General features: G+C 40.0%; 4 protein-coding genes across 7 annotated transcripts in view; 2 read left to right on the forward strand and 2 right to left on the reverse strand.

Annotated features, from left to right (window-relative positions):
• Window positions 1–16,047: 16,047 nt before the first annotated feature.
• Window positions 16,048–33,836, forward strand: LOC310633765 (low affinity immunoglobulin epsilon Fc receptor-like). Its single transcript, XM_083351640.1, has 9 exons — window positions 16,048–16,232; window positions 20,869–20,988; window positions 22,673–22,735; window positions 23,722–23,775; window positions 24,816–24,878; window positions 27,260–27,349; window positions 28,360–28,511; window positions 29,725–29,831; window positions 33,546–33,836. The coding sequence occupies exons 1-9, from the start codon at window positions 16,148–16,150 to the stop codon at window positions 33,682–33,684; spliced, it is 873 nt and encodes a 290-aa protein (XP_083207766.1). The 5' UTR covers window positions 16,048–16,147; the 3' UTR covers window positions 33,685–33,836.
• Window positions 33,837–46,539: 12,703 nt separating this feature from the next.
• Window positions 46,540–54,491, reverse strand: TRAPPC5 (trafficking protein particle complex subunit 5). The gene is made up of 3 exons (XM_083351648.1): window positions 54,460–54,491; window positions 48,656–48,819; window positions 46,540–47,222 (listed from the first exon to the last, which is right to left on the reverse strand). The coding sequence occupies exon 3, from the start codon at window positions 47,213–47,215 to the stop codon at window positions 46,649–46,651; it is 567 nt and encodes a 188-aa protein (XP_083207774.1). The 5' UTR covers window positions 47,216–47,222; window positions 48,656–48,819; window positions 54,460–54,491; the 3' UTR covers window positions 46,540–46,648.
• CLEC4M (C-type lectin domain family 4 member M) lies at window positions 50,431–58,800 on the forward strand. 4 transcript variants are annotated; one of them, XM_083351642.1, is made up of 6 exons: window positions 50,431–50,464; window positions 52,984–53,070; window positions 53,690–53,824; window positions 54,487–54,641; window positions 56,357–56,457; window positions 58,156–58,800. In XM_083351642.1, the coding sequence occupies exons 1-6, from the start codon at window positions 50,446–50,448 to the stop codon at window positions 58,283–58,285; spliced, it is 627 nt and encodes a 208-aa protein (XP_083207768.1). In that variant the 5' UTR covers window positions 50,431–50,445; the 3' UTR covers window positions 58,286–58,800. The 4 variants fall into 4 exon arrangements, with proteins under 4 accessions (XP_083207768.1, XP_083207770.1, XP_083207767.1 ...); XM_083351641.1 differs by lacking the exon at window positions 50,431–50,464 and adding an exon at window positions 51,065–51,142; XM_083351644.1 differs by lacking the exon at window positions 53,690–53,824.
• An 11,912-nt stretch (window positions 58,801–70,712) lies between these two features.
• LOC310636907 (G-protein coupled receptor 54-like) overlaps window positions 70,713–71,716 on the reverse strand; it is an 11,649-nt gene continuing 10,645 nt past the window's right edge. The window contains exon 5 of the mRNA XM_083357060.1: window positions 70,713–71,448. Coding sequence (XP_083213186.1) covers window positions 71,089–71,448 — 360 coding nt within the window. The 3' untranslated portion in view covers window positions 70,713–71,088. The remainder of the gene's footprint in view (window positions 71,449–71,716) is intronic.

Genomic DNA, 71,716 nt, shown 5'->3' on the forward strand with positions numbered 1-71,716 from the left:
AATCCCACCCTCATCGCCACTGTTGTGTAGTGGGTTCTGGAGAGCAGGAAGGACGCCGAGACGACGAGTACAGCATAACAGCTCTTTATTGGTGAAGGGACTGTACTTGAAATAGGGGCTACCTGCACTCTTTATACTCAACCAACCAATCAGTTTGAACCACTGTTTCCCGCCAAAATGCTTCCCGCCGAAACAGTTACAGTTCAACACCTCCTGGTGGTGACTCTTATACACAGCTTTAGGTGTTGCAATAAAGCTTAATATATAACACAGCCTATTGTCCTCAACAATCTGGCACCTCATTTTACTGACCTCAAAAGGATGGAAGGCAGAATCAACCTTGAGCCTGTCAGGATTGAACTCCTAGCAATGAGCTGAATTAGCCTGCAATTCTGCATTCTAACTACTGCACCTCCATAGCTAGTAAAAGAAAGACACTCAATAGCTCCATATTCTTGGTGATGTAGTAAGAAAACTGCCTGTAGAAGACCTTCTACTATAAACCTTGCTATTATGGTGACATAACAGCAAAAGTCCAGGCCAGCATATTGAAGCAAACTTGATAACATGCTAAGTTTGCATGAGAGAATTCTGGGTAAGCAGTGAGCTGGGAATGAAGGAAGATCAGGTTTGAAGAGGCATAAACACCAGGACATTGAAATCTCCATGGACAAGATGATGAGCCCCATGAAGGACTAGAGCCCTGGTAAGACTTCAGTGTAAAGCAGATTGCCCTCACGGGACTGCAAAGTATGACTGAGATTCTCAGTGTTATAATAGTGTGAACAAGTTTAGAGATTTGGAAAGAAAAGAGCCCCTTCGTTTGGGAAAATGCGGGATAATACATCAGACTAGATGTAGAATAATACTTCTCTCATGCAGACTGTTTGTTTTTAGAGCCTTCGGTTAGTGAATTCAAAAAGATTGTTTGAATTTAAAATATTGAGTGAACCGAAAAAGGTTGTTCCCATAACAGATCTAGAAAATCTGTTGTAGAAACAACCTTCTCTGTAAATATTGTTTCTTCCTTCCATATGAATAGTAACCAGAGAGGGCACCAAATCTCAAGCAATAAAGTGTTTACTCTTCATTTTTAGAGTAACGGAATATAACATTAAGCATTTGTCAAATAGACTGTATATATAAATTGAACACTTGTATACCACAATTTACTTCTCAGAATTTTGCAGTGCAATTGTAGCTCAAAATTGCACACAAAATGTGAATGTTTACAATGTTTAAAAAGCCTTAAACAAAAGGAAACATATGCACAAAATAATAGGAAGAAATAGCTTGAAATAAAATTTCTAGAAAATGTGCTTTTTAAGGTCCAATGTGCGTAAAAATTGATATATTTTCAGATTGACTTTTTCACCTCTGAATTTGCAAGGTAATAAGAAACTGAAAGGTAACGAATGGGAAAAACAACTGTGAGCCTAACTTCATTAGTTGTTTACAATGACACTGCAATGGCCTGGCAACTCCAGTTATACTCCCTGAATTCATGATTCCCTGAATTCATGATATTGATATCCAAATGACAATTATTTAAGCATCCTTATACTAGTGTTTATGTTGGGCAAAATATGTGCCAACCAGTAGTAAAACATCTACTGGTGAGAGTGAAGGCAGCTTTTTCTATTGCCTTCTATTCTATTGGGGCTGGATTCTGTTGAAGACTCCTAGGAAGGAAAGACTGAGTGAAATAAACAGATTTACCCATGCAAATACCATACCAGTAACAGCCTTAACATCAGGACCCAACGGTTTAGCTGGTGTCTTCCTTTCACGAGGTAGCGAGATACTGTCATAATCACTTTCTGCGCTGCAGTTATCATAATCTGTAATAAAGGCAAATGGAATAAGTTAAACTTGGGATTATGAAAATTTGTGCACAAGGTGCTCAGAATTCTTTAGATGCCACCTTTAACTTTGTTGCTCAAGCAACACCCTATATTTCTGACTTTATTCTTCCTTATCCTTACAATATACATTTGGCTTCCTTTAGAAACTGAGCAGTTCCTTTTCTTTTCTTTTCTTTTTCTTTCTTTCTTTCCTTTTTTTGAGTCTGCTCAGAGAAGAAAGAATAATGACACTCCACTGCTTTACCATCTTCTCCGTCCTGGAAATAGCCAAGTCAGCTTTTGCATGGCTGTCTGAGGGGGTTTGTGTGATCTCATTTACTTCCCAGCGCTTAGTCTATCAAGAGAAAAGGCACAGGAACTCATATTTGCTGAGCTTGAGCTATTCCCATATCACTGTCATGATAAGCCCGTTGTCACCATCTGAGATGTTAGAAGGGAAACAAACCAATTCAAAGGAATCAGTTGTTTTAAGTAACACTTCTTGGTTTGTGCTGTAAGTGCATAATCAGGAAAGCACTATTTGGCACCAAATCAAAATAGATGCAATTCAGACAGAATAGGGGGCAGTGCATTTTTGTCAATATAGTTTTCCTGCTGACTCAAGGATGGGTGAGTAGACCACAACTCAACACTGGGAACGGTCCTGTTAAATAAGCCACTAGTGAATCTTCGAAGGGGATATTTGTAGAAAAGATGCATAAGAGGATAAGACTCTACATTCCTAACAGCAATAAATATGAAGAAACTTCAACAAGAGTAGCTTGTGGTTCTAGAGCAATTTTTTTCCCCTTCTACATAACTTTCACAAGTACAGGAATCTTGTCTTCTTCTCTGTCTGACCGTTCCTAAATAGATTGTGGTCTCATCCCAGATTTCCATGCAGCCTTCCGTTTCCATCCTGGAACTGAGGATCAAATCAGATCCCATATTCGGTTCCTGTAGTCCTGCTTTAGATACATTTTCCGTATAGTTGGCATTCTACAAACCAACATTAAACCCAGTGAAGCCCATTATGTACATTATGGAGTGCTTTTTTTGTCATAGAACGCTCAGAACGGCGTTCCGGCACCTTTTTTTGGATGGAACCTTGTAGGGTAGGCAAGGCGGGTTGTGTGACATGTGTGAGTTCCGGCACCTTTTTCTTTTACAAAAAAAGCACTGAGTATGCCACATGACATTCCCCCCTCCACAACCAGGTTTTAATTCAGTTACCTTCAGTGCTGAGTCCACTCTGCTCTGCAGGCTCAAGAGGGAGAGAACGCCAAACCTTGCATGGAAGATCTGCTTCCCTGCTTAATGTGTTGCCATACATGGCTTCTGGTTATAGACTTGAGAAGAAAAGAGGTTCTGAATGGATTAAAATAGAGCTCTCAAGTTCTTAACATGGTCTCTGGATTTCATTTCTCCAGAAAGTGGTCAAATCTCCTTTTGCTTCCTTCTTGAGGACAGGTGTGCGATAATACTGGGACCACAGCTGTTGTTGAGGCTATAATGAATTATGGCTGCATCTCTTTCAGAAGGCTATCCTCAGAGGTGGAAAAGGAGTCCATGGGACCTTGGAAACCACAAGTCTCAATCCTATAAATCAGGATTGCCGCTTCAAATCCAGGCCATTTTCTTTTAGCTTATGGTGAGTGATTGCTAGTGAAGTAGAATTGAAAGTGCTGGAAGTCACGGAAAAGACAGATTACAGGAAAGAGCTTCATGTTAATAATTGATGTTAATAATTTGGCAGCGCTATCCTCTTAAGTACTCCTGAATTCTAAATAAAACAAATGTGCCTGTGCTAGGCTGAGGTAGAAGCTTAAAAGCTGTATTAATTTTTTTTAAAAAAAATCTCCATTTGAATCTTCCAGTCTATCAGTGGAAAGATTGCTTTGAACCAGTTAACACCTGACAAAGAAGAAACAGTGCAGTTCTGGATGCAGCTATGGGAGAACCCAAAGAAATTCAATAAGAATGGAGCCTGGCTACAGAAGATGGATAAGAACAAAACAGAAACTGAATTGAAAGAGCTTGTAGTAACAGCAGTAATGATAGAGAAATAGGCAAGGAAGATCAAGAACTGGTCAGCACCCAGTGAAGATGAACTACATGATTTTGTTGAAACATCTGACTGGCCTACACTCATTTGTTGCCAAGCAGTTTAACAACATAGCACAAGGAGGTGAACTTGAAGATTGGTTAACATCTAGCAAAATCTACCTGATAATGAAAGATCCAACAAAAGAGGAAGCACCAAACAATTGCAAGCCACTTATCTGCTTATCAACAACTTTCAAGTGCCTAACTCATGAGTGTCAAACTTGATAGTGTCACATGACGTATTGTGACATATCATGATGTTTTTTGCCTTTGTGGAGCCGGGGTGGACGTGGCTTGCACATGACGCACCTGGGCCACGGGTCGTCAGTTTGACACCCCTGGTCTAACTGATGGGGTAGCTAATGCAGTCCAATTAATCTAATTAAAAACAAGCTGCTTCCACTTGAGCAGAAAGGAAACTGTCCAAACAGCAAAAGAACAAAGCATTAGCTTCTAACTGACAAGATGATTTAGAGCAACTTGAAGGTAACTTGGTTTGACTGTAAGAAAGGATTCAACTCCTTGCCACATAATCAAGTACCTAGAAATAAGCCATTGTTGTGAACAACAAATAATAAAACATCACCAACATGTTGGCAGTTTTGCAACTAGGCACTTTCCCCAACAGCTCTAAGAAGGGCTGTTTGTTACTGTGTGGAGGCAGGAATGGAAGAAATGAAGTCAGAATTAGTTTGTAATTGAGTGAAGGTGAATTGCCAATAACCTGGCCCAAAGTTATTTTGAGCATGATCAAAAAAAACCAGGCTTAATAGTTAACAAGTAGGCTTTAACACAGATATTATATATAAGCGGTTATACCCAGAGTTCTATTAGAAATTCCTAGATCCAAATCTTATTTTGCCTACCTCGTTAAGAGTACTTTCCAAGAGTAGTGACAGGAATCAGAGGCCTTCTCCTCGGATGCAAACATCTCACTTCAGAGGAGAAGAATCTCCAAAAATAAAGGCATTAGAATGCAAAAAGAAAGGGGAAAAACACTGCTATATGATGCTTCAGCTGCGTAGCTCATCTATTCCGTTCAGCTCATTTCTTCTTGTAAAGTCTACGTACTGCACATAGAAAGTTCCAGGAGGAAAAAGTGTTGGAAAGAAGGATAATTTGTGATAGATATCGGGAAGATGGGAAAGAGTTAAGCACATCTTCTGAATAGAAAAATTAGTCCAGAGCTGTATGAAGTTTACCAAACCATTTCCTTTGAGTACTTATGACTCATGTACTCCAGTCAAGAAGTAGAAAGCAAAGAGCGAGAAGTGTTCCATTAGTTACATAATTCTAAGGAATGCCATTTCTCGAGAAAAGTCAGAGGGATGAATACAACTGAAAATGAACCTGGTCTCATTAGTTTCACAACCTCTTTCTTCTGAAATTCTGCCCCAACAGACGTGATTCAAAGGCTGCAAGATCTTGACGGCGTGGCAGGAATGGCACTGTCTGTTGATGATATCCATTCCTGCTTAAAAATTCTAATGAAAGATCTCAGCAATGTTATTAAGAACATCCAGGTATAATAAATGAAACAACAAATAAATGACTTTCCCCGCTATTATTCAGCCAACCACGGAGAACATGTGGATGATGTTTTCCAAAGCTGCTGCAGATCTTTGAAGGGGACTGGAAGATATGGTGATGGAAAGCTTCAATTATTCTGAAGTCTCAGGAGCACGGGTGTCAAACTCACCACGTCACATGATGTATCTTTTTGCATTGCTGGCAATGGGATGGGCACAGCTTCGGTATGATGAAACTGGCCCATGGGCCAGCAGTTTGACACCCCTGCTCTGGAGTAATAATTTCTGCCAAGCATGGTCTTTTCAGAAAATTACTGGCTTTTCTCGCTGATATCATTCAGAGGTGGAGGAAGCCTCAAAGGCGTTAGCTACCCTCGACTCAATATAAATCAAAAGGGAATGGAATGGTGGCCTTTCCCTTTAGGCAAACCTGCCCCAACTGACAGCTGATAGTTGAGGAAGGGGAAAGGCTGTGAAATGAAGTGAAATGTAGTGGCAGAGAATCACCTGTCATTCTTCTTTACAATATAGTTCCCATGCTCTGATAGGCAGATTTATTTACTTTTAATTTTGTATGCTTCCTGATTCCCAACAACTCGGGGCAGCTCATAACAATCAAAACAAAGAAATTACAACAAAATCAATGGAAGAAAAAAAGATAAAATTTGGCAAGAATGGGAGAGGGGGGAATCTTACCCATGGTTTCACATCATTCTAGTCTGGATGAAGAGCCAGATTTTCATCATTCTTCTAAACAACACCAGAGTGGGGGACACTTGGAGGGAATGAAGGAAAGTGCCTGGGGTCCCAATAGATTGTTTAATTGTTTAATCAAAGGAAACCAGAGTGCCCCAACCCTGCACAATCAAAGTGGCCAGACAGATACTCTGGGAGATAGACAGCTCACAGGTAACTAGACTCTATGCCATGTAGATGTTAGCTCGGAGGGGCATCTTTCAAAGCCAAGTCTCCAAGCTAGAGACATGGCAGGTATAGGAGGAGAGCCTGGATTTAAAATAAGGACTGCTCTCTTCTGCAAACCAAATCAAAATGGTGGCCAGGGGCTAGGAGGAAAATAGTGAAAATGGCAAGGTTGATCCAAGTCCTCCTAAATCACCTGCCTGGGCCTCTAATAACAGAATTGTCATGAAATGCTTCAGATTGTACCCATGTTCTGGGTTGTTACTTGCTAAGGGATAAAAATGCAGTGCTGTATTAACAACCAAAAACTTTACATGCAATTTAAAGGGGCCTAAGTATAGGTTGGGACTTGATGTCCCAATGTCATGGGAACCCATCATTCATCTCAGGGCACTGCTAAACAGGCCCCACCGCAGGAAGAGCTTATGGGAAAAGGAGCTCAAGATGCAGTAAGTGGGAATTTCTAAAATGGTGTTAGAAGCACAAGCAATTTCAACAAGGGGTGGGGGGTGGGGAGTGAAGGACAGCAGAAAAAATAATGGTGGTTCCACAAAAGTCTTGGTGAAGATTTGAAAGTGGAAAAGGAAACATTTAGGAAATGGAAAGTGAACTAGTTACAAAGGAAGAGGGCAGACAACCTCAGATGATCTGAAGCAATTCTATAGTAAACATTTCCGGGTTGAGGAAGTCAAACTTCTATTAGAAGGTAACAAAGTTCTTTCTTGTGGACATTTTCCTTATTTTTGTTTTAAATAATTCTTTGCAACAGTTTTCCACGATGACAGTGACCCTCGTCAAAACACAATGTGAAGAAAAGTTAAATCTTCTCTCTTCAAAACACCAGGAACAGCAGAGAGAAAGCTCTGAACAACTAAAACAGCTGGTCTCACTTGAAAGGATTGTCTGCATTCATTTGTTTTTTTCCTGCCACACCCTCTTACCTGTAGTTGTTGCAAAATGGAAATCACTATCTGTGATACCCAGCTGTGACTTAGTACCGTAGCACTAATTTCTATCATTGTTGCTTTTGAGTACCTGAGCATGCCGGTCTCACTCCAGAGGCCATACTGAATGAAGTTTAAAACAAAGAATCAACTACCCTGAGAATAATTTTGGGATTTTAAAAACAGCTAACTGGATGCTGGTTTTGCCATTAAAAATGAAGGGGGGGGGGCATTTCAGAATCTAGTATTGTCTGCACTGAGCATGCATCTAGTACAATATTTTATATTACACTCAAATTTGTTTTTGATGGCAGTTCTTTGGATTCCTTTACTTATACTATAATACAGTTTTATGTTTTCTGGGAAGGTAAGTATTTGTAGGACAGCACCCACCCACCCCCACCCCCAGAGAAAGAAATATTTTAGGAATATTAAAAGGCAGAATATTATATTTCCCCAAAGGATCTTAAAGGCAAAGAAGTAGGCCCATTTTTTCTTAATAGCCCCCAGTAGAAACTCAGGAAACCACCTTTTAGAAATGCAGATCCCATTCAGCCCTATTCATGAGCAAATACCACCCGGCAGAAGCCCATTCAAGACAATATTTTGAAATCCCTTGCAGCAAAACTGATAGCTAACAATGATAGAATTAGAACCAGCAACCCCTCACCCAAGAAATCCAACACAGGAAGTAAGCCATCAGCTACAGCCCCAGGGAAGCAGGATATGACCTTTGGGACATAAAAGGATTAACCCACCATCATCAGAATACCAGAAAGGTACACTGAGCCTCAGGTCAAAGTTCATGCCACAGGAACAGGAACTCCAAATACAAAGCCCAGGAAGGTATAAAAATCCACCACTTCCAACTACATGTGGTCAGCTGTTCCAGAGTCTCTTTAATAAACTACAACTTTCTTTCTAAAGCAGTCTCCATTTTGTTTATTCCCAGCTTGGACTGGACCCTAATGAAGACTTTTCTTTCAACATATTGATCTAGGTTTAAAATGTTATGGCTTGACCAAGATAGTTTGGTTAGAGCTGGAGCAATGGGCCCTGAGGAACAATATTCAGCATAACTGAAATACAACCCTACCTTGTTTGTAAGGGGAGGTCTTCTTTGAAGACCGTTCTTCTGTGACAACTATGTAGTTAATACTCTTTATCTAATTCACAGGAGACATTTTGCATTTGCTCAGTTTAATGTTTTGCCATCCTCACTGTTGGAAGCAAGTGAATTTATCATGTCCACTATATAGGAAATAGAATCTGTTTCTCCTATGATTTTGGGTTGCCCTTTTTATATGACTAAGTGAACTGAGCTGATATTGCCTCTAGTAACTCATAATTATGGTAGCTCAGAGTCAGAGAATATTATTAGCTGAAAGGCCATTTGAAATATCTAGAAGAGTCTCCAAATTATGTTTAATTACTAGCTGTGTCCAGTATTTAATAGTGTAGTAATTTTATTAAATACATGTATTTTAATGTACTCACTATACTGTTGTAGCATACAATCTTTGGTTAGGTTATTTATTTAATGGGACTTATACGTTGCCCTATCTCCCGAAGGACTCAGGGCAGCTAACAACAGTAAAATACAAGTAAAAATACAAATATTAAAAATTAAACTATATCTATAGCCCCAACTACAACCAATAAAACCTTAAAACCATATTAAAAAAACCCCTTATCAGTCCAGGTCGGCCTGTTGGAAAAGAAATGTCTTAAGGTTACGATGAAAGAACCGGAGGTCTGGGGTCATCCGGAGCTCCAGGGGAAGTTGATTCCACAGGGCAGGTGCCCCCATAGAGAAGGCCCTCCCCCTGGGGGTCGCCAGCCGACATTGGCTGACGGCACCCTGAGGAGGCCCTCTCTGTGTGAGCGCACAGGGCGATGGGAAGTCATTCCTGGCAGCAGACGGTCCTGCAGGTATCCCGGGCCTAAACCATGTAGGGCTTTATAGGTAAGAACCAGCACCTTAAATCTCACCCAGAGGGCAACCAGTAACCAATGCAGCTCACGCAGGAGGGGTGTAATATGGGAGTATCGGGATGCTCCCATCACAACCTGCGCGGCCGCATTCTGCACCAGCTGAAGTCTTCGGGTGGTCTTCAAGGGCAGCCCCATGTAGAGAGCATTGCAGTAATCAACACAGGAGGTAACGAGCGCATGAGTGACCGTACGTAAAGCATCTCGGTCCAGATTTAGGTTTATCATTGGGGTTGCTTGTTTCTGTTTTGTCTTTGATTGTAAACATATAAAACAAATAGATCTATCTATCTGTCCATCTATCCATCCATCCACTCCTCCAACCTGCAGCAGAACATGGCTTTCTCCAATTATTATTCAGCTCATTTCTCTGGTGAAGCCAAACGGGACTTAGAAACTTCAACAGAATTAGCTACTTTGAGAGGTTATCCTCCTGCATTCACATATTAGGTGAGCCTTGGGAAGAGGCTTTCCCACTGCTTTTCTCCATGTACGTGAAAAGTTGAATTATGTCCTGTAAGCACAGTCTATAGTATGTGCATAGACAACAAATCTATGCTTATTAGGGGTTTCTGCTTTTGTACAGTGAGTGAATCTTTCATATTCAACAAACAATAAGTCTCCAAGAGACAGGTACGATTCTGCTTCCTCTCTAAATTTTTGCAATATGATTTCTGAATCTCTCAGGGACTCGGCACGACTGTGTGCCGGAGCTCTTCTGCATCACCTGCTAACTATATTGAATGGAGATATTTCAACCACCATATTTAGAGGGTTTCAATGGACAATATTGCTTTTAACTTATTCCTTCTATTGCAGAGACATTTTATATTTGTTTGCTCTACTTCTGAAATTTGGTTGGTCACTTTCTTTGGATGGAAGCAAGAAAAGCAGGGTTGGGGAATTGGGGAAGTAGGTCTTCAGGTTGGCAGTCTTCTTAGTAGCAAGAAGATTCACTTCTTTTTATGCTTTATTACAGAGGAGTGACAGGAATTGAGTGTTCAGCCACCATTTCTTTCTAGTAAAGGATGGTTGGAGATTTCTTCTTCCTGATGCGAGGAGAAGTGTCATTGAAGGAGCTGTACTTCTCTACATGGTAATCCGTGCTGTTTTATTCAGCAACTGTTTGAAGTTACAGCACTGTCAGTACATGGTATCCTGTTCCTGACTATTGTTTTTCTGCCTCCACCCCTGTTAAGGAATTTTATTTGTGCAGAGGTCTCCTTGTGCTATCAAAGAGTTGCACAGACAAGGAATGGTACTGAGTAGAAAAAGTCACACAAGAATACACTGAGTTATAAAAACAAAAAGTAGTTTACTTTTGAGGTGGTGTAAGAACAAAAATGCACAGTCAAAAATAAACAGTCCAAGTCACAAAGTCTTCTTACCGGTCCAGAGGTCAATACACAGTTTAGGTTACAACAGTAGTAAACCAACAGCAGAGCAAAAAACAGTAACAGTAGAGATCAGTGAATTCAGAGAGAGAGAGAAGCTACGTTCCTAGCTTCCTCTTATGGCCATGAGAACACTTACACACCCATTGGCCAATTAACATCTTAAAGCCATAGCATTATGGTTAATATATTTTCAACCCAACATTGTAGGCTAACACCATATGCCTAACATTCTCCCCTTTGGGTAGAATAATATATAACTCTTACAATCTTATGCACATTCTTTCACAATTAGTATTGTGTTTCACAGCACTTTGTACCTTCGTAAAATGGTCTGCAATATTTACATCAGATGGGCAATACTCTAGCTGTATTAATTTATCTTTGACACATTGTTTGACATTTAAATAACGAAGATCAGTATGTTTAGATCTTGTTCTTACTGCAGCATTATTAGCCATCTTTATTGCAGCTTGATTGTCCTCATACACAATAAATGGATCATTTACATCTAAACCCATATCTAACAATAGTTGTTTATACACTAGCAGTTCTGTACATAACACTGATAGACATGAAAATTCAGCCTCCATTGTAGATAAGCTTATGTGTTTTTGTCTAATAGATTTCCATCCAATCAAAGAATCACCCAACAATATAGCCAACCCTGAGGTAGATTTACGAGTGTTTGTATCAGAGGCAAAACTCGCATCTGCATATGCTGTAAGGATTAACTCACGATTTGGCTCTAAATATAACGAGTAGTGAATAGTCTGTTTCAAATACCTTAATACTCGTTTAGCTGATTGCCAATGTCTAACAGTTGGATTATTGTTGTACCTGGCTAATTGATTTACACAGTAAGATATATCAGGTCTAGACCAATTACTAAGATACATAAGACTTCCTATCAAAGATTGGTACATAGCCTTATCAAATACAGGACTCTCAACATTAGTGTCCTTAAAATCCATAGCCATTGGAGTTTTTGCTGGTTTACACATTTCCATATTGTATCTCTTTAATAACTGAGATATTTTACTGGCTTGCGAAATCTTAAAACCCCTATTCGTTTTCACAATATCTAACCCCAAATAGTGGCTTATTTTCCCAAGATTTCTAATTGTGAATTTATTTTCCAATCTTGAAATGATAGTTTGTGCTTCTAACTCAGTTTTTGTTATTATTGCTATATCATCTGTGAATAATAAAAGAAAAGATAATGCTCCGTTGTGTTCTCTTCTAAACAAACAAGGATCAGCATTACTGGCTACAAAACCTAATGCACTTAACTCATTAACTAAACATTTGTTCCACTCATAGCCTGATTGTTTCAATCCATAGAGGCTTTTCTTTAACTCCCAACAATCATGGTCTCTATCATTGGTCAATCCTGGTGGTATTCTTAAATAAATAGTATGTTGCAATGGAGCATGTAGATATGCAGTTTCAACATCTACATGATTAACCATATATTGGTTTTTAGCCGCCCATACTAAAGCTGCTCTTAAAGTAGTTGCCCTTAGACTGGGTGCAAACACTTCGTCATAATCCTCAGTAGTTTGGGCAAAACCTTGTGCAACCAAACGTGCCTTATGGGTTATAGTTCCATCTACACCCCTCTTTATCTTATATATCCATTTGCAACCTATAGCTTGCTCACCAGGTGGCAGTTTTGCTTTCACATAAACCTTAAGATCCCGCAAAGACTTCAACTCCCTGTTCATTGCAGCTTTCCATGATGCCTGTTCCTTTTCAGGATACATCCTGATCTCATCATAGTTAGATGGCTCTACACTAACTTGACATACTATACTAGCTTCATAGCGATCAGGTGGATGTCTAATGCGCGTTGAACGCCAAGGAATTACAGGGCTTTGAATTTCTGACTCCTCTCCTTCCTCTGATTCATCTTTAATCTCCCCTATCTCCTCTTCATCTTTTACAGGAGATGTATTATCATTACTACTTACATTATCAGAGGAGTCCTCAAACACTAGAGGATCAGTATTAACAGTTTCTTGCTCTAACCTATCCCAACCAACGTGCTCAAGGAATTTTGCACTCGCACTATTATATACATTAGTTGTGCCTCGTTCCCAGAAACGATAGGATCTATGGTTAGCTTCATAACCTACGAAGTATAATTGCCTAGCCCTATGTTGGCCTTTACTCCTGCGTTGTGCAGGAATGTGGACCCAAGCTGGGGTGCCAAACGTGTGCAGGTAATCAAGGTTTGGTCTTCTACCATGCCATATAGTATATGGTATTTTACCAGTAGAAGTATTAACAACTAAATTCAGAACATGGTTTGCACATTTTGCTGCCTCCCCCCACAGTCTATCTGTTAAGCCAGAATCTCTTAACATAGTTCTAATCATGGCTTGTAACGTTTGCCCACGTCTCTCAACAAAAGCATTATGTTGAGGCCTATAAGGCGCTGAACGTTTATGCTCAATGCCAGCAGATTCTAACATATCAACAAAACGCTTGTTTGTAAATTCAGTACCATTATCAGTGATTATGCACTGAACCTTTCTCTTTGTTTTCCTCTCCACGAACTTCAGCCAGTTTGCAAATTGTTGGAAAGTGTCTGCCTTTGACTTAAGCAGATAACAAAAACCATAACGAGAGTAATGGTCCAAGATACTTAAAATATAACATGACCCTCCTAAACTTGGCTTCATGGGTCCAATTAAGTCAGCAAACACAACTTCCAAAGGAACAGTTGTTTTGAAGCTGTTTATCCTGTTTGCCGGACTTGCCTTACTCTTTTCCTGATTACAGGCATTGCAATTCAAATACTTACTACATGGCTTCAGTTTAATTCCCTCTGAATGTTACCACAAACCCAACCTTAACCAATTCCCTTACAGATAACAGGTTGAATCTTAGTTTAGGTATATATAACATAGGTAACTGTTCATCAATGCATGGACAATAGGAATTACCTTCACCAGAGGCCTTCATCCTCCAACCGTTGGCTAGTGAAACATATTGGTTGCTGTTTTTCATATTAACAAACCTATCCTTCACTTTAGTAATGCATTGTGAAGCCCCACTATCAACAACCCACAATTCATTATTTCTGGATGTTAATTCATCAGAAATAGCCAAACCAATGCCCTTCTTAGCCTTCCCACTGCTATTTACATTCTGTTTTCTACCCTTTCTACAGAATTTGGCTATATGCCCTTTAGCCCCACAAGAATAACATTTCTTGACGTTGTAAGCAGTGGTGAATGGCTGCTCCTCTCGTGGCTGTGTCTCTCTCAGCTGGTCTCTGTCACGCCTCCTTCTGGACTCTTCCAGCAGTCTCCCAGTAATGTTAGTCAATGTCAGTTCCTCTCTGGTCAGGACTTCCAAAGAAGAAACATACTCATCATAACTCTCATCCAAAGATGACAGAATAATGTAGACCTGATGCAACTCTGAAAAAATCAGCTCCTTTTCATGAAGCTCTTGAAAAGTTGCCTTCATGTAATTTAAATGGGTCAGCATATCTCCATTCTTCTGCAGACGAGCCCTAAACAGCTTACGTGTAAGGTGTATATGTGCACCCACACTGTCACGAACATAAAGCCTTCGCAAAACATCCCAACACCTAGCAGCAGACTCCTCACCACGAATATGGACAAGCTGCTGGTCATTCAGTGTTAGTCCAATAACGCAAAGAGCTTTCTCATTGCTTCGTTTAAAGTTGTCTAACTTCTTTGCATCCTCTTCATCATCTGGATCCCATGCAGTAGTATCTGGTGGGTTATTTACAACAGTCCATAGTCCTTCCTTGCGCAAAAGCAAGCAGCATTTCGTGGACCAGGAAACATAGTTTGTCCCATCCAACCGGGTTATCCAGGAGATGCCTGACAACAGGTCCTGTGCCATTTTACACCAAAAATAACTAACACAAACTCAGCTAGGAATACTGTGTGTACTAACTCTCAGTACAGGCCTGGGCCCATAACCAGTGTTAAGGAATTTTATTTGTGCAGAGGTCTCCTTGTGCTATCAAAGAGTTGCACAGACAAGGAATGGTACTGAGTAGAAAAAGTCACACAAGAATACACTGAGTTATAAAAACAAAAAGTAGTTTACTTTTGAGGTGGTGTAAGAACAAAAATGCACAGTCAAAAATAAACAGTCCAAGTCACAAAGTCTTCTTACCGGTCCAGAGGTCAATACACAGTTTAGGTTACAACAGTAGTAAACCAACAGCAGAGCAAAAAACAGTAACAGTAGAGATCAGTGAATTCAGAGAGAGAGAGAAGCTACGTTCCTAGCTTCCTCTTATGGCCATGAGAACACTTACACACCCATTGGCCAATTAACATCTTAAAGCCATAGCATTATGGTTAATATATTTTCAACCCAACATTGTAGGCTAACACCATATGCCTAACAACCCCCACAGAGCAGAGAAATTGGAGAGGAAGGGATTACAAGAGAGTAAGCAGGCACACAACAGAGTACACACATTAAAAGCAACCACTGGCAACCACTAGTGCACTCCACAACATTCCCCATTGTGTGCCTGCTTACTCTCTTGCAATCCCTTCCTCTCCAATGAATATAAATATAAACATTAAATCTCTTCTTGCTAATTATCCCAGCATCATTGTGATGAGCATTCCAAATGGCAGGGGGGTGGGGGAAAGAAAAACACAATCATGGTCAAGTGATTTCCCTCTTAGTGACTGTTTTGCTTAATGACAGTGTTGCCAGTCCTAATTGTGGACACTAAACAAGGACTACCTGTACTTTTCTGCCCCAAGAAGTAAATGGAGATGAAGCAGGGAAGAACAATTCCTTTGGTATCAGTTTTCTAATTTCACAGACTGGAAACTCCACTCCACAGACCTTCTGCTATTGGTGGCTATCACCAAAAGAGGCTTTTTCTGCTCCTCATGTCTCCTGTGAATGTAACCCATATTCTACTTCATTATCAAGGCAGAAATCCAGACATATTTTTATGTTGGCGTATTTTCTTCCTGGGTTCTGTGCAGCAGAAAAACATTTTAATGCTGCCATGTGGAGGAGTCCATGATTCCCAGAAAAGTCTGATAGTGCTGAAATAATTTTGGACTACTCATGTATAGCACTGGGTTTTCCAATCAACATCGGCAGATGGTTTGAAAAGTACCCAGATCTGTGCATTCATTCTGATGTGTACAAAGCAGACACTTTAGTACGGAAGCAGTACTGAACGTCATATTCTAATGCAGCCCTTAGGAGGCGAGTTAACCAGTGCATTAGGATGGATTTTCAGAGGAAGGTTTTTAAGAACTTCGTGGAAGTTCTGAGGTGAAAAGAGGAAGAGTGTCTACTCATGCTAATTTCCTTTCCTCAGAAAAAGCTTGGGAGAACTTTAGTCTATATTAAATAGCTGAAAGTCCCACAGCTTCCAGAGACTGAGAAAAATGGCATCGTCACAAGGTATCTATAAGAGATGCGAGGAACCCGAGGAACAGGGGAAGAAACCAAGCAAGATATTTGAAAAATCAGGTAATTGCCAGCTCTAGCTATTCAGAAATTTTGACTTGTGCCTCTGGGGGGAGAATTTCCAGAAAAACAGCTGCTTTCAGAACCAAATGGAGAGAAGCTTAGAACAGCAGCGCAATCTCCTGCTGGCTGGCTAAGATCTTATTCATGAAAATGATTGCCAGTTTGGCAGAACCCCACAACTTCTACAATAACATGAAGATCGCAATTCTTATACTTATGGTGTCTGACAATAACCCTCACTCACCATGATGGGACTTATTAATGATTGGATTTGTGCAAAATTGGACTATAAACTGGAAAAATATTGCAAAGGTACATGCTATGGGAAATGAGTGGATATCTGAGACGAACGAGAAGACCCTTTCCATTTTTACTTATTTCCAAACATTTAAACATTACATCCACCTAGCAAATTAAAGGATGAGGGAAGAATTCTAGCTGCTTGAGGTACACGCTTACTGAGAGTAACTGTTCTTTGCTGATATGGGGGGATAATTCATCATATGAGCTGCATTAAGGATCACATGGTGTTGCATACCAGAAAAGTCTGATTTAATTGTCTTCTAAAGTAGTGGCCCCCAACCTTTTGGGCACCAGGGACCAGTTCCATGGAGAGAGTTGTTTGCATGGACTGGAGGGAGCATGGTTTTGCATGCTCTCTGCATCCTGCAGATGGGGCTTCGCTTCTTTGCGCAGCCCAGTTTGGGGCATGCTGTGGATCGGTGCTCAGCTGGAATACTGGAATACTGTCACCTCCACTAGCTTTGTTGTTGCTCAGCTTTCCTAAGGCCCACTTCACTTCACATTCTAGGATGTCTAGCTCAAGGTCAGTGACCACCTCATCGTGGTTATCAGGGACGTTAAGCTCATTCTTGTATAGTTCTTCTGTGTAATTTTGCCACCTCTTCCTAATCTCTTCTGCCTCTGTTAGGTCCCTGCCATTTTGCTCCTTTATCATGCCCATTTTTGCATGAAACGTTCCCTTCATCTCTCCAATTTTCTTGAAAAGATCTCTGGTCCTCCCTATTCTATTGTTTTCTTCTGTTTCTTTGCACTGTTCATTTAAGAAGGCATTCTTATCTCTTCTAGCTATTCTCTGGAATTCTGCATTCAATTGGGTGTATCTTTCTTTTTTTCCCTTGACTTTCGCTTCTCTCCTTTCCTCAGCTATTTGCAAAACTTCCTTAGACAGCCATTTTGCTTTCTTGCATTTCTTTTTCTTTGGGATGGTTTTAGTTGCTACCTCTTGTACAATGTTGTAAACCTCCATCCATAGTTCTTCAGGTGCTCTGTCTATCAGATCTAATTCCTTAAATCTATTTGTCACTTCTACTGTATATTCGTCAGGGATATGATTTAATTCATACCTGAGTGGCCTAGTGCTTTTCCCTACTTTCTTCAGTTTAAGCCTAAATTTTGCAATGAGAAGCTTGTGGTCTGAGCCACAGTCAGCTCCTGGTCTTGTTTTTACTGACTGTATAGAGCTTCTCCATCTTTGGCTGCAAAGCATATAGTCAATCTGATTTCTGTGTAGACCGTCTGGTGATGTCCATGTATAGAGCTGTCTCTTGGGTTGTTGGAAAAGAGTGTTTGCTATGACCATCGTATTCTCTTGACAAAATTCTATCAGCCTGTGCCTTGCTTCATTTTGTACTCCAAGGCCTGTTATTCCAGTTATCTTTTGGTTTCCTACTTTAGCATTCCAATCCCCCATGATGATAAGGACATCAGTTTTTGGTGTTAGTTCTATAAGGTGCTGTAAGGCTTCACAGAACCAGTCAATTTCATCTTCTTCAGCACCGGTGGTTGGGGCATAGACTTGGACTACTGTGATATTGAATGATTTGCCTTGGATTTGAACTGAGATCATTCTGTCATTTTGGGGATTGTATCCCAGTATTGTTTTTCCTACTCTTTTATTGACTATGAAGGCTACTCCATTTCTTCTGAGGGATTCTTGCCCGCAGTAGTATTCCTCATGGGCATCTGAATTAAATTCACCCATTCCTGTCCATTTTAGTTCGCTGATTCCTAAGATGTCGATGTTCAGTATTGTCATCTCTTGTTTGACCACGTCCAGCTTGCCTTGATTCATGGATCTTACATTCCAGGTTCCTATGGAGAAAAAATCTTTACAGCATCGGACTTTCCTTTCACCACCAGACACATTCACAGCTGAGGGTCCTTTCAGCTTTGGCCCAGTCGCTTCATTCTTTCTGGCGCTACTAGTATTAGCCCTCTGCTCTTCCCCAGTAGCATATTGGATGCCTTCCGACCTGAGGGGCTCATCTTCCAGCATCATATCTTTTTTCCTTTTGGTACTGTCCATGGGGTTTTCATGGCAAAGATACTGGAGTGGGTTGCCATTTCCTTCTCCAGTGGATCACGTTTTGTCAAAACTCTCTGCTATGACCTTTCTGTCTTGGGTGGCCCTGCATGGCATAGCTCATAGCTTCATTGAATTATGCAAGCCCCTTCACCATGACAAGGCAGTAATCCATGAAGGGGGTCCTTTTCATTAGATGTTGTCAAGCATAAGTTAAGCAATCATCTCTCTGGGGTGGTTTAATTTGTATTCTTGTATTGAGAAGAGTGATGGAGTTGATGACCTCAGTTGATTCTTCAAGTTCAGTAATTTTATGAAAAAAGATTTCTAAACCTATCCTTATAAAGTAGGTATAAATAATGTGAACTTCATCACATGCAAACCCACATGGTTGCAGTTCTTTTAATTAACCATGGTTAAACAACCATAGTTGATTTACTAATTAGGTCAGTATTTTGTAGGAAACATGTACCTGAGTTTCCTTTAGAGAATGTCAATTATCACACCAACAGAAGGTAACTGGCCTTTTTCCTTTTTAATGTGCTGCTTCTGAACTCTACACTAGTTAGGTGGATCAAAGTAATCTCAGTTCAGACAGTCTGCCCCCACCCTATGTCAACTTTCTATGCACTTCTGTTCTACAACAGCATCTTAGGCCTGAAACCGTATGATCATTGTTGTGCAATGTTTCAGGGGACAATTAGTTTGTTCCCCTTTCTGAGTCATACCAAAGACATCTGCTTCCTGCTTTCATCAGTCTATGATCAATTGGTCATAACCTCTTTTGCTGGGTCAGCAAGATTCATAATGATGCAGAACACAAAGCATTCACGTGTATTCTGGAATTAAGAGATGACCAGATCTAATTCATGTATATTAAGACTTTTTATCAGGTTTAAAACAGTTTAGCTATAACATGTTTTCCCAAAAGAATTCTGGGAATTGTGGGTGATTGATTCGGTTAAAAACGGGATCTTAGCTATTATCTTCATGCTTTCTTGCTGAGAAGCAGCTCAGAAACCTTCTTTGTGATGTAGATGTCATCATCTTCTCTAAAGTTACATAAATCAGATGAAGAAAAGAGCCTAATGTGTACCTGAGAAATAAAGAATTAATCTTTTCCTTGCCTATTTTATCTCACAGATAAAATGGTTTGGTACGTAGACTGATTTTTTAAACAATACTTCAGGCATTTTTAACAGCTGTAGCTAAAATATATATTCAAAATTTAATACTGAGGTAGGAATTCAAATGATGTTGCTTTTAAAAGATTGAAGGGAAAACTAGCACTTTCTTAGCAGACATTCAGAACTTCTTCAATACTTTAAATATTGGTGAGAGTGTGATAGTTGATGGGAGCTGACAGATGATTGTTATACTATAAATACTCCTCACCTGCTCACCCCCAAATATCATTTCTCAGGGTTCTGTGCAGAAAGAGAGACTAGGAGCGCAAGACAGAAAGCACAGCAAAATCTCCTTTGTAACACAGAAATGATCTCTAGGTTCAGAGGGGTACCCAAAGGTGCTTTTTCCAAAAGGCAACTGGACCTTCTTGTTTTTTTTCTTTGAAAACATTTTGCTTCTCATCCAAGCTTCTTCTTTGTGATGTAGAAGTGAAATGTTTTCAAAGGGGGGAAAAAAACAAGAAACTACAGTGTTAGCCATTTGGTGCATTCAAGTTGATTGAGTCACTAAAGCTGCAAGTAAGCTGTGGAGAAATAGTAATTTTCTTATTGTGCAGTTGTTTAAGAACATTTACTCTGATGTGTTGTATTTCATTTCAAAGATAGTTAATTTTTCCCTGGGTACATTTTCATGTCTTTCCTAGTCCATTTCATATATGTGATGAAGGAAGAGCCTAATAATTATACAAGTTTTATGCCATGTAGGAAACCAGCTATATAAAAACATGTTTTGCTGCTATAAAGGAAAGCTAATACAAATATTATTATTATTATTATTATTATTATTATTATTATTATTATTATTATTATTATTATTATTATTATTATTATTGGGATTTATATGCCGCACTATCTCCCGAAGGACTCAGGGCGGCTAACAACAATAAAATACAATAATACAAAAGTTAAAAAGAAATTAAATTAATAGCCCCAGTAGAATAAATTAAATTAATAAATTAAAATTAAATTAAAAATTAAAAACATAATTAAAATCCCTGTCAGTCCAAATATTATTCCAGAATGAATGGGATTTTAGCTAGTATGCAAAACCTAGTGTGGTTTTTCTTCCATAGTATTAATAATTGAATTCTTATCCTAGTTTTACATGTTTTTTTGTCCACAGGTAGTTTTCTGCCACAAAGCTGCCGAGGTGGTTCAGGAGTATCCCTGCCCATCCTTTTTCTTGTGAACATTGCATCGTTTTTGCTGTGGATCATCATTGTTGCTGTAATGACATCAAAATGTATGGCTTCTGAGTCAAAAGCTGGCTCATCTATCTCCATTCTAAAATAGCAGATCTTGGATGCGAAGGAAAGAGGGAGAAAGAGAATAGGGTATAGTCTGGTGTCTTGCAAATAAGTAAGGAGAATCAGCCTCAAAGTATTTCCCTTCAGATGTGTTAAGTCTGCATTTCCTACATTTTCTCTCGTCTTGGGGAATTTGGGGAGGTGAGAGGTGCCATTATTTAAAAAAAAATTCTAGACCAGAAACAAGGTATCCCAGCTGTGTGCATTTGAAACAAGATATCCCAGTTGTGTGCAATTATATGTGCATTTGAAAATAATTTATTTCCAGAGCATCTACTCACTAAACATATTGACTAAAAACTACGACTTGGTTTTCTACAAGCTGCAGCTGTTTTGTCACTGAAATATTTGCATGGATACTATCAGTGCTTTTTTTGTAAAAGAAAAAGGTGCCGGAACTCATGCATGTCATACAACCCACCTTGCCTACCCTACAAGGTTCCATCCAAAAAAAGGTGCTGGAACTCTGTTCTGAGTGTTCTATGAGGAAAAAAAGCCTTGGATACTATCAACAATTGCCATCAATTCAGATTATTGGCCATGCTAGCTGGGGCTGATTGGATGGAGCCCAGCAGAATACCTTACTTCTAATCCAATTTATTTCGTGTTTGATGAAGTTTGGGGATGGGAAAAGTAATCTTTGCTTTTTGTGACTGCTGATCTCAGTGTCCTGGAAAAAACACAGTAGGAAATAATGTGGTGGTCCCAATACAGCCTCTCAGTTATGGACATTCTTTTCCCGTCACGTGATTCCCAAGCCAAACACTTCACATGAAAGCCTTTATTTAGAACCTCACATCTGGTAGCCAATCACCACCCTTTCTCACATTTTTCTCTACAGATTGTGAAACACTTCTCTCCATAGCTAGCTAATTGTTAGAGGGGCTATCGGCCACTCTTTTTAATTAGAAAAGTTGGATAAAATTGTATTAAATGAAAATATTGTCCTTTTCTTAGTGATTCTCATGTCTTCCTCCACAGATGCATCTTATTCGTTGATGCCTCAGGTTCTTTTCAGCTGTCACTCAGATTCTCTTTTGCTTGTCACCCCTTCATTTTTACCTCATGTTCTTCCTAATTGTAGAAGGAATACCACCTCCATGCTAGCAAAAGACAATGAAATTCTGAAATACAGACTAGGAAATACCAGTGCTTGAACTGGAAAAAATTGGTCAACAATTGTACCTTTTTATTATAACAGTCTTTATATAAGACAGTGGACTGATACTGTGCGGTACACATTTATCCCTTAAGAAAACAATCATTTGAAACATGCCAGAAACTTATATTATTTTCTGTTATAGGCTCAAGATCATCCTCTTTATCTTTCATAGGAAGCCACAATCTACTGCTATCCATACTAATGAGGCAGTCTATCTCTCAAAGTGAAAATCATACTAGTTCATTTCAAGTTGACTAGTCTTGGCCAGGCTTAACATGTCACATAGAGTGCAATGTAATTGATTTGGCTCAGTGAGTAGTGCATACCCAGCTACTGTAAATTATAGAGGATGATTTATGGCTTAATGTATAATTGTGGTGCTAACCTGGACAGTTATAGTTCATCTAGGAAACCATGGTTTCATGCAGTGTCTGAATTCAGTCTTCCTATTCCTTCAGATTCTAAGATTTCCAAGGAACTAGAAGAGCTGCGTTTGAATCAAACTTTGCTGACTAAAAAAGGTAATAATTCAATTTTGTTGTTTAAAACAGTTACCGTATATATATTGTAATTTCTATCTCAATTACAAAAATCAGCTTTTAAAAGAACAATAATTGAAATAGCTAACCAATCAGATGCACATGTGCAGAAATGTTTTGTAAGCAACTGCAAAAGTAGACTTACATAAAAGGGGAAGGAGGTGAATATACAGTCTTTAGGGAAAAATGTCTTTCCTATATTTCACCATTGAGCTCTAGAAAAACAATGAAAAAATATAATGCAACCTATTTTACTATAGGCAGTGTAATCTTCTGAATTGAAGGACCTTGAAGATGTATGGATTTCAACAGTCAGAATTCCCTATCCAGTATTCTAGAAATTTACAGATCTGGATGGTATTCACCTTAGCAAAGGCAATCTTAAGCTAGCCAACAGAGTTTCATAGTGATGATAATAGAAACTAGAATACAATAGAAATGCAGCATTTCACAAAGCATTCATATATTTTCCTGTTTCTTGGAAATATATATTGATCAGAGACTAATGATAATCATTTTGATAGGTCTGGAAAGCGGACATTTCCAATTTTGAATTCATTGAGATGTGTATGCACATTACTCATGCAAACTAACAGTAAATTCATGTTGAGATTTCTAGAAGAGGCTAGGTCAGGGGTAGGCAACCTTGGCTCTTTTATGACTCGTGGACTTCAACTCCCAGAATTCCTGAGCCAGTCATGCTGGCTCAGGAATTCTGGGAGTTGAAGTCCACGAGTCATAAAAGAGCCAAGGTTGCCTACTCCTGGGCTAGGTTTTCTGGGAAAGTTTTTCAGTGAGGTTGGGACTATAAATTCCTAGAGTTGCTAAAACTAAACCTGACCATGGAGGGGCTTAAAGTGGGATAGCAATCTTATAATTTCCAGTCAGTCCATACATTCTACATTATCTGGCTGGTAAAACATTAAATTTGAACTAGATCCCTCTGGCTAATATTCTCTCTTTTCTAGGTCTCAATACAGAGAAGCAGTTGCAGCTGTTCAACTCCAATCATTCTGCTCAGGGTATGCATTAGCCAGATCTTGTGTCTGATGTTTCCTCATCACTTCTTTCCTTCCTTATGCCAAGCATCCTTGAGTTCTTTGCTTTTGTTCCCCCAACTATCACATGTTATTTGGCTGCTGGGCAACCATATTTTAAGTGTCTGGGGGAAGGGGTCAAAAATTCAAGATGCTGCTGCTGAGGTTATAATCAAAGGCATATAAAGGTAAAGGTAAAGGTTCCCCCGCACATGCATGCTAGTCGTTTCCAACTCTAGGGGCCAGTGCTCATCTGCTCTTCAAAGCTGAAGAGCCAGCGCTTGTCCGAGGACGTCTCCGTGGTCATGTGGCCGGCATGACTAGACGCCAAAGGCGCACAGAACGCTGTTACCTTCCCACCGTAGTGGTCCCCATTTTTCTACTTGCATTTTTACGTGCTTTCGAACTGCTAGGTTGGCAGAAGCTGGGACAAGTAACAGGCGCTCACTCTGTTACCCGGCACTCAGGATTCAACCCGCCAAACTGCTGACCTTCTGATCGACAAGCTCAGCATCCCAACCCACTGAGCCACCATTTTAATATTTTTTGTCTCCTTTATTCTGTTGGATGCCTTGGCTGATCATCTGCTATTAGGAGAAAATGATTAATGTCCAACTGAATTAATAATAAAGCAATTTGTCATTGGGAGCTCACACCCACTTAGCATCGGGGTCTGTTTCTTTTCTGTGACAATAGGAAACTGGTTTATTGGACTAAGGTCTTAGACTAGTACTCTTCAAGGATATTCTAGGAGGGAGAAGAAAAAGCAATTCTTATTTTTATACATAGAGCATAGAGCAGCATCTACACTGTTTCTCTGAGGAACTTTAAGCAGAATTTACAATTGTGCTGCTTACTAAGGAGTGGCTTCCACTGTGGTCTTGCCATTTAGTTTTAAATCGAACCACTATAACCTAATCCTGTAGCACCTCCTATTTCTTCTTGCTTAGGGAAATACGGAGGTGTTAAAATGGCTTTTCTCCCCAAGTAGCAACTGCAGCTTACTGTGCCTTTTTCTCCCCCAGAAACACTATTAAATAACGACCTAAAAAAGCTGAAGGATGATCACAATAGCATGAAAAAGGATGGTAAGTGGTCTTTATAGGCAGGTACAGTATGGGTTTGTTTCTGGTGAGGAAGGAAGATAAGGTGAATAGATGAGCTTGTTAATAGGTAATTTCGTGAATAAGATGTACTTTGGACTGTTCCAAATTGAAAACTGTGAGTCATTCCTGGCAACATCTAAGTTCCTAAGACCTGTTCGTTGTATCTCTATTATCTTTCTTTCTGAAGGACACCTTTGACAAATTTTCCTATCAAGGATGGTCCAACATTAAAGTGAGGGATCTGCCTTGGGTGACTGATCTTGGGAGGGACAGTATCAACAGTCCACCAATTCCTCTTCCTGTCCTCTTGTGTTAGAAAACAGCTGTGTGAATCTTTCATGTATTCAGATGTGTTTTCCAGGAACACTTTTCAAAAAAAGTATTTTGGCCAAACATAAGGACTCATATTCTGATCATCAACCAGGAAATTAATGGCATCTTCAGCAAAGTAGGATTTTTCCCCCTGGCAATTTATAAGTTTTCCAAGCCAATAAGAAAATGAATATGGAAAATAAATAAATAAATGAAATGCAAAGGATGGAATAAATTAGTCAAAGGATGTTAATTTTTCTGGGTTTCTTAAATAAATATGTAACTGTTTTTATTTGAAATGGCCACAGATTATCAAAATTTCTGTTGTTGTTAGTTGTGAAGTCGTGTCTGACCCATCGTGACCCTATGGACAGCATTCCTCCAGGCCTTCCTGTCCTCTACCATCTTCTGGAGTCCATTTAAGCTCACGCCTCCTGCTTCAGTGACTCCATCCAGCCACCTCATTCTCTGTCGTCCCCTTCTCTTGCCCTCATTCTTTCCCAGCATTAGGCTCTTCTCCAGTGAGTCCTTCCTTCTCATTAGGTGGCCAAAGTATTTGAGTTTTAGCTTCAGGATCTGGCCTTCTAAAGAGCAGTCAGGGTTGATCTCCTCTAGGACTGACCGGTTTGATCGCCTTGCAGTCCAAGGGACTCGCAGGAGTCTTCTCCAGCACCACAGTTCAAAGGCCTCAATTCTTTGGCGCTCAGCCTTTCTTATGGTCCAACTTTCACTGCCATACATTGCAACTGGGAAGACCATAGTCTTGACTATACGCACTTTTGAAAGAAGCATAAATGAATTAACAACTGAATAAACAAGAAATTGTTCAGTGTTAAATGTCTTCTAGATACATTGAAATTAGAATATTGACAGTATTATACTGGTTGAAAGTCCAACAACTTTGGTTTCAGCACAGCTGAAAAAGTCCCAATTGAGGAAGGCTGGATTACCACCAGCAGCATGTACTGCAGAGGTGAATTTAAGAAACAGAATAATGATATTTTTCCTCTCTTCCATGCCTACATATAAATATCTTTACATGCAGAAAATGGCATGACAAAAAAATATAAAACTAAAACCAGTTTTCATGCTTTCCCAGTGTTAATGAGAGGAAATGTATGAAAAGCAATAAGATTACTCAGTATCTAAACCAGGAGTTCTCAGACTTTGTGGTACTATTATCTCTCAAAATAAGAAATGGAGCTGTGTGACTCCCACTTAAATAAAACTAACAAATTCATGGGCATTAGGATTGGGCAAAAAATATATGTACCATTAGTAACAATTCATTTTTAATCTATATATCAGATAAAACAATGATAGAAGCTTACACATTTATAATTTTTTTCACTGAAAATAAATAAACCAAAACCTTATTTTTAATAGGAATGATAAGCTTACTTAGTTTTGCTGAAATTTATGGAGTGGGAGTTGAGGCAGTCACTCTAATTTTTCATTACACATTTAGTTTGGATTCGTACAGTATTTGTTTTTTGTAACTGCAATGGTAAAAAAAATATCCTGATTTTGCTGCTGGATTGTCCAGTAGAATAGGAGTGAATCATGATAGTGATCTAATTCTGAATGTGCATGCTATTGGATTTCTGCCCCAAAGATGGTGCTGGGTCAGAAGCTACTCTGGACTTTGTTTTGACAAGATGGTTTTTCAGCCATAGTGAAAGCAAGTTCTGCCAGAAATCCATCTTTGCATTAATGGAAAAATGGAAGATGGAAAATTCTTCCAACCATACTTTGCTGATCATCAAAACTCTGGGTGACATGAAGAATGATTTTAGATTTACCTTCTCTTGAGTATGCCATATGACCTTTAATGGTTTTCTTTCTTTGAATTCTCCTCTGCATCAACACATCAGTGTTTAACCTTCTCCAATCCGGTGGCCACCAGATGTCTTGGAACTGAAACTCTTCAACTAATAGGATATGATGGGTACAGGAGTTTCAACATATCTGGAAGGCACCAATTGGGAAAAGTTGTGTTACATCTAGTTCCATTTCCATTTAATTGTTTTCCTATACATTTGTTCTTTTAGTGAACCAAAACATACAACGGATAGAGACTCAAAGTAACAGAAATGAGGAGACAGTCATTAAATTAATCAATGCAGTCCATAAAATTAACGGTAAGATACAATTCCTCTGCCCGTCAGTTCATAAAATGTTACTCCTTCAGAGTTAAGCACTCAATCTAGTTGAAATTGAGGCAGTGTTGAAAGAAAGCTTGTGTTTGTTACTAGACTGTTGACTTTTGAATTAAACAATACAAGTATAAATGAAAGTTCTCCTACAAGTTATAGTTTTGAACTGTAGCCCAGTTTTACCACATGCCTACCACCAAAGCATTGGTTGCAGTACCACGCATTATTATGCATCTTCTCTGGTTATTTAAATGAGATAGATACAAATTAATATATTTGGTTCAAGGTTCTGACCAAGGCCTCAGTCAAACTACCCGTAGAACCTAAGGGGGGGGGGGAAATAATCCACACTTGAACCCCCAAGTCAACTGTGGTGGATCAATCTGTAGTTTTCCCCTGGCCACATGGTGGCAGCAGCATTGGCAAGCTGAAAAGGTGATAAGAGAATGGTGATATCCCCCATTCCCAGATTGTGACCGCTCTGAGATACAAACCAGGTCTAATGCATAGTCCCCAATGTGTATGTTAGGCTCCTATTGACATAGGACAGGCCCCTGATTGCTCTGGTGGTGATGAACTCCTGGACTGACCTACACTTCATGCCATTTGGGGGCAGATCAAAGTCCCAAGAGCTATAAGCCATCTGGCAATCAAATCTAAGCAGTTTGGTAGGGGTATTGTTGAGCAACAGGGAGGCCAGTATAGCAGCAACAATCTTAGAGTCAATTTCAACCAGGAGGTCTAATATCTGATTATCTGCAGAGCAGAACTTCTGAAAGACATTAAGTTTCTTTGTAAAGCTGCAAATACAGTACTGCAGTTTTTGCCAGTCAGGATCTGGGCCTAGAGTTCATTTTCAAGACTGTATAGATTGTTTAGATTTACAGACAGGACCAAATTATCACAAGCATTGACAATATTGGTTTTAATGATTCAAATCAACTCTAGAATATGTGATTATCTGTCTTCTTTAAATATCTACAACTTTTTTATAGCTTCGGGCTGCCAGATATGTCCAAAAGGTTGGCTGCTGAACAGAGACAAATGCTACTATTTCAAGATGGAGAGTCAAGCCTGGTCTCTCGCGCACACGAAATGTGAGCAATATGGAAGCAACCTGGTTGTCATTGACGATTGGAATGAGCAGGTAATAAGCTGCTCCTGTTTAATAATCAAGCATTTCCCACTTCTCAAACAAACCACGCACATTGCCTCAAGAAGTACATCTGTGGGAAGGAAACTTCGGCTCTCGAGAATTGAACAGGGGTCCCATGTTGGCTCTAATTATGAAGCTATTAGAGGGAAGGAGGAAGGAGAATTAATTTTAATTTAATTTAATTTTAATCCCATTTATATCCCGCCCTTCTCCGAAGACTCAGGGCGGCTTACAATCTAAGAAGCACAAATCAATGTGCTTAGCAATAGCCTTCATTCTATGTATATGCCTGCTTATTAGGGCTTTCGGGGGGGCCCCAAGCGGCATTATTACAAAGTCAGCTTAATTGCCCCCAACAATCTGGGTCCTCATTTTACCTACCTCGGAAAGATGGAAGGCTGAGTCAACCTTGAGCCTGGTGGGACTCGAACCTGCACTAATTGCAGGCAGCTGGTGTTACTTAAGGAGGCATTAGCCCACTGCTCCACCAAGGGAAAAACTTGCAGGAGCCACCTGATTCAGTAGAGAACAAGGGCCAGAAGTTTCCTTCACATCTGAAAAGATGGCGGAGAGGCATGTGCAGTTCAGGAACTCCCTATCTATAGCCTGCATTTCACCTGTTGTTCCTCTGGGAGGGAGCTAGTTTTAGTCTACCAGGAGGGAGGCTGTTGGATGGAGGGCTACTACTGGCCCTTTGCTTGGCTGTGAGCAAACAACCTCAACTGCTTCTCTGGGCAAGAAATCCTCTCTTACCCATCTCTGCTCACAGTCAATATTGATATACTGGCGATGAAGGTCAATAATACGCAGCTCCTCATTGGAGGAGACATTTTTTGCAGCTCCAGAGAAAGGTGGTAACCCCATTCATTCATAATATAACAAGCAATTCATTTTTCTTGTTATATTATAATTATGAAGTCCCAAACCCTGTTGTGATTGGTACGTGGGTTTTAGAGAACACTAAACCCATTCTTTCAAAACATACCCCCTTGATATGTGCCCAGACAATAGGGATAGACAGTTTTAAATCGTTAAATTTATACTCCTAGTGGCATATAGGTGACTGCAGTCCAGACGATCTGCAAGTTTGCACATCTGGTTGACCAGTTTTTGAAAAGCGGTTGGGCAGGTCACAAGATGGAACAATTGGTCTATTCCATGTGGTATATCATAACTGAACTATTTAAATTGCCTTACGTTTCAGAGTTTTCTTGCTTCGCAAATGAAAGACAAGACGCTCTGGATTGGTCTAAGTGATATGAACTCTGAAAACAACTTTGTTTGGGTAGACAATAGTACTCCAAAATTTACGTAAGTCCCTGTTAAAATTTTCTCTCTCTTTTTCTCGTTTGTTTATAAATACTAGGGAATTTCCACACTAGGCTTTCAAACTATGCAATCAGCCTGCCTCTTTCAACCTACTTTTATCTGACTACAGATGTCACCCATCATCTTCCTCATACAAAAATCCTGACCACATGCTCCCATTGCCATTTCTATTTGGTTTTCTTCTTGAAAATCTGTTAAAGAGGGAAAAGTGGGTGTCTGGACAATACATTAGATCGGTAGCACTAACTAGCTGTTCAATTAAAAATTGAATCTGCAGATTTAATTGTATAATGGACAATCTCAAATTCACAGGCAGGAAATGATAGTGACCTGAAATGAGACTTAGAAAATTTGTTTGGTCAAAAATGTGCATAGATTCCTGGTTGAAACTGTAGCTCAATTTGTCTATGTATTGCGAAACAAAGGTATTTCCATCATGTTTTCTGGTTTTAATTGATGTTCGTGGATGAACCCTGCTGATCTTCATTTCATTTCATTTCATTTATTTGATTTCTATACCGCCCTTCTCCTGAGGGACTCAGGGCGGTTCACAGGGCATACATAAATAGCTATACAAAAATTAAAAGAGAATTAAACCATGCCCAATTAAAATACAGCAATAATAGAATAATAAAAACCAATTAAAAACCCATATTCCCCATCAGGCCAGACCAGCTAACTCAAACAAATGGGTCTTCAACCCGCGACGGAAGGATCGGAGGTCCGATGCCTGATCTTCTGCCCGTTTGTCCTATGCTGTGTTTTTCACATTTCTTACATGGTTGTTACAATCGTGCTATGACTGTTGGCGTGGATAGACACTTTTTCATCAAGTAGGATGGAAAATTGCACTGAATGGGTAATATTATATAGTCAGTCTATTTCAGCTTCCTGGAATTCTGGATTCCCACAAAGTAGTTTTGCTCATCTGAACAAGGTTCTTACAAAGTCTCTTTTGTGTGCCCCTCAGGATTGCTGAACTAGTTGAATATTTGGTTAGGGTCAGTGGTGGGATTCAAATACGTGAACAACCGGTTCTCTGTGTGGATGCCGCTTCTGGAAGTCCATTCTGGGCCTGGGCAACAAAAGCTTAGCTACCAGTTCTGCTAAAGTGGTGCGAACCGGCTGAATCCCACCACTGGTTAGGGTAGATTGCTTCGGGCTGCTGCAATTGGGTTGCAGTTTGCCATTGCTCTCTCTGCTGACGAGAAAGTCTTTATTGTTCTCTTGTCTTGTAAATTTTATCTTCTGTTGAAAGTGGGGTTAATTGTCTTGTGTGTGTTTTTGCATTATGACAAAAGTGTCAGCTGTATAATAGACCCACATTTGGGTACTGTATATGGAAATGCTGTCCCTTCTAAGTGCTGCATCACTGTCTCTTCTATGAATCTAGAACAGCTCAGCATAGCCAGTTCACTGCTGCCAGGCTGACACTGCCAAATCGCCTCTCCCAACTCGCTGCCACCAAGTTGCCACAACACAGCATACAGCCAACTTGCTGTGGGTGGCCAGAAGGAGAGCCAGGAAGGAGGGCAAGCAAATGAGTGGGTAGAGTGCAGAGTGACAGTGGTGTTGGCAGCCAGGAGCGTCCCATTTTCACACACCCTGCCGCCTACCTTACCCCTGCTACCACCATCCCTGGCCTCTTCAGCCCAGAGCTCAGCATGGCAGCAACAATGGCACTGGCAGTGGCACTGTATGAAAGTGCGACCCTCTGGCTGCTGCCTGCCTCACCCACCCACCACTGCCACCATCATCCCCAGCCTCTTTGGCCTGGAGCTTGGCAGCGGTGGCAGGGTGTGTGAAAATAGGATGCTGCTCTGTGCTCTCCCACCCAGCTCTCCCTCCAGCCACCCACAGTGAGTTTTCCCCATGGTAAATTGACCATGTGGAATTGTCCTGGGGTTACCTGGCAGCAGTGAGTTGGCAGCGATGACTTGGTGGTGGCAAGCTGGCTGTGCTGTGTTGTCCCATTCTATAAGAAATTCAATGACTGTTCCTGTGATTGATGTGCATATTGGTCTATCAATCTGGAAGTGGCGAGGCAAAGGTCTATCACAGACATGTCAAACACAAGGCCGGGGGGGCGGATCCGGCCCGCAAAGTGGTTTCATGTGGCCCGCGAAGCCATCCTGGAAACAGTGAGGGAACGGCCCCCACTGCCTTGGCCCTGGCCCAGAGACCCTCCTTCTGCCAGAGACCCTCAGATCTGCCCCATTCCTGCCCAGGCCCCCAAAGACACCCTTGATGTGAACGATGTAGAGCTGGCCACACCCACCCAGTAGGCCATATACACTCTAGCCACGCCCACCCAGTAGGCCACGCCCACCCTGGCCATACCCACCTGGCCCCCTGAGGGCAACCGCAATGCTGATGCGGCCTTCAATGAAATTGAGTTTGACACCCCTGGTCTATCAGTTCCATAAGTCTGTTTTTTTCAGTTTTGGTATTATGTTTAGTGTATTGTGCAGGAGTATTCTAACCGATTCTTTTATCAGTTTAGGATCTATTCATCTGAAAAGTACAGTGAATTCAAATAAAACTGTGATTTCATTTTCCTCAAATGTTAGATCTTTAATTCACTTGTGGTGATTTAATGGAATGTTCATTTCCGTTTAAGAGTATCTACATTTCTAAGCATGATTTTTAGCTAAACTGTACGTTGTGGCCCCAGGTGGCAATACAGTTGGACAGAGCTGTCTGTCAGGTTTGTGTGTCTTTGGGCACCAATGGAAGCATGAGACGACTGGTCCATAGTTTCATATACAATTGTTTTTATTTCCTTTATTTCAGTAAATCATTTTCTTTGGGGGTTTTGTTTCAGAGATGGCAGGTTTCCTTGTCATTCAGTAATCCTTTTGCTTTTTGGATGTATAGTGTTCTGTCTGTGATAACTGTAGTTCGTCCTCTTTCTGCTGGAAGGATTGTGATGGTGGGACATTCTTTGGTATTTTTAGGGCGTCTCTTTCTTCTATCTTCTACCTATCCATTGGTCATTATTTATTTATTTATTTATTTATTTATTTATTTATTTATTTATTTATTTATTTATTTATTTATTATTGGGACTTATATGCCGCCCTACCTCCCGAAGGACTCAGGGTGGCTAACAACAATAAAACACAATAATACAAATGTTAAAAAAGATTAAACTAACAAGCCCCAGTGATAAAATATTAAAAACATTTTCTTTTTAAAAACCCCTATCATCAGTCCAGGTCAGCCCGATGGAAAAGAAATGTTTTTGTGAAGTGATGTTGAGGGTGGTTATAAGTGCCTTTATGCAAATGGGGCCCTGATTTGTGCTAGTTTCATTTACCGATAATGTGCTGATGTACATGCGGTTTACTGGGTCATCCACTATTATCAGATGGGCCGTTTTCTGGCTCTTTTTTCTGGCATTTTCATCCTGCTGCAAGTTTATTGGAGACCCATATTTTACACTGTTAAGTAGGACTTGCTGCGTAGGCACTCATAGAGAAAAAAAATTGCTATTCTTTGTAGAAGTGTGCCCACATTTACATCTCTCCCACTTCTGTGCTTTCTGATGCACTTTCTGACCACATATTATTGCAATAATGGAGAATATAGGTAACTAAGGTTGAGTTATTGGATTCTTGGTGCTTGCTTGCTAATTTATGGGTGTTGACTAATTAATTTTGCCTTTTATATAATTCCTTGAATTTCTAACTGCAGCCGCTGGCGTCTAGGAGAACCCAACAATGGTGGAAGAGGGCAAGACTGTGTAGTGATGAATTCTAATGGCCAATGGGAAGATCGTGAATGTGGAAAAAATGTGGATGGCTGGATTTGTGAAAAGTCCTGGAATTGCTAATTGTATCCGATAAGATTGCAAGACTCAACATTCAACACTCCTAACACATGTGAATTATTTTGAGCTTTGTTATTTTTATTGTCTGTTATTGATTTGCTGTATATTGCTTTACTGAGCACTATCAGTATATGGTGCAGCATAACTATTTTAGTAAATAATAAAGTATATAATACATTAGAAAAATATGTTCCTAATCTATCTATAATATAGAACACCAAATTTCAGAAATCAACAATAATCTACAAAATTCATTAATTTTAAATTGTATCATAATGAAAAAAGGACCATTGTTCTCAAGCTGCTTTGGGTTTTCCTTGGTACCTTAAATGAGAATGAGAGTTAACCAGTTTACCTTCAGGTATGCCTATTGCTCTATCATTTGAATGGTACGAAATCAATGAAGCAGGTTTGACAATAGATGGCAATGACAATATTTTGTGACAAATATAAAATCTCAGTGCTTCTGGTTTTAATCTTTACTGCAGCATTCCACAAGCAGGTCCACCTTATCCAGTATGGATTGGAAAGAGTGTTTCAGATTTCTATGTTCTTTCTTGGATCCCAGCTGTAAAATTAATGGTGGGACGAAACCCACAAATGGAACACACAGCTAGAGGGATTTAAATTATTTAAAAGAAACAGACTAAACAAAAGAGGAGGTGGAGTTGTTCTATGCATAAGAAATAACTACATCTCTACAGAAATAGAGCACAGCAATGATGAAAACTGTCTTGAATGCATTTGGGTCAATATAAAAGGGGAGGAAATGACATTGCCATAGGTGTATACTATGGGCCGCCCAACCAAACAGAGGAAATAGATGAACTTTTTGCTAGTCAGCTAACTAAGGTATGTAGGAAGCACATCACAATAGTAATGGGGGACTTTAATTACCCTGACATCAACTGGGAGACAGACTCTGCACCAAGTGGAAGATCAAACAAATTCCTGACAAACCTAGCAGATAACTCTGTCTCCCAAAAACTAGAGAAGGGAACTAGGGGATTAGCCATATTGGATCTAATCCTCACTAACAGAGATGAAATGATAGGAGGTGTCGAAGCCACAGGAACCTTGGGGGGAAGTGATCAAGCAATATTGGAATTCAACATTCTGGAAGCAAAAGCAATAGAACACAGTCAAACTAGAGTCTTGGACTTTAAGAGAGCTAATTTCAATAAACTTAGAGAGAGTTTGGGAAGGATTCCATGGATGAGAATCCTCAAGGGGAAAACAACTCAAGAAGCTTGGGAAATTTTGAAAAGTGAGATAATAAAAGCCCAGTCTAGCACAATACCAACAAAGAAGAAAAATAACAGCTCTCAAAAGAAACCAGAATGGCTGCATAAAGAACTCTCTGATAAATTGAAAGATAAAAAGGACAAGTATAAAAAACTGCCCCAGGTTGAGAAATGCTGACCTAATCCATTAATTTAACAGTATAAATTAGATAATGGAAGTGGGTAGGAAACTTGAGAAAAGTGTAAAATAGTTAAGTTTAGGTTTTGCTAATACAAATGATCAGACAAAATCAACATGATACTCAAGCTACCACAAATCAACTGATCGAGCAAAACTGGATGAAACAAAGCAGACTAATACAAGGTAATGTTGGGATAAAAAATTCAGGCCTCAGCTGAAAAACCATAAATAAGGGAATTCTCTGCTGCCTGGGTATTTACTTACTTTTGCCATTCAGTTGTCAACTTCCTGTTGCCTATTGTCTACTTTTGCCCAAATTTGTTATCCCAACATTACCTTGTATTAGCCTGTTTTGTTTCACCCACTTGTTGCACGTTCTCCTTATGTGCCTTCATTTCTCTTTTTTATTTTATTTTATGGAAGACATTGACAGATGAAACTAGAGGAGGATGGAGAGTGGCTTTCGATTTCTTTATTAAATTATGAACTGCTTAAGATATGAATGCGTTTTCCTTCCTACTGACACCATATACTGTATGTTCCAAGCCTTATACATGTGGTCCTTTCAATTGGCTAGCTATTCTCATAAAGCCCTTTTGCAGTTTTAATCAACAGGAAAGGAAAGGACTTTCATGGGGCTTTTGACCAAGTCTATTGGACTGCTTATTTACTTTAGGGGGAACGGAGAGTTCAGCCTAGAACAAAAGTGGGCAGGCTTTAGAAGTGCAGGAGCTTTTTGGTCTTTTTTTTTTTTACCAAAGCAAGATACAAAAATAGTTGCTTAGGCCTACAGACATAGAATTGAGGAACACACTGTGCTTCTGAACAGAGAACTAATGGATTTGCTTTCAGCAGCACAGTTGGAGCTTATAAACAAATTATTTCACAAATTGAATTTCTGTTCCCCTTCTCACGAGCATTGCTGAGTTTAGCATCCTCACAGGGCAACATTTTTTTATTATATGATCATGAGTCAAAAACTTTTACTGATTTGCTAGATGAATTACTTGGAGATCAACTAATATGCCCAATTTCTGCTCATCCTGTTTAGAAAACATAAAACCGAAGTTGTACAGTATAGTAAAGTTTAGTCTTTGCTAGCCTAGAAAATGTTAGTTTTCGGTTCTTTAGCTTTTCACTTTTCACTGAAACACTCCTAAAAAGCATCTAAATAATCCCAGATTTGCCAGAATAGAGTATGAAGAATCTCTAGTATAGATCCCCTGAGGTATCTGTTGGAATGCGGTTCGGCAATGGCCTGCTTCCAGTATTCCAGCTGCAATCAAAACTTTTATTCTTTAAAAAAAAGAATGTAAAAATCTCTTGAGTCAAGCTTAATTCCTGTGACTATATTTAAATGAACCAACAAATCTGAAGAGTATCCTCATTATTCCAGTAAGATTTAAGAACTGCTGGGGAATGAAAAAATAGCATATTGCACCATGTGTAAAGTGAGGAAAAATGTTTACAGTGTTTTCAGCTCCACTAAAGGATGTGCACTGGATATTTTAAGAGCATTGTACAAGTACAATCTTCTTCTAGCAAAACATTGGGGAATAGATTTCACAACACTGAATTGGAATTTCAGATCAAGCTGCATTGGGAGCAAATCAAAAAGTTGAATAAATAATAATGTGCATTTTAAAAAGTTATAAATGAAGCACCAAGAGTATTGACTCTTTTTTTTCCTTATAAAATCTTTTGAACATGAATCTCTAGAGAATAAAGTACTTGCTCAAAACTGAAGATAAACAAGCTTTCCCATGGGCTAAATCCCACAACTCATTACTCAATTACTTTAAGATTATCAAAATAAAAATACAAGATTATACTGTACAGTAAGTATAGGATCTCCAGTGCAGACGCTCCAGTGCACTTTTTTTCCCAACCACAGAAATTTCTTTACGTGCGGACTTCAACTCACAGAATTATTAGCAATTACTATGCTCCATCCTGACTGGAGAATTCCAGGAGTTAAAGTCTACAGATCTTGACGTTGCCAAGTTTGAGAAACACTAGTCGAGCAGTTGTGTAAGTGGACATGAGGGAAGAATAGTTTGGTTGGATGAGTGAGCTGAGCAAACTGAAAGGCATTGAAGACCATTTGTGTGCCTTTATAGTCACTCGTTACCACATCCTGTTTTAATATCTAGACCTTTTGTTGAGGACGTCCTAGACAGGTTTTGATCTTGGGACTTCTTAAAAGTTAATATTATACTATTCCATTAAACTACAGCTCTACAAAAGCTGTCTTCAGCATTGTCACCATGGTTGGAGGTTTACAATTCTTTGCCTGGGAGTGCATGAGAGTGGAGAAGAGGGAAGGGCACACAGGAAGCTGTGGTCTCAATGGCATCCATTAGCACCAGTTGATCCAGATGAGAACGACTGTCATAGGGGAATTGAGGTTTCTCGTGTAGAAAGGCACTTTCCCTTTATTCTCACTCCCTGAAGACAGTGCAGCTGTAGATCAAGGCTGCTCCATGTATTCATTCAGAATTGGAAACCTCCATGGAGTAGAAATTCGATCATAATTAATGGAAGGTACAAATTATAGACTTTTTAAAATATCACTTGCTGCTGTGAAAGTTGTTATGTATTAGGCTTAAAGGAACACCTAAAGCATTTGTATAAGAGTCACCACCAGGAGGCGTTGAACTGTAACTGTTTTGGTGGAAAGCAGTTTCAGCGGGAAACAGAGGTAATAATAATAATAATAATAATAATAATAATAATAATAATAATAATAATAATAATAAGAAGAAGAAGAAGAAGAAGAAGAAGTTGGAAGGGACCTTGGAGGTCATCTAGTCCAACCCCCTGCTCAGGCAGGAAACCCTATACAATTTCAGACAAATGGCTGGCCAGTCTCTTCTTAAAAACTTCCAGGTTCAATCCGATTGGTTGGCTGTGTACCTGGCCAGGTATATAAAGAGTGCAGGTAACCCCTATATAAAGAGTGCAGGTAACCCCTATTCCCCAGTACGGTCACTTCCACCTAATAAAGAGCTGTTATGCTGTACTCATCAGCTTGGCATCCTTCCTGCTCTCCAGAACCCACTACGCAACAAAAGTTATGAAAAATTCTGGAATTAAATGAATCGTCCTTCAATTCAGGGAGGAGGGGGAAAGGGAGGAAGGAAGGAAGGGGAGGAGAGGAGAGGAGGAGGAAAAGGAAGAAGGAGGATGATAGGGAGAAAGAAAAGAAAGAAAGAAAGAAAGAAAGAAAGAAGGAAGAAAGAAAGAAAGAAAGAAAGAAAGAAAGAAAGAAGGAAGGAAGGAAGGAAGGAAGGAAGGAAGAAAGAAAGAAAGAAAGAAAGAAAGAAAGAAAGAAAGAAAGAAAGAAAGAAAGAAAGAAAGAAAGAAAGATGTCTCCTTTAAGCTGAGTTACAGATTTCACCCCTGCGTTTTGCCCTCCAGAGCTGCTGCATCTGCAGTTCCTTTCATTTCAGATTTTCTGCAGAAGACACAAAGTGCTCAGTGCCTCGCAAAGGAACAGCAAAAGCTGACAAAGGCAGCGTAGACACAATCTGCAGATGCATGCAGACAAGAAAGTGTCAAAATTGCAGAAGAGGATTTGGCATGTCTTTCAGTGGTATTTTTTGTCTTCCCTTCAGCCTCTTAAAAACTGGATTCAGTTGCCCCCCCTCTCCCCCCAGTAATTCAGCAAATTAATCTGGAGGCCTTTTGTCTGCAATTACCTGCATTCGTGAAAATTCATTGTGCTTTCCATTGATTGCTCCTTGTGCTGGAGCCCCTCTCCCTTCCCCCCTGAGCATGTTATATTCTAAGACAACTTCACCTCTGCCGATGATGAAGGATAGGGAAGACGGAATGGGACAACTCACCATAGCCAACTCACCGCGGCCAACTCACCATGCGAGAACTCACTACAGAACACTTTAACAATTCGATTTAATTATTTAAAATAAATAAAAAATATTTTAATTTTTGTCATTCATATTTCATACTGTCCCTTCTTTTCTATCTAATGAATCAGGATCAGAATAGAGCTGGAAGCGACTTTGGAGGTCTTCTAGTCCAGCCCCCTGCTCAAGCAGAAGTCCCTATATCATTTCAGACAAGTGACTGTCCAGTCTCTTCTTAAAAACCTCCTTAAGTGACACCAGCTGCCTGCAATTAGTGCAGGTTCGCATCCCACCAGGCTCAAGGTTGACTCAGCCTTCCATCCTTCCGAGGTAGGTAAAATGAGGACCCAGATTGTTGGGGGCAATTAAGCTGACTTTGTAATAATGCCGCTTGGGGGTGTGTGTGAAAGCCCTAATAAGCAGGCATATACATAGAATGAAGGCTACTGCTAAGCTTGTAAGCCGCCCTGAGTCTTCGGAGAAGGGCGGGATATAAATGGAATTAAAATAAAATAAATAAATAAAATAAGTGATGAAGCACCCACAACGTCTGAAGGCAAGCCGTTCCACTGGTTAATTGTCCTCACTGTTAGGAAGTTTCTCCTTAATTTCAGGTTGCTTCTCTCCTTGATTAGTTTCCATCCGTTGTTTCTTGTCTTGCCTTCAGTGCTTTGGAAAATAAATTGACCCCTTCCTCTTGTGCCAGCCTCCCAAATACTGGAATACTTCTATCATATCCCCTCTAGTCCTTCTTTTCTTTAGACTGGCCATTCCCAAATCCTGCAACCGTTCTTCCTATGTTTTAGCCTCTAGGCCTTTAATCATCTTAGTTGCTCTTCTTTGCACTTTTTTTTCCAAAGTCTCAACATCTTTTTTGTAATGTGGTGACCAAAACTGGGTGCAGTATTCCAGATGTGGCCTTACTAAGGCTTTATAAAGCAATACTAATACTTCATGCGATTTTGATTCTATGCCTCTGTTTATAAAACGATTCTATTCCACGATTCCTTTCATATTAATGTAACTCTTGTCCCACAGCAAGTGGCCATGGCGAGTTGTCCTGTGGTGAGTTAGCCACAGCACCTTGGCTGTGGTAAGTCTGTCATAAACCCAGTCTAGGTACAAGGGGAAATAATTGGAATATCTGATTCACTGGAAGAGCCATACAGAATCAGAAAAACTGTGGAAAATCAGGTCTTCACCATTCTCCAAAGTTTCTCTTACTTCTTCCTTAATCCTTGTGAAACTGGATAGGGATATGATGATTTTGTACATCCTTCTATGTATAGTTGGAAATTTTGATAGATCTTAGAAGGAGGCTTTCCTTGAAACTGGTAACTTAGTAACTTTCTTACTAATATATTTCCATGCCAAAGCTTAGAAATACAGATCTCTCTAAGACGCAAAGGAGTAATTGAACCTCCTTTCTTGGACAAGTGAAATAGCTTCTACATAAATTATACTTTTCCTAATCATAGTTTAATTATATGCTTACTAAATCATGTCTTATGTGGTTATGGACAAATAATATAACATTGTCTTCTTTTCCAAGTTGTAAAATATTGTTCTGTCAATGGATGGATATTTATCAATGTATAAAATTTTTGAATCTGATTGTTTAAAACAAACCCAATTTATAAGAATTCTGTGTATATTTTGTCTTTCTTTTTACAACCTTTTGTCCATTCCCTGAGGTTTGCTCTCTAGGAAACACATAATTATTAATAGTGTTGATAACTTCCATTTTATGGTCTTTGCTAGCTGATTTTCATTGACTACGTATAATTGGACACCCAATAAAAATAGAATAGAATAGAATAGAATAGAATAGAATAGAATAGAATAGAATAGAATAGAATAGAATAGAATAGAATAGAATAGAATAGAATAGAATAGAATAGGAAAGGACATTAGAGGTCTTCTAGTCCAGCCCCCTGCTCAAGCTGGAGAACCTATACCATCTCAGACAGGTGACTGTCTAGCCTCTTCTTAAAAACCTCCAGTGATGGAGTGCCCACCATTTCTGGGGGCAAGCTATTCCACTGGTTAATTGTCCTCACTTTCAGGAAGTTTCTCCTTAATTCCAGGTTGCTTCTCTCTTTGCTCAGTTTCCAACCATTGTTTCTTGTCCTGCCCTCTGGTGCTTTGGTGAATAACGTGACCCCCTCTGCTTTGTGGCAGCCCCTCAAGTACTGAAATACTGCTATCATGTCCCCCCAGTCCTTCTTTTCTCTAGCTCCCTTCGTCCAGTGCGCTCCCATAGGGAGGGTCTTCTCAGGGTGCCGCCGATAAAAGACTGTCGGCGGATAACACCCAGGGGGCGGGCCTTCTCTGTGGGTGCGCCTGCCCTCTGGAACCAGCTGCCCGTGGAGCTTAGGACTGCCCCCGACCTTCGCACATTTCGCCGGGACCTGAAGACCCGGCTCTTTGAGCTCTCCGGCCCAGGCTGAGAATTTTTAACTGGGGTTTTTAATTTTAGTGATGATTTAATCTTTTTTTAATGTTTTTAACTTTTGTACTGGTTGTTTTAAATGCCCTGTAAACCACCCCGAGTCCTTCGGGAAAGGGCGGTATATAAATTTAATAAAATAAAAATAAAAATAAAATAGACCAGCCAAACCCAAGTCCTGCAGCCATTCTTCATATGTTTTAGTCTCCAGGCCTTTGATCATCTTAGTTGCTTTTCTCTGAATATGGTGTCTTCATCACTTTCATCCTAGAAAAGTCTTTAGCGTTTTATTCAGTATTTATATGTTGAGTTGTTCTTTCTTTGAAAGTTATATATACTTGATTCTCTAACAGTTTTTCCTCAAATCTTTTCATTGTGGCTGAGTCCTAATAATCTGATTCAGCCAGATATCTATACCAAATAAAGTAGGGATAGCAAAAGAATAAATCATTCCAATTGCATACACTTATATAATTCATAAATAATGAGTTGAAAAGTTCTGTTTTTCACCTTCTGTAACTTCCCTCTTCACAATTCAGTACAGAAATAGATCACTAATGTTTTGAGGAACAAAGCCACGGAGGAACAGCATATGACAAGTCTCAAAGGAGCAGATGTATATTTTAGAATACTTGCTGTATCAAACATTGAAATCTTCTGAAATTAAACTGTCAAACTCAAACCAAGATATTTTCATGTAACTTGTCTGCGTCTGATATATTTTAATGTAAATCTAAATAAATGCCACTTGAAAAAGATATCTCTCTCTCTCTCTCTCTCTCTGTGTGTGTGTGTGTGTGTGTGTTTGTGTGTTTGTGTGTGTGTGCTGCATTCTATGAATGTATATTGGACTGACAGGGAAGAAAGTGAGGGATCTGAGGGGCCTGGAGATCTTCTCATATCCATCCCTATTGCCCACTTTCTTCTCACTCTTTGCTGTGTTAGTGAAAAGTTGCTTTTTGACCAGAGGGCTGTGTGAAAATGCCAAACGCTTAAAGTCTGGGATTGCATTCTGACCAATGTACTGTATTGCACTGACTTGATTCACCAAAGTAAATGCATCTGATCTTTTCACATACTAAAGCAGATTTTGTGTGAGGACCTTTCTATAACTGGAACAATTAATCTAAGTAACTGTCCATAAAAAGTTCCTGATTGTATGTATTGTGAATAGAATATTTCAAAATGAGAAATATCTGGGGATAGTTTCGGAGTGTCCGCCAGTATTCATAGCATCATCCAAAGTGATTTAAAATAACCCATCACCTCTTGGTGAGTCAGTTTTCCCACCGTAAGTGCAGTTAGGAAGTGTTGACGTTTGCAACCGTTAAAGCTGTTCTTACTTTTCTTTGTCCTTTCTGCTTTGATGGACTTTCTCTCCACCTATCCTCACAGAGCTAAAATGTTGTTTTTTCAAACTCCTTAACAGAATGGATGCTGTGATGGCACAAATATTCAGTAATGCCAAAAGGCAGCCAAGAAATACAAAATGCCACTCACTCTTGCTGCCATCATGTGGTCAATGGGTGAAACAATTACAGTAATAATCAATCTATATTATGAATAAAATTAATCAGTCAAGGTGGCAAACATACGTAATCCTCTTGTCCCCTATTTCCCCCACCACAACAACCCTGTGAAGTGGGAGAGAGAGAGAGAGAGAGAGAGAGAGAGAGAGAGAGAGAGAGAGAGAGAGAGAGAGAGAGAGAGACTGGCCCAAAGTCACCCACCCAGCTTTCAAATCTAAGAGAGGACCACAACTCACAGCCTCTTGATTTCCAGGCCAACACCTTTTATGACTACACCAAACTGGTTCTGTGACTGGAAAAAACCCCCTGCGAAATAATCACTCAGTGGTATGGAGGGAAAGGAATAAAAAATACTACCATGTGAAGTAACTCAAGCATTGAAGATGCCAACATGAAGCAGATTTTTCACATTGTGAGTATTGCTGGGAAACTATGATAAAGGTTAAAGCTATGTGGATAATAATGCAGCCCTGGCCGTCACACTACGAGAATGACAGTAAGATTTAGGACATCATGAAAGCAGAATATGACAAAGCAGCCATGTGAATATGGATTATAATTCCACCCATTATTTCCGGAGCTACTTTTCTAGCAGTGACAAAGACGGCATCAATATGCAGTTGATTCTCATCATTTGTGGTAGTTATGTTCTATAAAGTTGCCATGAACACTGAATTAGTAAATAATGAAGCATTCTTTTAAGAAGAAATATGGAACACTTGTTTAGAGTCTGAAAGCCAAAGGCGGTGCATCGCCGTGTTCAACCTCAATTGGGAACATGTACCTCAAGTGACTCAAATTTTTCACTGCTCTGCACATGTCTGTGAAAGTGCTGCGAGTACTGATTTCGGGGTTACAAATTTAGTGAGCAGGTAATTTGCAAATATTGTCTCTGTAGTATATTGCTTTTATAGCTTGTTAATAGACTATCATAGAAAATAAGTCATTACAATCCTGATATATACATACAGTACATATACATCATGCTATTCTCTTTTAAGGTAAGTGACATTATGCAAAGTGCAGAAAAGAAGCAAGAAATAATATGCCAGTACCAGAAATAAGGCCTGAGGTAAGACAATGAAATAGAGCTAAATTTAGTTTATACCACTAGTCTTTCCTATCTCTTTCATAGCACTTAGCAATAGCACTTAGATTTACATATCACTCCATAGTGCTTTACAGCAGCGGCCCCCAACCTTTTGGGCACCAGGGACCGGTTTCGTGGAGAGAGGTTTTTCCGTGGACTGGAAGGAGCGTAGTTTTGCAGTTTCAGTGATTCCAAGAATTCTGATAAATTTGTACAGTATTTCTACTGCCTTTAAGCTAAGTCCTCCATTTGTTGGAGAAGGGAAGGTTTAGCTCAGAATCCTCACCTTCTTCCCTGTCAATCCAGTATACAGTACATTCACTCAACGCAGTGTTCCTTATCCAGTATTCACAACACAAGTGTCAACCACCTCTTCATCACAGATTCACTTTTCTAACATCTGAAAGAATTTCTTTTTCCAAATAAAGAAGGAAAGGGAATATAAAAAAACAAACAGTGGGCCAGAACAAGTTACCAGAGACTTATACATCACAGGTTTTCCCCCCACCCCAGTTGCATTTACCTGTTTGCATTAAAAATATACAAAATCCAGATAAGCTACATAGAGTAGCTACAAACTACTCCTCTGAGTTTGACAGTTTAATCTCAGAAAACTTCTGACAAGGAGCAGGATGGGGGTAGTGCAACCATTCTTGCTCTCCTTGACCTCTCAGCAGCCTTCAACACCACCAACCATGGTATCCTTTTGGGCTGGTTAGGGGGTCTGGGACCAGACAGCACAGTCTTGCACTGGTTTGACTCTTTACTCCAAGGATGGTCCCAAGTGGTATTGATAGGGAGAGATCCAATCCACAGCTGCTCTTCTTTGGTTTGTCACATGGATGGTACTCTCTCCACTCCTTTAATATCAACATGAAGTCGCTGAGTAAGATCATCCATCACCATGGGTTGAGATATCATCAATACATGGATGATACTCAACTTTATATCTCCATCTCCAAGTGAGGCTACTGCTTCCTTCTCATGGTGCCTGGAGGCTGTGGGAGTCTGGATGGGGGACAAGCAGCTTCGGCTGAACCCTGGCAAGACCAAATGGGTTTGGGTCCCTGAAGCTTCAAGATCTTTAGCTCTGGATAGGGTGGCACTACCCCAGATAGGTTTGGTCTGCAACTTAGGGTTCTCCTGGACTCCCAACTACTGCTTGGAGAGTAGATGGCAGTCGTGGCTAGCAGAGCCTTTGCATAACTTTGGGTTGTGCACCAGTTGCAGCCTTTGCTGGATCAGGAGTCACTGTGCTTAGTCATCCAAGCCTTACTCAGTTCACACTTGGGACTACTGCAATGCATTCTACATGGGGCACACTTGAAGAGCATTCGGAAGCCTGAATGATGTCAAATGGGCTACACTCAGAAGGAGAGATTAAAAACAGTCCTTAAAGGGCTATTTCACAAAGTTTATTTTTTTCAGTAAACCAATTCTCCAAAACATCAAGCGCATTAAACAGTAAGAACAGACTGATGTATTAAATGACAAATCAGTCCTGGGTAAAGCTGGTCAAAATTACATATATGAATAGAGTTTAAGCCAAGATTTGAAAACACAATGCTCTACGCTCCACTTTGCAGCTGGAAGAGGAAATAACCAGGACTAATTTTCATTTTGCTCCCAAAACTAGGATTGAAGAAATTCTGGTTAATTATTAAGCACTAAATGTAAAACTCTGGGTTGTTTAGATGAACTTGAAAAAACGCTCAAGCCTGGCACCCGTCATGCATTCTATCCATATAAGCAAGCTATAGCTTACTCTTCTGTATGGAGTCTATACTCATGGTCTTCTCATTTACTTTTTCTAAAAAGAGAGATAATCATGTACATTGCAGTTGTAATTATTACCCTCCCTTTCTCAAAATGTAGCAGGGGAGTTGCATGAAAGGCTGATTAAGTTGACAGGAAATGTGTGAGAGTTTTGGCCCAACTCTCAAAAGAGCTTTACTTAATACTCTGTCACAGTCTCTGCTGGTAGGTAGTAAAGCAGATTTATCTCCTAGTACTCAGAGCAAAAAGAGCATCATCAGTGAAAAACACACTTCACAGAAACAGGCAAAACCCTCACTCTTGACCGCTGCATTCTACTAGCTCTAAAAATATACATTTTAAATGAAATATCAACATAGGTCCAATTTCTTATTTCAGGTACAGAAAGAAAATTGGCTGCAATAGTCACAAATAATTGAAAGGACTAAGTAAAAAGGACAACAGCATAATCAAATAACCTGATGGTAGAGCATGCATTGTTTCATTAATACTGTCAAACTTCAACAGGACAGTAACCAAGAAATGCAATATATTGCCTTTCCCAGACTGATATCCTCCAAATATCTGAGATTACAGCTCTTTTCAGAATGCCTAGAAGTCAAGGATTATCTGACAAGAACTAAGTTGAAAAGGGAACTATTAAACACAGTAGCTTTTTCTGATGCTGGATCTTGATTTCCCCTCACCAAATACCATTTGCATATAATCAGGGTTTCAAAGTACCTATGAATAAATTACTTTATTGTAGAATGTGTGCACGTATCTATACATACTCTCTATATATACATATACACACAAGGACAATTCAAATTTACTTATACAAAATATATCAACGACCATCCAAGGCTTTGTCACGTGTGATAACTGACTCATCAAATTTAATCATGAGTGTGGTCCCTTTGTGCCAATGGGCTGTGACTTTAGCAGGGAATCCACTGCAAGTGAGCATGGCCTCCACAATGCCGGCGGTGAAGGAAGCACAGTTGAGGGTGCTGTTCTCCTTGGGAATGGAAATGTAAGTATTGATAAGAGGCTCTTTCTCAATGATGTAGTAGGTCTTGTCATCATCGTTGGCTTGCTCAAGCTTGTCAGCTTCCTTCCCAAAGAGAGCCTTCCAAACAGTCACCTTGATGAAGAGCAGAACGTTGATGACCTTGGTTTCCCGCTTACCATTTTTCTCTCGCATTACCAGCACATCCAGGATACGAGTTCCCACCTGCTGGCCTAGCTCAGAAAGTTTGTTCTGAAGCTCAGAAACAGAATAGACCCTGTTCTGGCAATACTGTACAATCTCGGAAAACAGCAGGGAAAAGGCACTGAGGCTTACATCTGTCTTGGGCCGGGTGAGCGAACGTTCAAGGATAGCAGACTTTCCACGGGTAAAACGCGCATCCATAGTGCTACTGAGGAGGGGAAAAAAAAACTTACCGAGGCAATAAATACATGGCTACAATATATATATATATATATATATATATATATATATATATATATATATATATATATATATATATATATATATATATATATATATGAAGGTAAAGGTTCCCCCGCACATGCGTGCTAGTCATTTCCGACTAGGGCCGGTGCTCATCTCTGTTTCAAAGCCGAAGAGCCAGCGCTTGTCTGAGGACGTCTCCGTAGTGGTCCCTATTTTTCTACTCGCATTTTTACGTGCTTTCGAACTGCTAGGTTGGCAGAAGCTGGGACGAGTAACAGGTGCTCACTCTGTTACGCGGCACTTGGGATTTGACCCGCCAAACTGCCGACCTTCTGATTGACAAGCTCAGCGTCCTAATCCACTGAGCCACCGCATCCCTTGTTATATATGTATATGCATACGTATATAAAAATAACTATATTTAAATTATACACACACACACACATATATATAATTCAAAAAAGCAGGCCTATGAATGTTAGTTACGATAAACATAAAACATTCTGATCCAGATGAAACTGAAAACAGTAACGGAACATTATAACTTTCATTACATTGTGTTGGCTTTTCTGAAGCTTTTAATTGGCCAAAGTGAAACAGTCCCCGTGACAGACCCAGACGGGATCCTTAAAGTATTCTGGATGACAGTACGATTTAGATGCTTTTGCTATCAACTTCATAACTGTAAATCAGAAGCAAAACAATTTGGCTTACATAACTCCCCCATTTCAGAGAGAGTTTCCTTTAGACTACATGGTGGTGGTGGTGGGGGGGAGAAAAACGTTCCCAAATTGTTTTGCTTTCTATGATGGACTTACAGATTTATTTTTTTAATCCCATTTATATCCCGCCCTTCTCCGAAGACTCAGGGCGGCTTACAATCTAAGCACAAATCAATGTGCTTAGCAATACCCTTCATTGTATGCATATGCCTGCTTATTAGGGCTTTCGCCCCCCCCCCAGTGCTAAAGCCCATGCTCCCCACGACCCCCGGCAACGTTACATAGCACAAAATTTGCTTGGGGGCAGCCCCGTCAGCTATATCCGATGTTGAAACTCAATGTAACATACGGCAGGGAATACCTTCCTCATGCCAGACACCAACTGCCCTTAGAGCAGGGGTAGGCAACCTCGGCTCTTTTATGACTCCTGGACTTCAACTCCCAGAATTCCTGAGCCAGCTTGGCTGGCTCAGGAATTCTGGGAGTTGAAGTCCAGGAGTCATAAAAGAGCCGAGGTTGCCGACCCCTGCCCTAGAGTGAAACCTCCCTCCAAATTAGAGAACTGGGGGCAACACGACCGTGACAGGACGGGGGGGCGGGGGAGCATGGGCTACAATCGTTTCTCTTGCAAACCAAGCCTCCCCCACCCCCAATCGCCCCCTCCATCTCTCACCCAAAGAACGAGATGAACCCTCGACCGCAGCTCCTTTTCTCTTCCGGCAGCAGGAGGACCGGAAAGAACGAGCGCACAGCGGAAGCAGCGGGAACCCGAAGGCGTCGCTATGGCAACGGGTCCGCGGCCGAGCCAGTTTCCCCGTAGCACTCCCCCGAACTAGCCTGCAAAAACAATGGGCGGCCACTAGATGGCAGAAAGAGAGGTAGAACTGCCTGGAACGGGCGCCTAGCCTGCCTGTCCCAAACTCAAAGCAGCTGGGAGGCGAGCGGGAGGCTTGCTCGGTGTAAAATATCATCGTAGTTAAACGAGTGTAAACTACTTCGTTTGACCACAACGGCTGCATGCTGCAAAATGTTAGGCTCGGCACATTACAATTTGTCATAGCTGGAATGGCTGTTAGAGCAAACACTGGTGAGTTCAAAAGAGAGGATTTATATACTTACCTTTAGGAAATAAATTCTGCTGTATAGCAAAACTACAGTATTAGTTTTGCTTTGCGCACATGGGAAATTCAAAACACCCCAAGAGTCACTTTTCCCATGGGAAACCATTTTATGAGAATATCTATGACTCTCAAGTTCAGATGTTTAGACGAATAACAGAATTGGAAGGGATCTTATAGAGGTCATCTAGTCCAACCCCCCCCCCCCGCTTAAGCAGGAGACCCTATGCCAGGGGTAGGCAACCTCGGCTCTTTTATGACTCATGGACTTCAACTCCCAGAATTCCTGAGCCAGCTGGCCCAGGAATTCTGGGAGTTGAAGTCCATGAGTCATAAAATAATAATAATAATAATAATAATAATAATAATAATAATAATAATAATAATAATTTATTTTTTATTTATTTATTTTTATTACATTTATATCCCGCCCTTCTCCGAAGACTCAGGGCGGCTTACAAGCTTAGCAGTAGCCTTCATTCTATGTATATGCCTGCTTATTAGGGCTTTCATACACCCCCCAAGCGGCATTATTACAAAGTCAGCTTAATTGCCCCCAACAATCTGGGTCCTCATTTTACCTACCTCGGAAGGATGGAAGGCTGAGTCAACCTTGAGCCTGGTGGGATGCGAACCTGCACTAATTGCAGGCAGCTGGTGTTACTTAAGGAGGCATTAGCCCACTGCTCCACCAAGGCTCTTATAATAATAATTTTATTTATATACCACCCTTCTCCCGAAGGACTCAGGGCGGTGAACAGGGCAAACATATAAAAAATACAAAAGTTAAAAAAGAATTAAACATATGCCCAAGCTAAAACAGTAAATACATATATTAAAAACAGCAGTAAAAACCCAACCCATCCCCCATCAGGCCAAGCCGGCTTGTTCAAATAAATGCGTCTTCAGATTGCGTCTGAAGGAGCGAAGGTTGCCTACCCCTGTCCTATACCATTGTACATTGTCCTCAAATATTTTGAAATCCTTTTTCATGTTTCCTAACTCTTTGGTTTCCTAATTTTTCCTTTCCCTTAACGACCTGACTTCCTTTGAAACAAGTCTACTTTATCTGAATTCACCATATTTTCCCCCATAAAGTTGCCATTTCCTTCCTTGTTAGCTGTCACTCAATGAAGGGACTGAATGAACAACTAAAAGCCCCAGCATGGAAGTGTTTGTGTTTGTTTGTGTGGTATCTAAATTACAGGAAGAACTTCTTGGAGTTTTGCAACACAAAAGCATTGTCATCCTCTCAAAATAAAATACTGATTGTCTTTGGGGAAGTATCTGGACCCTATTTTAGAAGAAATTTCTGGAGCCCTATCATACCAGAGCAGTAGAAAACATGGAAGACCAGATGAAAGGTAGGAAAAGGCTTCTACTAATAACTATGAAAGCTATATTTTTCTATGACAACCTGATCCTGTTTGGGGTATCAGATTAAGCTCTTCAATCAGGGCAGCAACTTTTAAATCTGAGGCAGATCTCAGAGAAGAACATGATTATGGGAATCTCTGGGGGAACAGACTGCATCAAAAGGCCAACCCACATGGAATTACAATGTTTTAGTAACCTCTTCTTTTGCTTTGTCCACATGAAATTACTATATATCATCCCCAATTCAGACCTGAGGCAGCTCAAAATCATCTTTAAGTCTTCCAGTTTTTTAAAAAGTCTCTTTTCATGATGTAATGAAAAACGGGTATGATCTGGCACATGTTACTGACCACATTTGCTTTTGTGGTCAAGGTTAGGGAACTGCTTACCTACCACTAACCACTTCAGGCTACTCTGAAGTTCTATAAACTTTTCAGACCTTATGTGGTTTCCTGAAAACACTCACAGATTGACATAAACCTGGACAGAGCAGTGGTTTGGTAGTTCTGTCACCAATGACTGCATTATAAGTTTTCTCTTCTGCTGATGAGTTTCATTGCAAAGTTAGCCAGATGTTCAGACTGGATTTGACATTTTTATCCACCTATTCAGTCCTTCCCAAGGACCTGAGATGTTTAATGGTGTTAGAGGAATCGTCACAGAATGTAAGTTGTTCCAAGTAAAGCTGCCTTTTGCAATTGGCTTATGGTGAATTTGTAAATGCCAGTATGTTCAAGTGGTGCTCCAATTGTTTTGGGGTTGCATCCAAGGTGCCTATTACTATTGGTACTGTTTTGCTTTCTTTTTCCAAAGTTGTTGTATTTCTGTTTACAGGTTTTTGTATTTTGTTATCTTCTCCAGTTCTTTCTCTTCTATTCTTCTGTCTCCAGATACTACCACATCCACTATCCAGTCCTTTTCATCTTTCTTATCGACAATTGTTAAGTCTGACATGTTATGTGGCAGATGCCTGTATGTTTGAATTGTAAAGTCCTAGAGTACTTTAATTATTTTTTATTATTATTTTATTTCTTCTGAGAACTTGCACAAGATCAGGGAAACATTTCTTGGGGCAATATTGAGTACTAATAAAGGAGAATATTTGCAGCTCAGGATTGAAATGAGGGGTCCTCGGTGCTCCCTGAGCTTGGTTGTTTTCTTGCAGATGTTTTATTACCTAAACTAGGTAACATCATTAGTGCTAGTAACATCACTAGTGTCTGCACTTCCCATAGCTGTTTTATAGCACAACAGAGTTACTTATATTCCAGGCTGGATGGAAGACAACAAATGCCATCCCATCCCATTCTGGCTGTGGTAGCATCATGGGCCAAGGTGATAGTTGTGAATCTGAAACTCTTCACTAGCATGAAACTGGATTCCTTCAACTTATAGCACTAGTCAGGAGCAGAACTAACTCATGATCATTTGCTCACTTCTGTTTCTCTTTGTGCTCCCCTCCATACCTTTGACGTTTTGCTCTTTCGCCCTTGATACCAACCAGATGTTCACCCCAACTCACGATACACCCTTCCTCCATGTATATACTCTGTCAGCTGGGCTACTAATCAGAACAATGGTGGTGCAATAAAGGAGGGGAAAGGGCCTATTTTAGGGTCAGGTTTTGGGAGAACCAGTTTGGCGTAGTAGTTAAGGAACCAGGCTAGAAACCAGGAGATTGTAAGTTCCAACTCCTACCTCTCTTTCAGGCCCAGGAAATAGGCAATGGCAAAAGAGGCATTTCTGAAATCTTGGTAAGAAAACTTCAGAGATTTTTCCAGGTGGTCATTAGAAGTCATCACTGACTCAAAGTCCCCCTCCCCTTCTAAAAAATATAGTGCCAAAGGGCAGAGAATGTGGGAACAGAGGGGGTGGGGGGGGGCAAAGGATAAAGGCATCTGAATATCTGGGAAAACAGGAAAGGCCCAGGGACCCATAAAGCGAGAACAGTCCCTAGTCTGGACTGAGAATCAACCTGACCCTGTTACCAGTCCACTGCAAATGGAATCTTTAAAGTCAACTTCAGGGTTATCCAGGACTATGGTAGGTCTTTGCAGTGCATTATAAAGACCATCAGGGAAATCTTTGCATTCAGGAGGAACAAGATTGTGCTCAAAATACAGATTTTGTTTTAATGATTATACAATGCTATTGCATCCTACTTGTTAGAGCAGAATGGTGGCAGAGTAGAGGTGAGAGGCATGCTCAAGTTAGCGTCAGGTTTGGTGTGAGTTAAGGAACCAGGCTGGAAAGCAGGAGACTATAAGTTTTACTTCTGCCTTGGGCACAATGATATTTCTTCCTTCTCTGAGTTGGGCTGAAAAAGTGGGTCTCCCAGCTAGTTTTTCATGCATAAGGCAGGAACTACAATTCACAGTCTCCTGGTTTCTAGGCCAACACCTTAACCTTTTACACCAAACTACGCCAAGCTTTTCCTATATAACAACTTATGCAGTCATGAGGGTTAAAAAAGAAGAGCAGAACTTAACAGTGTTTCTTTTTCTAGTCTTTGGAAGCAATCTTGACCATTCTGAAAGAAATTATCAGAACGTTGTACCTCCAAACAGAACAAGAGCAATGAAATCAAAGTCAGGTATGAAATTCTTAAAAACACAAAAGCATCTAGGGATGTAAATTTAAAATCATGGGGGATTTTTCTAGTTTGGGAAAAATTAAAAAGTCCCAATGTGGAGGGGAGATATGTATGATTTCAATGACCCCCTCCACCGACATGCTCTATTCATGCCTATTTAAATAATTGCTACATTGTTAACAGTGCTACAGAGGAATGAGAAGGTGATTTTATGAATATTTGATTGTGAAATTGTTGGCAGTCTTCTAGGTTTTTTTTATTTTATCTTGAAGCATTTTAGGGTCTAGGTGGCTCCGTTGAATTGGTATAGTATCTTCAATAAATTATAAACCAGAACTCCTGGCTGTCTTTTTAAACCTCTCTGTCCTCAGGTTTAAAAAGTATAAAAGTTTATGACATATGGCCAAGGTAGAATTATTTTGACCCATCTTTCCCTTCATATCCCACAATGTCCCCTTCTCGGGGATGGGAGGGAGATAATTTACTCAAGCATGGGCCCTTTTCAGTATTCTGACTTTTGTACCTATGCCTCCTTCTGCTTATATACATGTGCTCTGCTTTCTTCAACCAGCCATCGAACGATATAGTAATCCGTTTGCTTTCTATTGGTTATTTACAGGGGCGTCTTCATTTGTGCATATTGCCAGTCAGACGGGTTGCATCTCTTCGAGAGCCTCTAAGATCGTCCTTTACATCTTGGTGTGTGTATCCCTGTTGATAGCAACAGCTGCTTTTCTGCTGGCCTTTTTGAAATGTACGTCCAACATTTCAATCACATCCTTGTCTGATGTGCCTACTCATGTTTAGTTGTCATTATCAAACCATTGCTACGAGAGAACTCATTTACGGGCAATAAGAAATAAATTAATTCAGCTATAACAAAATAGTTTCCCACAAAACAAGAGTTTCACTATACTACTTTCGTTTCCTTCTAATCAACCAACTTTGTAGGTGACTCATGCTCTTGCATTTCTCTTGTATGGTTCATTCAGTCACCTAGATGCAGAGACAGAGGAGAATTATGTGCAGAAGCAGAAAGTGATGATCCCCTATTGAGAAAATCTTTGACCCTGCAGAAATGGAGTATGTCTCCATAAATATGCATGCTTCGGCTATCCAGAGATTGGGGAAATTGCACCATTTTAAAGCTGTAATAAGTAGAGGGGTTGGAGGAAAGTCATAGAAACGTAGAAAATTAACGGCAGAAAAAGACCTCATAGTCCATCGAGTTTACCCTTTGAGGTTCTTTTGTTATTTTCTTTTTAATTAATTTTAGTTAGTACTATTTTTATAAGGCTTAGGAAAAGGATAGCAGGTGTGTTTTTTATTTGTACCATATTGGAATAGTAATTTGGAAGTATAGAATCCTTGCAACACCCTCTTACTTACCATATTGCATGGTTCTGTGCCCTGCAGTTATCCCTCAGTGTCCAAAAGGCTGGCTGAAGTTCCAGACAAATTGCTACTACTTCTCTGCTGATCAGCAACCTTGGGAGAAGGCAATGAGTAACTGCCAAAGCCTCAACGCTCACCTGGTAGTGACTGATGATAAAAATGACACAGATAAGCAGGTGAGCCATTCCTTATGAGACAGATTATCTTGCCCTCTTAACGTTTCTCCTGCTACCGTTCCTCACCCACCCCTATTCTTAGGTAAGGCACAATACAAACATTTGCAACTGAGTGTGATTCAGATTTTCTACTGCCATCTGTTTCCTAAAGATTAAGTATGTGTGAAAGAAATCTTAACATTTTAAGAGGAGAGTATATCTCCTGAACATTCTCCGTTTTATTAAAGATTTGAAACTTTCACAAAAAGAAGCTCCCCCCCTCTCTCTTTAATAAAAATCACAAGCACTTTTAGCTAGCTGACATGTACACAGGCTTAAGAGAGATTCCAGATTTGAAGCTGCATTATTCCAATGCATACTAAAAAAAATATACTGGCAAAACAATTACTCATCTGACTGTTATTCTGAATTTATCCTCTGAACCTTCTGTTCTAGCTTGCGGCTAAATGGTGGTGTCCTGATTTATAGTGTGAGAAGGACAAGAATTAGTGCAGAGTTCCCTCTCTCTTCCTTTGCACTAACATTTCTTCCTCCCCCTGCCATTACTGCTCTTCAGCTGCTGTTCAGGGTGACCTACGTTTTTAAGCCAAGTATTGACTTGGAGAAGGAATGCGGTGGCTCAGTGGGTTAGGACGCTGAGCTTGTCGATCAGAAGGTTGGCAGTTTGGCAGGTCAAATCCCGAGTGCCGCGTAACAGAGTGAGCGCCTGTTACTCGTCTCAGCTTCTGCCAACCTAGCAGTTCGAAAGCACGTAAAAATGCAAGTAGAAAAATAGGGACCACTGCGGTGGGAAGGTAACAGCGTTCTGTGCGTCTTTGGCGTCTAGTCATGCCGGCCACATGACCACAGAGACATCCTCGGACAAGCGCTGGGTCTTCGCCTTTGAAACGGAGATGAGCACCGGCCCCTAGAGTCGGAAATGACTAGCACGCATGTGCGGGGGAACCTTGTGGGGGAACCTTTACCTTTTTTATTGACTTGGAGACCTAGTGGGTACAGAGGAGAGTCCACTGTGAAATAACACAGACTCCCCACTGCCTCAAGCAGAATGTCCCTGGAATATAATGCCAGGGACCAGATGATTCATTGCATCTGCCCACACAATCACAAAATGGCCAATAGATGCCACACTGATTCCATCCCCAAGGAGTTACTTGACTGTGACACTGAACTGAACGTGAGTTACCTCATTGTAAAACTCCCAAGCCTGTGGCCAATTTAAGGAGGGGGGGGAGTTGCTTTAACATCAAAACAGATAAGGGCAACTTCAAAGCGCCTCAGATATGAGTTGAGGATGAAATGAAAACAACATCAGGACAAAGAATTTTGCCACAGCATGTTTGAAGTATACTTGAGCACAACTGGGAAAAGCTAATTGACCCCATTGTTAATCCCAATCTGTCCTCAGAGTTATCTGTTAAAGCTTGCTGCTGGATGGCATTCTGGAAATCTCTGAATTTTCCTTTCAGTATAAATAATTGAGATTCATTAATTCACATCTGTGTGTTTTGTATTTTTAAAGAATTTTCAAATAGAGCTTTTTTTCTATTATCTTGGATTGTTTTGAGAGAAGTGAAATTCAGTAAACGTAAATCTGCTGCAATCCTAGTTTGGGTGAATGCCACCAGTACCCTTAAGTCCTGATTCAGTGAATTGGATCTCAGTCATAGCTCTGGACATTAATATAATCCTTTTTTGCTTTAATTTTTCCCCAGGAATTTCTGGACCATCTAAAAAATTCTAGCTATTGGATTGGCCTCAGGAGGCACCCTAAAGACAAGTGGATGTGGATAAATGGCAAACCCTTTCCAGAGGCGTAAGTAAAACTTAACTGATGATGGCTCTTCCTCTGACTGTTCCTTTCTCGATAAGTCTTTTAGGAGAGAAAAAGAGAGAAGGAACCTGTAGGAAGAGTAGCCACAGATGAATGGAATTGAAATAGATTTTTCAAAACATTTTAAAGGTATTTTTTCATTATGGTGACACCTTTACATCATGAGTAGAGTAGATCAAAACCTCTTGCTTGTAGGGACAAACTATCACTTGCCATGTTCATTTAAGCTGCTCAAAAGAAAGGAGACCGCTTCGTGGAGACCCACCCATGGAGGAGTCTATTATAGGCTGCTTTTCAAGGTTTCCCTCTTCTTCCGTTATAGAAAGTCTGGAGAGGAGAGGGAAAACCATAGCTTGTGAGCGACACTGAGGAGGAAATGTGTATCTCTTGGTGGCATCTCTTCCATAAAAGTCAAGTCCTGGATTGCCACCAAGAAAAGTTAACAACCATATTTACCTAACCATTGGGTAAAATCCTTAATGGAAGAATACCCTAATTCATCTAACACGAGGACCTGCCTATTGGTAGGTTCACCCAGGCATAAAGCTGAGTGAGGAAAGGATGATGGGCAGTCTTGCTTTTTATTCATGGCTGCCTTTCCAGGTTGAGTGGTGGGTGGTACACTGGGAAGAAGGTGCCAGGGGGGAAACCTGGCAAATAGCCAGCTAGATATTACAGTCAGAACAAAGATCTACAAAGATCAGACACATTTTTCATTTTATTCCAAATCTCATACGTTATTTTTTTTAACTGCCTTCAAGCACAGGTGCATAGTTAACCTGTCCACAGTGGATTGACTGCTAAGTGCTGTTGGAGTTTTTGCTATTGCTATCCATATTAGAAAAAAAATTGCTTGAGTGTTGAATTATAGCTTCTTTACCCTTTTCCCAGATGCTATAGGTTTTTTTTTATTTTAGTACATGTTTTTAGTATTTTTAATACCCAGAGTCAACATGCATGAGATGGGCAGCCATGTCAATCCACTGAATAAAGAAACATAGTTTGGTTCATCTCAAAATCTTTACTTAATTCTTGTTCCTGCCTGGAGAGATTGGTGAGGGAGCAAAATGGATGAGATATATAACAAATAAAACCATTATATGCACTGAGATACTGATCAAAGGGGAAGCGGTGGCTCAGTGAGTTAGGACGCTGAGCTTGTTGATCAGATGGTCAGCGGTTTGGCGGGTCAAATCCTAAGTGCCGCAAAACAGAGTGAGCGCCTGTTACTCGTCCCAGCTTCTGCCAACCTAGCAGTTCGAAAGCACGTAAAAATGCAAGTAGAAAAATAGGGACCACTATAGTGGGAAGGTAACAGCGTTCCGTGCGCCTTTGGTGTCTAGTCATGCCGGCCACATGACCACGGACATGTCCTCGGACAAGCGCTGGCTCTTCGGCTTTGAAACGGAGATGAGCACCGGCCCCTAGAGTCAGAAACGACTAGCACGCATGTGCGGGGGAACCTTTACCTTTACCTTACTGATCAAATAGTGATATTCAAGCATTGTACAAACTTATCACCTTAATTTTGGTTCCAATAGATTGTAAGAAAAAGCTATATCCTAGCAGTGCTAAAGAACCTCAGGTTGAAAGTCATCCTGAATTTATTTATTCTTAACTGACACTGTAGGAAAGATCTTCCTTTTCTAATAATAAATGCTTGGCATTTTTTCTTAACAGGACTCAATCTATTGAAAATAATAAAAAAGAAGACTGTATGTATAATCTCTGGAAAGATTCTAAAAGTAGGAAAAAGAAAACTGCTTGTACAGAATATTTTCCTTATATCTGTGAAAAAGAACAAACATAAAACTGCAATTTTACAAAGTTTACATTTTTGTTTTGAAAAAATCATGTACTTCATTATTTGATAGTTTCTACCTAATTTCTTATGGAGTTACAATTTTTCAAATTCTGCAGTAATCAGAATAAGACATTCCAAATAGGAGATGCTGCTGCCTAACAAACACAATTTGTCTTTTCTTGTGTTTTTTTTATTTTATTGAAACAAGGTAAGGATAAAATAGATTGTAAGGTGGAGAATATTTTAAAAATGTTTTAAGGAGTGTTGTAACTTTAAGCAAGAAGAAGCATCCATATTCAATCATTCTAACTTGAAAAACACTTGTATAGATAAAGCTAACATGTGACATAAAATATTAATGTAGCCAACAAGCAGTTTTTAATAAATCTATCTGGAACTCTAGAGGTTTTCAATGTTTTTTTTTGCTCTTGTATTAATTTTTTAGCAACTGGTTAGTGACCACTATAAGGTTATTTTGTTATGAATTTTTCATCAAATAACTTTTCTCAAAGCTATCTGCACATTTATGAATAGATTTAATAGCTTTACACTTGCTTGAAACATCACACTTGTGACATATTTTATAGACCAAACAACTATGCATAGTGTTCTTGTATGCAGAGAATTGGGAACATGTCCTAGAATAGGAGAGCAAGTTCCTATAGTTCCATTGTTCTGGCAGAAATATTTGTCCCCTTGATAGCATTCCTGATGGCATGCTATTGCAATTGCTTCACTGCTGTTCAATTCAGAATATTGTTCCAATAATATTTTGCCAAAGTAGGTTGAGAATAATACAACAGCATAGTAATGCTGAGCTTGTCGATCAGAAGATCGGCAGTTTGGCGGGTCGAATCCCGAGTGCCGCGTAACAGAGTGAGCGTCTGTTACTCGTCCCAGCTTCTGCCCACCTAGCAGTTCGAAAGCACGTAAAAATGCAAGTAGAAAAATAAGGACCACTACAGTGGGAAGGTAACAGCGTTCCGTGTGCCTTTGGCGTCTAGTCATGCCGGCCACATGACCACGGAGACGTCCTCGGACAAGCGCTGGCTCTTCGGCTTTGAAACGGAGATGAGCACCGGCCCCTAGAGTTGGAAACGACTAGCACGCATGTGCGGGGGAACCTTTACCTTTACCTTTATAGTAAATATGGGATATTTTGTCCATGCTCCTGGGAAAGAATTCCTACAGATACTGAATCATGTGAAGTTAAACCTGAAGTTTCATTCTCAGAACTACCTATATTCCTATAATGAACTGATAATGATGGGGAAATGCAAGGAATTGCTAGGAATTTAGAAATAGAAGCTACTATATTTGAAAGCCACATTTCAGCTCTTGAATGTGTTGCCAATGGAAGTAATCTTTTGGAAGATGAGAGTTATCCTATAATTTTATGCCATCAGTCCTGGAGTATATCTATTCTTTCCCACAACACTTCCAGGCTGTCTGCTTTAATTTACACCAATTTCATAAACCTATCAATCCTGTTAGATCTAGCAGTTCTTAGTACAATCTGCAATCACTTGTAATCAGTTGTTCAGCAACAGAAGTTTTCTTGAAACTAGCACTCGAAGACTGCTAGAAGAGCATAACTATATAAAATATGTATCATGCAATAGGAAATGGACTTCAGTTGAATGCTGGGGGTGGGGGGAATCAACCTTAGACCCCCAACAGTCTCCCAGTTCTAGGATAAGACTTTAATCGCAGTGCAGACCAGGATAGCAATGGATTTCCCCCGTGGCTTCATGTAAATGTTGAAAAATGGTGGCAGATAATTGAGTGATATTATTTATGATAAAAGACACAGCCACAGACCAATCTGGTTCCTCACAATCCTCAGCTAAAACTGCCCAAAAAGCAGAACCACTGAATGTGGGAATTCTTGAAGGGGGAAAAAAAAAGGATGGTTTTGGACATTTCAGTCTTATCTCTCAATTAAAGTATCAGTCCATCCTTTAGGGATTCTGTGAGAAAAATGGTAAAACAGCTCACAGACACCCTGTTTTCATGTGCTCACTAATAAGTAAGGGTTGGAATCTCTTCATCTAATTTCCGAGATCCTGTAAATTAACCCATTTTCCTGGCATTACATCTGATTAATGAGTTTTTGGTAAATTTTGCTTCCTTGGCCATGTATTGCTTGTAGGGCTTGACACAATGTGAACGGGTACCTCCAATCCTCACAGATGATTCAGGACATACTATGGGGGCCTAAAACAACCAGGGCGAGCATATTCTTATTCAGGTCCAGGCAAAAGTCAACTGCTTAGCAATCAGTGCTATCTCTCTTCCATGCCCAGGGTTGAATCTTGGCTGGTATAGATAATCTGCTTTTTCCTGGTCATTCTATAACTGGTTCCCACCTCCAATGCCTCCATAGACCCCTGTAAAAAGGGAAAGTTATAGAGGGTGAGATACCGGTTGTTTGTTTGTTTGTTTGTTTATTTAATTCGATTTATATACCGCCCTTTTCCCAAAGGACTCAGGGCGGTATATAAATTAGTACAGCTGTATCCAAAGAGGATCTCTTGAGGCAAGATTATAATATATTCTTTTATAAGGCTGCCAGGACCTCCTACAACTGGACCAAGGCGCACACAACTTCCTTGATTCAGCTTGTCACATTCTCCAGCCATACTTGAATCAGGAAAGGCAGGTGTCTAGCCGATAAATCAATGAAGACATATCAGAAGTCTATCCACTGGAGTCTGTGGACCAAAAGGAGTAAAACTACTACATAAACGTGGCATAGACTTTTATGTTTCCTAGGTTGTATACTTTCCTAAAACATTTGTTGCAAACACTGTAAATTATTTTTTATCTCTTTCTCCCTATCCTGCGTAGTATAAAAGCGATGGATTTCATGAGGATCTTCTGGAATCCTGTCTATCATGTCACTCGGACAAGTGGCTTCTTCTTTGCTAAGGCAGGATTGTAGATCAAGGATTCTTTACATGCCTAAAATCCTTCAATTCAAACCCAGACCACTCCAGTTAAGAGGTGGAAGTCACCCCTGATCAGTGGCGTAGCGTGGGGGGTGTAGGGGGGGCCGGCCGCACCGGGTGCAACATCTGGGGGGGCACGCTCGCACTCGCAGCTCTCTGCCCCTGCCTGGCTCACTCACTCTCTCTCACTGCAGTGCTGGCTGTGCGAATCCGATCCGAGCTGCCGGGTCGCCACCCACTGTGGAGGGGTGTGTGCCAGGCGTGCAGTGCGGGAGGGACAGTGCAGCGGCCGGGTGCTTGCCCCGGGTGCTGACAACCCACACTACGCCACTGCCCCTGATACAGGAACAGATCCTTGCTTGAGGGCCTGGAGGGCTACTGCAGGTCCAAGCAGAGTGCTTTGAATATGGGGTTAAAGGCCCATTGTTTGCTATATACAGATTCCTGATTTGCTCCACTTTATGAACATTTGCTTATTTAACTCTATTTATAATCTGCCCCAGTTCCAAAGGATTTTTTTTTTGGTCAGTTTGGTGTAGTGGAGAAGGTGCTGGCCTAAAACCTGATAGGCTATGAGCTCCTGTGGCATGAAAGCTGGTTGGGTGAACCTAGGGCCAGTCTTCTCTCTCAGTCCGTCCCACCCCAGAGGCTTACTATGGGAAGAATAGGAGGAAAAAGGAGTATTAGATATATTCACTGCCTTGAGTTACTTATAAAGTAAGTAAGGAAGGATTTAAAACAATAAAATTCTGCATAACAATTGGAAAAACAAAACAAATGAAAGAAAAAAAATCCAATTCCAAACTCTCGGTTAATCATCTGGAGTCAGTAAAATAAAACAGGTCACATAGTTTTCGAAATAACAACAAAATGGGAACTGCAGATACTCACTGTCTATCCCCTTGGCAACCAATATAAATGTTATTCTACATTGATAAAGAGTTACCTTGCCACTGCCTTTTGTGCCAGCTGCAGTTTCTGGGTTATCTTTTAATACAGCTTCACATAAAATAAATTGTAGTACACCACTAGAACATTTTGCTCTATTACAATGTTGAAAATTCAGGACGTTTCACAAGCAGAATTCCAAATACCAGGCTCAGCTAGCTTGAGAGTGTCTAGCTAGCAGGAACATGGGCTTCAACAATATCAAAATGGCAGGCATGAGCAGGTGACCAAAGCCCATTCTTTTTCATCTGCATGCATTTCATGTGATTCATTTAAAAAGGGTGGGGCTTCAATAACTGCAGTTGCACCTGCCATTTGATGTAATTGAGTCCTCTCCTGCTCTTCAGACGTGTTGGATTAAATTTTACTACCACCAAGCATGGCCAAATCCTCCATATGCTGAGGGTGCTGGGTTAGGGAAGGCTGATACCACCCTTATTTTCTTTATATTTTTAAAAGCAAATGCTGCAAAAGTAACCTATGATCTTCTTATGAAACCAACTTCCTGATCTTCTAGATCTTTTGGAACTTCAGCTCATAAAATTCCCCGTTACAATGACTAAAGACTGTATATTTTAAGCATTCAAGGAGTTGAAATTCCTTCCATCATACTTAGTGAGCACTAGAGAGGCTATCCTTCCTTCCTTCCTTCCTTCCTTCCTTCCTTCCTTCCTTCCTTCCTTCCTTCCTTCCTTTCTTTCTTTCTTTCTTTCTTCCTTTCTTTCTTTCTTTCTTTCTTTCTTTCTTTCTTTCTTTCTTTCTTTCTTTCTTTCTTTCTTTCTTTCCATCCATCCACAGTGAACAGTGTTGATCTATTTTAGCTATCCACTATCTAGAACAGAGACCAATCCCCGATCCATGGACCGGTACCGGGCCATGACATGCCAGCAACCTGTCCGCACAAACAAGCAAAGCCCCATCTGTAAGGATGAGGCAGCACACAAAACCACACACTTTCCGGTCCGTGGAAAAGCCTTTCTCCACAGAACCGGTCCCTGGTGCCCAAAGGTTTGGGGACTGCTGAGCTAGAACATGTCCCAAAGGTGCTTTTCTAAAAAGCAATTGGACTTTCTTGGGTTTTTTTTTCCTTGAAAACATTTTGCTTCTTATCCAAGAAGCTTCTTTATTAGAAACAAAATGTTTTCCAGGAAAAAAAAACAAAGTCCAGTTGCCTTTTGAAAAGAATCTTTGGGACAACCATGACATGGACAATTGAGAATCTCCATAAATTTATTTATTTATTTATTTATTTATTTAGTTACATTTATATACCGCCCTATTCCCTGAGGACTCAGGGCGGTTTACAGGGAATTAAAAAATCCACCATACAAAAGTTAAAAAACCAAATTAAAAAATATTAAATTGACCCTGTATACTTAAAACCCCAGTTAAAAATTTCTCCTCTAGAACGTGATTAAATAGTAGCAGTGGAAAATCAGAATCTTACCAAAGGATCAGGTCAAATAGACATATTTGTGAAGAATAAAATTTGATGGGATGATCTTGAAAGATTGCAATGAGGGCAGAAAATATATATGTGCAGGGAGATAACCTGTAATAGTTATCCACATCAAAGTACACTATTAAACTAAGATGTTCTATATACAGTACTTGAGAAATGATACACGAGTTAGACCAGCTGATAAAGACCTCAGCAACTACAAGCTAGTGATAAAAAAGTCAGTTTACTCTAGTGCAGGGGTAGGCAACCTTGGCTCTTTTATGACTCGTGGACTTCAATTCCCAGAATTCCTGACCCAGCATTCTGGGAGTTGAAATCCACGAGTCATAAAAGAGCCAAAGTTGCCTACCCCTGGTCTAGTGATTAAGGCACCAGGCTAGAAAGTGGGAAACTGTGATTCCAGTCCTACCTTAGCCATGAAAGCCAGCTGGGGTAATTTGGGCCAGTCACTGTCTCTCGAGCCAACTCACCACACAGAGTTGTTCTTGTGTTTGACATGTCTGCTCTAAGTATAACTTAAGTCTTTTTTGTTCTGGCTCTAGCTGAGTTCAACCCATGTTCTCTCTTTTTTTAGTTATCTCTAAAGGGCATAACAAGCATAAGTGAGTGTTTCAGCAACACATACTGTTTTCCAGTTATCTGGAAATTAAATGGGAAATTGAGGGGAAATGGAAAAGGAGAGAGAGAGTTAAGAACAGTGAAATAACACAAGCAAGTAGCAAAACAACAAGGTGGAAAATAGTTTTGGAAGGGAATTTCAGCTTGCAAAGCAGATTGGTACACTAATAATCAGAAGGCGATGAAAGAAAATTGTCTCAGTGTTCAACTGGAAAGTAAAACATGAGTGGAAAATGCTGAAAAGGGGTAAAGTTGTTCAATTCTGGCATTAATTCATCTTTCTACATTGCAGAAAGTGACCAAGTCCAACAATGTGATGCACGAACAATGGAGATACAAAAAGCCCTTCAAGGAATATCTGATTTATTTAGATATATCATAAAACGTAAAATTATGTCCAGCTGACCAGGACCTATGTATGATCTATGGGGAAATGTGTAAGTATTGACAATTCTTGTCATCATTTCAGTTTTGTAATCCTTTTGAGGAAGTGGCACCAATGTTGATGCCAGAAGCACCGTCAAGGCACAGCAACCGATTTCTCTTCAAAAGTTCAACTAGGACTCAGGAGCTAGCAGCTGAGAAATTAAGGACATGACTCAGGTTTATAGTCCAGCAGTTTGAGCCTTACCACTGCATGATGGGATGAGCTCCCATCACTTGACTCATCTCCTGCCAACCTAGCAGTTTGAAAGCAAGCAAATGCAAGTAGATAAATAGGTACTACTTAAGTGGGAAAGTAACAGCGTTCCCTGTTTCATTGACATGCTGTGGCATGTTGTCAGGCTGGCCACATGACCTGCTTGCCTTCCATTTTTCAACCTTTGAATTTGGAAAGTCTTTGCATCGTGTTTTAAAAGCAATTCTGTGTGGTTTCAATTCCCTTTTGCTCTTGGGAGCTGAAAAATGTTCCTTGAGGGTCAAAGGCTTCTTGTGAAAAATATCCTTGTTTAGTTTGGTTGCAGGAACTGCCTCGAAAGGGATATGCAAGTGAAAAGAATGGCTCAAATTCGGGTAAGGACTGTAAAAATAATATAAAATGGGAAGCATTAGCTTATACAATAAAGAGATGGGTTGGATATAGATGACTAAGAAAGACTTAAAAAGTGAAAGTTTGTTTAGTGTTGAAATCCCAGGTGGAGCAAAATTAGGAATACATGTACAAGAAAATTGGCAAAGCTCAGAAAATACTTTATACCCTTTTGACAATAAAGAGCTCCCAAGAACTCCCAATAAAGAATGTTTTGCAGTTGAGCTAGATCCATCTAAATCCCTTTCAAAGTAGTGTACACATCCCCCAAAGTCCTACACAGGCAGATCAAAGTAATTCTCTCTCCCTTAATTACTATTATAGTTATGAAGAGATTGGAGAACTGCTTGAACCTGATGGGTGACCAAAACAGTAAATCATAATCAAAAGTTTGTAAAAAAAATATCCCACAGAATATATGATTTATAAATCATTGAAAACCTGAAGATCTAAGGGCCAATCTGAATGGCAAATGTAAACTTCTCATATCAAGAATCAAAGGGAGTAAAATATTCCATCTTTCATGAAAATCAAACTGTAAACTCTCTGAAAGCCTAGACATTAATGAATAGTCCCTCTTTGAACTGGTCAGTTAAGACGTCATTCCAATCCCCAATCCCAGCATATAACTTAAAGCCAGGAGTACATCCTGCTCTGAGTAGTTACTCTTACAGAGGCAACATATTTTGTCATTGGTGATTACTCGATATATAGAATTTATAAGTTAGTCTTCAAAAATGTCATAAAATTGGCAGTTGCCTAAGTCCAGGCTGTTCTGTAAAGGAGGAGGGGCTCTTGTTCCCTTTTTTGCCCATTGCTAGGGATAAAGCTTATTTCCAAAATATTTTGGCTGATGGCAGATTAATTCACACAGGCAGGAACTTTCATTAATCAATAACTCGTACATGCATAGATGTATTGCACATAAAGCATTCAAAATAATCAAGTGGAGGGAAAAGATGAGACCATTGAAATAAGTGGTCAAAATTCACTGGTAGGCAAGCAAACAAACAAATAAATGTCTGAAATGGTATAGGGTTTCCTGCCTTAGCAGGGGGTTGAACTAGATGACCTCCAAGGTCCCTTCCAACTTCTTCTTCTTCTTCTGATGATGATGATGATGATGATGGGAAAAGGAAGTTAGAACCAAGGGGGACACTGCTGAATATTGCAATTCAATACAAGTCAGTAGATTAATACAGTCTACTCAAGACTGGGCAATGAGAAATTCCTTTGGTATTAGAAGGCTGTATAAATTCCACTGACCAAGAAGGTAGCAGATTTTATTCCCATCATATTTGTCAGGCAGAGAGACAAGTGTTCAGGTGAGAAAGCTTTAGACATTCAAAAGGTGAGCAGATACTGATGTCTTTGCATGAAAAAGAGCTCTTGCTGTGAAATATCTGAATTTTTAGGCTGTTACTGTACTGTACACCGAACTCCCAGTATACTGTGGTTGCTTAACTTTGTTATGGGGTTGCTAATGTGTTCTTTGGCTGTTTCAAAAAAAACAAACAAAAAACCCTCATCCTTCAGGCTAATTGGAATGAATGGACTTTGCTGTGGATTCACTGTGAGTTGTGAATCCATGAATTGCTGGTAGTACTCTTGCGTGATTCAGAGATGATTTTAAAGAAGTGGTCCAAAACGGCATAAAGAAAAATGACAGGTACTGAAATAAATTAAAGACAGAGGGAGGGAGGGAGGGAGGAACCATGTGATGATGGGGATGAGATGGCTCACTCAAATTATAAGAAATACAGGACATCTTCTAAATATTCCAACTTTAACCAATTGCATTTCCCAGTTTGCTTTCAGTCGTGTTTCTCATGCTACTGAAGCTTGGTGTCCAACCAAATGCTGTTGGCCATGGCCCACGGCATCAACTCACTCCACACATTCCCATCTTCATAGAAGTATTTTCCACTTGGAAAATCTCTATGCATACATTTGTGCTCTCAGTTCCCTAAAGCAGGTGTTTCCAACTTGGCAACTGTAAGATTTGTGGACTTCAACTCCCAGAATTCCTTAGTTAGCCATTCTGGCTGGAGAATTCCAGGAGTTGAAGTCCACAAGTCTTCAAGTTACCATGTTTGGAGACCCCTGCCCTAAAGACTGGAATGTTTTCAGTGGTTTCAGGAACATCAGTTGGGTTGTGATGTTGACAAAACAATGAGGTGAGAACATGGGGTTTCTTGCTGTAGGAAAACATGTTCACGATAAGTTTCGGTATAGTAATAGTCAATTTTGCTTTTCAGTTTCACTGTATTTCCTGTCGTAGTTTTCTGGACACCCGAAGAGATAGGCCATATTCTTGGTCTTTGTCCTCTGTTGGTTGCCTTAGAAACTGTAGAATGCAGCAGTCACTTTGGCTAATGGCAGCTTGTGTCCTGCCAGTGATAGAATGATAGAGGTGGACAATTTAATGAAAAGCAAAGTACTGTGAAATCAGTGGAAATGCCATTTCAGAGCTCATTAGGGGAAAAGGGAAAAGGCTTTAGCAGAAAGTCTGCAATTCATAGCAAGGCTCATGTTAAATGTATTGAAACTGGGGGAAAGGAAGTGTGTATATATATATATATATATATATATATATATATATATATATATATATATATATATATATATGGTATATTTAAGTAAATTTGTCAGATTTTTCCCTTATATTCATAATATCTGCACATATTAGTGCTTTATCAGCGGTTTATAGAAGATACTGAATGAAAGGGAGACATGTGACTTCTTAAAACAACCACGACAGTGTGGTCTAGTAGTAAAGCATCCATCTCTCAGTTTAATCTACTTCATAGGACTGCTGTGAGAATTGGATAGTAAAGCAGCAGAGAGTCTGGCGAACCTCAGAATTAAAAGATCTAAATTGTTTTCTTCTCTGCTTTTTTACCGCCTACTTAGCCAAGGTTTAGTGGGTTGGAGAAGAGTTTTTCCTATTTTCATCTTTGACTTTGGGAGAGTAAGACAGATTTGAAGGTGGGAAATCTGCAATATCTTTTGGCCTTATACTGTGGTTTGTTTTGTTTTGTATGCCCTTTTGTGAATATCCACAAATCTTTTTTTTAAGAGTGCATTCCTGAAGAAACAATTATGTAAATAGAATAATGGCACCTTAGGGAGTATAATCTTAAAAGATGGGCTGACTCTTCCACATAAAGAAATGTGATCTGTGTTTTTCCGGTCAGTTATCAGCCCAGTGCAGGCACTCTTTCATTTTCTTCTTCTATTCTGCGTCTCACAGAATATTTATGGTATACTTTACTGACAGTGTGCATTTAATGAGCTTCAGTGTTCCCGAATAAGGCAGTAAGCTTACTGATTATTATTATAAGAAGGAATGTTTCGGTGTCCATTTGAGCGTACAGAATATTACTGAACTTTTAGAGATTTCTTTCACAGAGTGAAAGTGGTGGATGGATCTGCCTAGTAAATGTTACATAAGCTAAAAAAAAACCAAAAACCTTGCCATTACCTAAAATAACCAGCTACAATAATTCATCTGTATTATGGCAGCTGTAAGCAATCACACAGCAAAAGACATCTATATGTCGTTGAAAGGTCTAGAAGATGAATCTATCACGAAGTCTACATCTTTCTTTTCTCTATGTGTATTACCATACCCAAAAGAATGAGGAGCTACCTGATGTCCCTTCTTACCCTGGGCAACTATCCTGCTAACTCATTCTTGGAAATAAGTCTCAGTGAATAGGACAGGGAGGGATGGAATTCTGATTTTTTTAAAAAAGAAAATTCTCCTTTCACTGCCCAAGCAATTCTCATCAGACTGAAATGTTTGTATTTTATAAAGGAAGGGAATCTTGAAACGATTGAATGTTAGTGCATAAATATATCTTAAGTGATAAAACTTCAAGGGAGTTCACGCAAACGTGAGTTCTCAAACATTAAACATAAAACGTGGGGAGGCGAGCGAAAAGGAAACAAACTCTCTGGTGAGTTACCAGCTTGTTCAAAAGCACAGTCTCCCTGGCAAAGGGTGACTGCTGACATCAGAAAATATGAGTCATGGGGAGACAAGTGGAAAGGAGAAATGATTAATTTGTGGATTGATGTGTATGGGGAGGGGCAGATATTATTTACCCTTCTCTTCCCCACAACAACTACTGTTGTCAAGGAGCTTGCTCAAGTAATGAATTCCAGCAACTTGCGCAAGCCTACAAGGTTGTCCCTGCTCACTGACAAGCTGGCCAGAATCACTTGGAAGGTGTCTTCCTGGCTTAATTGCTAATTACTGTATTCTCAACTGGAGACTTGGTGAACCAGCCCAAGGTCTCTATTAAAATTATGAGAAGGAAGGAGGGGGGGGGGAGAAAGCCTGTGTGCAGTCTGGAAAGAACATCTATTGTATTCAGTAGTAGATCCCAGGAAAGCTGGATCCCATTCAGCTCTCAGCTGCCAGGGACTTAGATGCACAGGGAGAACTCTATCCTGATTCCACACCTCTGTTCTTGTCCTATGGTTGGGCTATTTAAAGAAGGCGGGTCTGTCCTTAAACTTGTCATATAATCATAGCAGTAGATGTCATGAAGTAATCTATCAAGGTTATTCCTTATAGAAAACCCTCATCTGTGCACATGCACAAGCTCCCAAGGATTAGAGCATTATAAAGAGAGTGACTTTCCTGTTTTTTAGAGACATGTCTAACGCTGTTTCAAAGAGAGAAGACTCATGTTGACAAGGAGGCCATATAACAAAATACTTCAGATAATACTAGTCAGGTATTATGTGGGGAAATGCCTCTTTGGCAGCCAGGTGTATTTTTGCTCTTACATCCCACGAATCAGACTGAGATAAGACGGGGAAGCTTGTTCAGTGTACTTAGGGAACCTAGTCAAGTGTTAGCATGTTGGTTGAATCAGGCCATCATCTTTTCACATCAGAGAGTTTGTTTTGGCAGTTTGGCTTAGTGATGAAGGTCCTGGCCTACAAACCAAAAGACTGGGAGTTCTCCATTAGTCCTGAATGAAATCTGGCTAGGTAACTTTGGGCCAGTCATTCACTCACAGCCCAGCCTTCCTCACAGGGTTGGTGTTGTGAAAAAACTAGGAGGAGGAAGGAGTATTAGGTATGTTTACTACCTTGAGTTATCTAGGAAGTAATAAAGGCAGGATAAAAAAAATATCAAATAAATAAATAAATCACATGTCACATGACAAGCCATCTGCTGCCCTGAACTCTGCTGGAGGAAAAATAGAAAATAATAACGATATGGCATTAGTGGATATTAAATATTAGTACTGTGTGGGTTGGTTAAACAGGAATGCTTCTTAACTGCCATTGGATCAGGAACGTGTCTTTTGAATGATCTTAATCTGTTATTTTATTATTATTTTAATCTGTTGTTTTTTTAAAAAAACACCTTTGAATCTCAATAAGCCTCAGAGGGGAAAAAAATCAGTTTCAAAAATTTTATTTTTACATTTTACATCCAGAGACCGGGTAAATTCAAGTTGTACAGAACCTATATTCTAAAGATGACCATAAATACAAAACAGTAGGCTTGCTTCTGCCAGCATTGAAACCTAATACAGCGACGCAGATTCCTGAAGCATTTAAAATTAAAATTCACAAGGAATAATACGGAACCCCTAGTTCTTATCATTATGGAATTTATTTAGCCTAAGATGCAGAAAATTCTGCTTTGTGTAGGTGGTACTGAAGTAATTACCTTTCATATATGGCTGAGTCAGTAACCATCTTATTTTAACATGTCAGTTGAAACATCTTTTCTCGGGAAGGAAGCCAGCCAAGTTCTTCCTCACAACAGAAGCTAGGTCTCTTCAGTAACAAATTTCATCTCCGCGTTATGGGAGCCTGAATGCATGCCATTGTCCCGTACACGCTGGCGGAAGAGGAAGGGGAAGGCTTTCTTGAAGGATTTGCGGAAACTGTCTCCCATGAAAGCATAAACAATAGGGTTGAGGGAAGAGTTAGCATAAGACATGCAATTAGCCCATGTCTTAATCTTGTAGGTTTCATAATTCACCTGGAAACGGAGATAGAAGCCCTGAAAAAGCAGGTAGAACTGGATAGGACCCCAGCAAATGGCAAAAAGAAGTACAATCACTACAACCATCTTGGAAATCTTAGCTCGCACGGCCGCTGAGCGTTCAGAGAGATGTTGCAGTTGCTGGAAAATGAACAGAAAACACACATGAACAGTCTTTATGGAGAGTGTGCTATCTGAGCAACCAGAGCAATTGCCTAGTTTAGCAGGAAAAAAAAAAGACCTATTGGTTTCAGATTCAGAGGAAGGCCATTCCAATTTTAGACTATCATTTTAATATTTTAACATTTACTATTTTAATTGCGAGCTGCCTGGAGTCACTTTGCAGTCTGAGATGGGTAGCATATAAATTAAATAAATATGTAAAATAAAATATCCTAAATTTTTAGAA

Source organism: Vipera ursinii (genome assembly GCF_947247035.1).
Source record: "Vipera ursinii genome assembly, chromosome: 2".
Classification (NCBI taxonomy): Eukaryota; Metazoa; Chordata; class Lepidosauria; order Squamata; family Viperidae; genus Vipera; species Vipera ursinii.

What these genes read in the sequence shown, in the direction of transcription:
- LOC310633765 (XM_083351640.1), top strand. Translation starts at nt 16,148, where the DNA reads ATGGCATCGTCACAAGGTATCTATAAGAGATGCGAGGAACCCGAGGAA. An exon ending in CAATAGCATGAAAAAGGATG is followed by an intron (nt 24,879 to 27,259) that starts GTAAGTGGTCTT and finishes TTGTTCTTTTAG; the next exon opens with TGAACCAAAACATACAACGG. An exon ending in TGCAGTCCATAAAATTAACG is followed by an intron (nt 27,350 to 28,359) that starts GTAAGATACAAT and finishes ACTTTTTTATAG; the next exon opens with CTTCGGGCTGCCAGATATGT.
- TRAPPC5 (XM_083351648.1), bottom strand. Translation starts at nt 47,215, where the DNA reads ATGGATGCGCGTTTTACCCGTGGAAAGTCTGCTATCCTTGAACGTTCG.
- CLEC4M (XM_083351641.1), top strand. Translation starts at nt 51,109, where the DNA reads ATGTTTAATGGTGTTAGAGGAATCGTCACAGAAT. An exon ending in AGCAATGAAATCAAAGTCAG is followed by an intron (nt 53,071 to 53,689) that starts GTATGAAATTCT and finishes GGTTATTTACAG; the next exon opens with GGGCGTCTTCATTTGTGCAT. An exon ending in AAAATGACACAGATAAGCAG is followed by an intron (nt 54,642 to 56,356) that starts GTGAGCCATTCC and finishes ATTTTTCCCCAG; the next exon opens with GAATTTCTGGACCATCTAAA.